General features: G+C 36.8%; 2 protein-coding genes and 1 non-coding gene across 5 annotated transcripts in view; 2 read left to right on the top strand and 1 right to left on the bottom strand.

The window, feature by feature from the left end:
- Positions 1-9,068, top strand: part of LOC145598503 (1-(5-phosphoribosyl)-5-[(5-phosphoribosylamino)methylideneamino] imidazole-4-carboxamide isomerase HISN3, chloroplastic-like) — an 11,334-nt gene extending 2,266 nt beyond the window's left edge. The window contains exons 5-8 of the mRNA XM_081654866.1: positions 1,861-1,962; positions 7,223-7,356; positions 7,618-7,666; positions 8,590-9,068. Coding sequence (XP_081510992.1) covers positions 1,861-1,962; positions 7,223-7,356; positions 7,618-7,666; positions 8,590-8,763 — 459 coding nt within the window. The 3' untranslated portion in view covers positions 8,764-9,068. The remainder of the gene's footprint in view (positions 1-1,860; positions 1,963-7,222; positions 7,357-7,617; positions 7,667-8,589) is intronic.
- A 6,179-nt stretch (positions 9,069-15,247) lies between these two features.
- LOC145598175 (cleavage stimulation factor subunit 77-like) lies at positions 15,248-46,162 on the top strand. 3 transcript variants are annotated; one of them, XM_081654491.1, is made up of 22 exons: positions 15,248-15,613; positions 15,734-15,796; positions 16,275-16,384; positions 16,590-16,690; positions 17,315-17,376; positions 17,445-17,585; positions 21,552-21,680; positions 22,189-22,235; positions 23,372-23,435; positions 23,703-23,823; positions 23,965-24,023; positions 24,102-24,170; positions 25,671-25,811; positions 26,352-26,416; positions 27,414-27,510; positions 29,480-29,539; positions 30,082-30,234; positions 31,232-31,298; positions 31,390-31,491; positions 32,576-32,710; positions 43,121-43,342; positions 45,767-46,162. In XM_081654491.1, the coding sequence occupies exons 1-22, from the start codon at positions 15,539-15,541 to the stop codon at positions 45,928-45,930; spliced, it is 2,247 nt and encodes a 748-aa protein (XP_081510617.1). In that variant the 5' UTR covers positions 15,248-15,538; the 3' UTR covers positions 45,931-46,162. The 3 variants fall into 3 exon arrangements, with proteins under 3 accessions (XP_081510617.1, XP_081510616.1, XP_081510618.1); XM_081654490.1 differs by having other exon boundaries at positions 15,249-15,613; positions 31,384-31,491; XM_081654492.1 differs by lacking the exons at positions 15,248-15,613; positions 15,734-15,796 and having other exon boundaries at positions 16,349-16,384; positions 17,455-17,585; positions 31,384-31,491.
- Positions 46,163-50,339: 4,177 nt separating this feature from the next.
- LOC145599933 (small nucleolar RNA R71) lies at positions 50,340-50,445 on the bottom strand. Its single transcript, XR_014104179.1, has one exon. It is a non-coding gene; the product is annotated as a small nucleolar RNA R71 (small nucleolar RNA).
- Between the last annotated feature and the right edge of the window lie 21,644 nt (positions 50,446-72,089).

Raw genomic sequence — 72,089 nt, 5'->3', positions numbered from 1 at the left:
AAATGGATGCAAAAATTTGATAAGAAGTTTGTTGTGGAGAGAACCTTCCTCTCGAAAGAAAGCTTGTATGGTAAGTTACTTTGATTTGCAATACAACTATCCCTTGGCTGCCATTGTTACTCTGTTTCTTAACTTAGATTACTCTGTTCTGTGCTAAATCCTAGCAGATGACTATGGTTGCAACTCTTGCAAGTGTAATAGTATGCTTCCGCCGTGTGGGATAGCTTGCTATATATAAAACTAGCTGCAATATATCTGAAGATTCTGAACGAATATTTGTAATGAGTTGACTTATAAGTTGAGTGGAAAAAGAGACAAGGCAAAAAAAAAAAAAAAAAAAAAAAAGGCTATGCAGCTTAATATTCGACCTATGTTAGATGGACTCTGGAATGGGTGTCAGACACAAACACAAATCCTATTGTCCGTCCGGCAAGTTCCAGAATTTTAGGACATGGGGACTCTGCAGATGTATGGACACACGTAATTTTACCTCCGTCTCAAAAGAAAAAAAAAAAAAAAAAAAAAATCCTATCCTTCTTTCTTCAAAATAGAAAAGCCCACTAGCCCAATCTATTACCTAAATGTCACCCAATAAAAATAAAATGAAAACACTCCTGATACCTTCCAGCCCCACTTATCCATTAAAACCTTCACAATTGAAAGCACATAAATCTAACCCATGTGACTTTTTTACTCATGGAACTTCCACTACTAATTTATTTATTTATTTATTTATATATCTCTTTCTGTAAATGTGTTCCTATCTTTCCCCCAAATATTTTATTTTTCTCCTCCTCCTCCATGAAGCATTTTATTTACATTTTCTCTTTTTTCCTGTCCAAATGGAAGTGTCCAAATGCCCAGTGACAAACACGGATTTCATACCCATGTCCGTGTCATGTTGTGTTGACATGGGTACTCTGAGCTATTTGCTGTGTCCTAGTAACTTAGACCCCAACCGCTAAGGGTTGCTATAAAATGTGCATAGAAGACTCACAATTGACCGTCACATTTTGTCCTCACTCTTGCGGACCTGGATCTTAAGCGTTCTTGGCTTGGAGTATTCTTGGGATGGATGACCTATTAAGTTGCATGAGTGAGGAATGTGTGGGAAAAACTTATGTTGGTTTGTGGGCCAATTGTCACGATGCACATGTAGTAGATAACTAGATATCCTTGGTTGTTGGGGTGTCACACATAAATTTTTTGATTATTTCTATGTAAACATTTTTGTAATTATTAGATTATGTTTGAGCCTATTCACTAGGCTTTTGATGTAGGCTTAGTCAATTTGGTTTGTTAATGTTTTGAGCCAAACATGAACTCAAGTGAGCCAAGCTTTAATAAGTCGATCTCAAATAGTTCACGAACACGTTAGGCTCATTATAGTGCATTGTTAGATGTATCATATAATATGTTAGCCACTTGCTTATCCTTTTTTAATGCCATAAAATAAGGATTATGTGGCAGCTATGTGTCATTTAATAGACGAATTGACTTTTTAAAATGCGAGTGAGTGGGATAAATTTTATGGTATTGGGTCTGAATATCCTGTTTTACCACTGCTAATATGTATGTAATTGCTTATTAATCTCTGCTAATGGCGCTATAAAATTTGCCATGATGCTCCAAAATTTTCCCTGATGTTTATTGCAGCTTTCTTTGACTGTCTTATTCAATTCATTATTTGCTCCATTGGTTTTTTTTTTTGTTCAACTGTGCTTAACTTCTCTTAAGCAGAAACTAGGTAGCTTCAAATGACTACTGCACAGTGTTTCTTCTGTTTTTGGTTTCTTGAAAATTCCGTTTTCAAAGCATATTATGCACTACATGTTGACTTTACCTTACATGTGATTGCAGTATGTGTTCAACAATGGGCAAATGGACCTTGATAGGCTTAAGGATCTGGTCTGCACTGTTGGAAAAGAAAGGCTTGTGTTGGATTTGAGCTGCAGAAAAAAGGTACATCTCTCGTGTTAGATCCTCTCTCAAATCTAAAAAATTTAGATCCTCTTTCAAATCTAAAAAATGTGATCTTTCAACCAATATAATAGGCACAATATTTAATCATTAATCAGTTTATGCAAGAGATCTTTTTTTTGACTGTTTCAAATGCTGATTTGCATTACTAATGTTGTAACATAAAGAGATAACATCATGCATATCAAAATATTATATGGTCATAGCTCATAGTAGTGTGCATCAGTTCAAATGTTTATGCAAATATACAAATCGAACACTGTGCGCTAGAAAAAAAAATAAAGGTCCAAGAACCATTTCATAAGGTAACTAATAATTGCTTAAGTACGCACAAAACATACCCTTCATTACCAATGCATTAAGAAATCATGTATAAAAGAACAATAAATTAGAAGATATTGAGATACTCCCTCGTTTTTTTTATTTATTTATTTTTTTTAGTAAGCTAGAGTTGAGATTTTCCACTTTTTATGTCGTCATTAACTTAATTTTTTTACCCATATATAAAACATAAATATGATCATATACTATGTTACATTGACACGGGTACGGGTATCCGATATTGTTACGGATCCGAGTGTCCGATACGTCATTTTCCAAAATTTAGGACACGGGGACACCTGCTTAACTTTGGACTCGGATACGGATACGACAATAAATTTTTTAAGAGAATTTTTAAGAGAAAAATAATAACATATAATTAGTACAACAATATTAAACATATTCATTAAAATTGATTACATAAATTGATACATACACCGTGTCTTTTAACTAAGTTCAAAATGTTGGGGAAGCTTGTTTGGGAAGCCAAACCACAATAACAATTACGGAGTAAAACAAAAACAAAGGAGTACATAAAGCCTTTATATCCCTTAAAAAAGCCTTTTTACCATCTTTGTACTGCTGTATAGTACAAAAAGGTTTACTTGGGAAACCACAAAGTTTTTTTTTAAAAATAATTAAATGTGCAGTACTCTTGGGAAACCACAAAGTTTTATTTTAAAATGTTAAATGTACAGTATTCTTGGGAAACCACAATTCCTTTTAAATCAAGATAAAAGAATAAAAAACAAATCCTTCATCTTCCTCCAACAGCTTCAACCAGTGCTTTTAAGGTCTCCTTGCCATGGAAAACCTTTTCATGACAACCTTGCCGTACCCGAGAGCAAAGTGACGTGTCCGGAACGGATTTCATACCCGGATCCGTGTCGGGTCGTACCGACCCAGGTATGACGGCAAAAATGCCATGTCCGAGTAACACAGATCATATAATATGTTGTTGGATTTGTCATAATGTCTACTGTTATGAATTAATTTTTTCATAATGTTTACTAACCTCTAATTAAAGATATTAATGGTCAAAGTTGTGCCTCGGCAAATATGCAAATCCAACTCTAGCTTAAAACAAAAAACAGTGGGAGTAAAATTAAAGTTAAAAACGCTCGCTTGATAAAATGAAAGCAATTTTGATAACGTTAAGTAAGATTGAAATACAAATGAAGAGAAAAATATCTCAACTTCTCATTTATTTGAATAAACTAGGTGGCTAACGTGCGCAATGCACGCGTCATAGCTAGCCTTGTCTAGAAGTTCTTTTGGTTTGGAATTGTTAGTAGCGCTAATTAGGAAAAATATGTGAACAAATATTTTCAGGGTTTTAAATGTCCACACACTATTATTAAGAGTTACAAAATAAAAACCAATTAACGTTAATGAGGGCAAATATATGAATAAATATTTTAAGGAAATTATCGTCCTATTCATATAGTGTGGTCATTTGTTTAAAGGGTAAATACATAAATAAACACTTTTAGGGGTATAATAGTCTAACACTATTCATAATAGTTTAATCATACTCTTAAAAAGGTAGGGACTAGGGATTAAATGGATTAAAAATGTTGGCAATGATATATTAATTCACTATGTTATATTAAGATTAACAGCAACAACAATAACAACAACAAAGCCTTAGTCCCAAAATGATATGATATATTAAGATTAGGGGTGAAAGTTCGGTGTTCGGTTTGGATTTAATTCGAACCGAAACTAAACTGAATTAGTTCGGTTTTGGATTTTCCAAACCGAATCCAAATTCGGTCCAATCCAAATCGAACCGAATTTGAAATAGGAAAATCGAATCTAATCCTGAAACCGAATTTTTTTTTACCTTAATTTTTTAATTTTTGCGGAATGGTAAGGAAAAATGAACAAATAATATCATTTTGATGATAAATAAACTAAGATCTGATTATTGACAATCTCAAAATTGATTTAATTACATTAATTTTTACAAAGCCTTAACTATCAATATATAGTAGGCAAATTTGTCAAAAAAAAAAAACCTTTTAAATGCACTGTTTTGCGAAAAAAAGGGCTTGTTTGGTAAATGGCTTTTCATTGGCTTTTTGGTTGGCTTTTGGCTTTTGGCTTTTGGCTTTTTCATTTGGTCAAACATCCAAAATTTGTGTTTGGTAAATGGCTTTTTCAGCCAGCTGAAAAGCTGGCTTTTAAGCCAAAATGAAAAAGCTACTTGGAGTAGCTTTTGGCTTTTGGCTTTTGGCTTTTGGCTACCTAAGTTACTAATAACATCAAACAGCCAATTTTACCAAACATGTTTTTAGACTAATAAAAAGTCAAACAGCCAACAAAAAAGCCAATACAAACAGCCAGTCAAACCAGCCAATCAAACCAGCCAACAGCCAACAGTCAATTGCCAAACAAGGCCAAAACCTTTTAAAAGCTATTTTGTAAATGAAAACCCAAACCCATCTAATTTTTGTTGAAGACAACCTAATACCTCTAATTCACCTGATTAACCACTAATTACTTCTAATTATTCTCTAACTATTTAAAAATAAAATTAGTTTATAAATAAAAAAAAAAAAAATAGAAACCACCATGTCCACCACCAACCAGCCACCCACTCCCTTTCCCCCTCCCCTAGCAGCAGCCCCACCACCGCCTAAGCCACCTGGAGCCAACCACGAAAACCACCCCAGCCACAACCTACTACCACCTAGCCCACTCCCGTCGTCAACCACCACGAAAATACCCACACCCAAGAAACCGCCTTCGCCTTGGAGGTTGAAGTGCTCCTCGCGAAAGAAGTCGGGGCGGAGGTAAGGGGAAAGGGATGTAGAAGGAGGAGAGAGAAATTCAAGGTGAAATTAAAGTCTTCAATTGATAAATTAGGGTTTTTGTGAGATAATTTAAGGAAATTGAGATGGAGAAGCCATTGATAACCATGATTGAGCTAGGAGAGTGAAAGATGAAATTAGGAATTTTTGGAGGAAATTGATGAAGAAGAAAGGAGGGGGTAAGGGGAAAGGGATGTAGGGCCGCCGGCCAGTGGTATGGGTTCAAGCCGGCGGCTTAAATGGGGGGAGGGGGCTGCTGTCAAGGGAGGGGGGGAAAGGAGAGGGAGGGGTGGTTGGATGGCTGGTGGTGGGCAGGTGGGGGTTGGTTTTCTTTTTTAATTTATAAATTAATTTAATTATTAAGTAGTAAAATGAGAATTAGAGGTTAATTAGAAGAGATTAGAGATTAATTAAGTGTATTAGTAGGATAAGGTTGTTTTAAACAAAAAAAAATTAAGTTTGGGTTTTCTTTTGCAAAAAAGCTTTTAAAAGGTTTTTTTTTTTTGAACAATTTGCCTATATAGTATTATTTAAGACTAATATTGAAATTGAAATTACATAAAAAAACATGTAAATGTCGCCCTTTCAATAGTATTCCCTTGCAAACACCTTTTCCTCGTTAAGCTTCGGATCTATTTTCAACATTTACCCAAAAAAGAAAAGGAAAAAAAAGCGTCAAAATTACCCAAAAAAAAATAAAGAACTGTATCCCTTTTTCGCATTAAGCTTCTGATCTATGCTTCTTGTTGCAATTAATTCATTCATTCAATCAATCAATCAATCAAACCCTTAATCCCATAAGTGAGGTCGGCATTATTCCGTGCATTCGACATAAATCTTCCTCATCCATCTCTTACGATCTAATGCTTCATCCTCATGCAAATCCATATACCTCATATCCTTCCTAAGTTCCTAACTCCTTCTAACCAAGTCATTTTCGGTCTCCTTCTCCCTCCTTTAAGCCCTCCATGGTCCCAATCTATACTCTTCAAACCGGGGCACCCTCGGGTCTCCGTCTTACATGCACAAACCAACGCAGGCAATTTTCTCTTAGTTTATCTGCAATGCCTGCCACACCCTACTTTCTTGCGAATAACCTCATTTCTGATTCTATCACTTAGAGTGTTCCCACACATCCATCTTAACATGCGCATTTCCGTAACCTCCATCTTTTTAATGTGCTCCTTTTTAGAAGCCTAACATTCTGTACCATAGAGCAACACTAGTCTTTTGGCAGTCCTATAGAATTTTCCCTTCAACTGTATTGTAAAAATCAAATATTATACATTAAATTACATTGCTTCTAAGTGTTGCATGTGATATATTGTTGAGGAAATTTGAAGATTAAGATGAAAATTAAAAAAATAGAGGAAGGACGAGAGGAGATCAGGAGTAGACTAAGAAAGAATGAAGGACATGAGTCACATGAGGAGAGAGAGAAGGGGTGATGATGATGGCCGATGAGAGAGAGGGGGGTGGCGGTAGTTGGGTTTGTAGAATCTAGGTTTATTATTTTCTACTCATTTATAATTTTATATGGAAGACTAATAAGGCTGGTGGGCTACAATATTGGGCTTAACTTACAAAATCAGGCTACATATATAATCTTAAGCATATTTTGGTGTTTGGTTCGGTTTTCGGTTTTTATCCATATTACTTTCACCCATAATTAAGATTGACAATGTGACAAAATTATACCTATGTTAAGGATATATTTATTCACTATGTTCTCGAGATGGGACAGAATTTGCACATTAAATAAATAAAATGTTTAAGAAATTAGCATTGGGGCTCTCTCTTCATGGGATGTAGGATCCTGCAATTGTCCATAATGTCTGGCCTTGGTCTTGGTTCCTTGGAAAGTCAGCTGCTGCACATGATCTTCCTAAGATATTGTAATTTGTGTTCCGTCAAAGTCATTCCACCTTAAGTTGATCATAAAGTCATAACCCTGCCAAGGGCTGAATCTTGATTGGTCTTAAAGCAGGGTTAATGGCCCATTTTTTCTCGTCTGTTAAGTGGCCTATGGCTGCAATTTATCTGGTTGACTGTTTCCTAATTTCGTTTTATTCTAATAAAGAAATGCTGTGCTGATTCTCTTGTAGGAAGGTAAATATGCTATTGTAACGGACAGATGGCAGAAATTTAGCAATGTATATGTTGATGAGCAGACTCTGGAATTTCTTGCTGCCTATGCTGACGAGTTTTTGGTACATGGTGTGGATGTTGAAGGCAAAAAGTGCGTCTGAGTTTCGTTTCTTCTTTGCTCTAGTCTTTTCATTATCCTTGGGCTTGATCAACCAAAAGCCTATATTTGTCTTGGGATTGATCAACCAAAAGCCTATATTTATGTCTACGTAGTACGTATAATGGACAAATAGTCTTTAGCCTGAAGACTTGTTACTGTCACTTAGAAATTTTCTGAAGACTTGAAGAGTTAACTTTTGTTCTTGCTACATTAGATTGAGTATGGTCTAATTTGACTGCTTGCTTATTGCAGATTGGGAATCGACGAAGAGCTTGTTTCTTTGCTTGGAAAATACTCACCAGTAAGTAAACAGTGTGTTTGGTTATGTTCTATATTTCTGATATTTAAACACTCATATGCTCAGCAATTTAGGAATAACTTTTCTTTCCTTGGAATTTCCTTATTGATTAAAGGGAAGGTATATTAATAAATGCATTATATTAATGCGTTAAGATGAGGTGTGCTGAAGGACACTTATGTGAAGACGGAAAACAAGAAGAATGTTTTCAATCTTGGTCTTTCTTTCTGGTTCTGCATACAAAATTATACTACCAGACCACAACATTATCTTGCAGGTGGTTTTAAAAAATAAGGGAAACACAAGATGAAAGAAAAACCTCTGTCTAGAATTGATACATTTACACTGTAGTTTAATTAATCTGTCACTGTGATAATGCTCAGAACTAATACCATGAAAACGTTATTGCAAAAGGACCTCTCTGATACTCAGATCTTAACTATATAAAATTACCTTCTACTCCATATTTACTTCAGTGGCTGTTAATCCATTCACATTGTTTACCCTTGGTCTTGGCGAACAACTGCTGATCTCCATTTCGGTGAAGTATTTTTGACTCATGGTTTAGTGGTTCATTGGCATGAGCAGTATTAATTCATTTTTGTTAAATCATGACACTATATATGGTAGTTACATATATCAGCTTGTCTTAGTGGTCAGGATACATAATTTCGGGACAAGGAGTTAAATCTTCCCCCAAGGTTTTTATATTATGGTGTAGAAATTGTACTGTTTAAAGAGCATCTCTAGGATCAGCTAGGGTATTATAAATTGCTGAATAGTTATTTTCGATTTTTGCCTTTCACCTGAAAAAGATGTAGCCAACCCCATCTTTGGGAGGCTTCAATTGCTGTTGTTTTATCTTACCAATATGAGCATGCCACCAAAACTTTTACTGGTTATATGCTAATTTGATTTTTTCTCAGATTCCAGTGACCTATGCTGGCGGTGTGACAGTTATGGAGGATCTAGAAAAGATTAAGGTGGCTGGCAATGAGCGAGTTGATGTAACTGTTGGTAGTGCTTTGGATATATTTGGGGGTAGTTTACCCTACAAAGATGTCATTGCATGGCACCTTAAACAGGAGTCCGGTTGCTAGCTCTTCTCTATTTTTTGTCTTCTTTGAACCGGTTCTCTTCTAACACCATTATTAAAGACACAGATCCGCTTCATTAATCAAATTCACCTTGCTGCTAAGACCTTAATTTGCTTAACAAGGTGTTATTAATGACTCAATGTTATTGTTGTATTGTCCCTTTAGTCTTGTTACGAATTGGCCTTGCCATTCTAAGCTCTCAATTTTGATGTTATGCTTCTTAGCTATTTGATTATTATTATTTTTTTTGGCAAGGGTTGAATAAAAAAGAATTTATTTTGACTTTTTATTGGAAGCTATTGAGAAAATATTGGACTGTGATTCTTAAATTGGATTGGACCACACCAGACTCGAATGGTCTATGGAGTATCTAATTTTTTCATTCCAATCTGGACCTGAAATTCTTTGGCGTGGCGGGTTAGTAATGGGTCCAGCATCATGGTTTACTTTGATGACTGGTTGCTTAAGGAGGGTGTGGTAGTGCGACTTGAAGTGAATTCAGAGAGTAATCAAATGTTGCGAGTGGTGGACTTGATTGATCATCATAGTGATGAATGGGACTAACATTATTGAGAGGATTTTTGCCCCGACACTCGTCGTATTATTATTCGTGCACTCCCTTTGTCAAAGTGTTGCCTGGTGACAAAATGTATTGGAGATTGACTAGGGGCGGAGTGTACTCTGTAAAAGCGGGATATTGGCTAGCAGTGACGGGTTAAATGCACAACAAATTGGTGATCAAGGGGTTAGTGGTCAAGTGTGGCGTGTATCTGGAATATGCAGTGGCGGAGCCAATTAAGGGACATGAGGGGACAGCTATCCCCCCCCCATTTTTCTTAAAATTTTTTTTAGGTTTTTACTTTTTTAAATTAAAAGAAGAAAGAAGAAAAAGAAAAATGGTTGATATATAACAGTTTTTCAAGAGTAATGTAACACCTTAGAAATTCATTTCCTTTAAATACCTGTTTTACGCTTTAAAACTCGAAATAGGAAAATCTAAGATATTACCGCCACCGTGAAAACGACTAAGACAACTATCAAAGACACACAGCGAAAGACTAAACTCAAAACCATTCATAACAAGTCAACTTAAAGTTAACCAAACGAAAGTAAAGTCAAACGAAGTCAAATAAAAACAACCTACAACTTGGAACCATTGTAGGTCCTTATTAAAACCAAACCTACTTCAAATTTTGCGTTAGTCTCATGAGTAATAATATCATAAAACAATCAAAGCATTAAACACATCATAAACTAATAGAAACTAGCATAATTCGCTCTTCACTCACGCCCATCATGAATATGCTTCAATCACCTGAAAAGCTTAGCTTCTCTTTACTTGTTTCCACTACTCTCCATTAAAAATGGGTCATCATAGGGCCAAGGTAAAGACGAGGCCAATAAACAAACAAACACACGATCAGCAAAGCTAAGTACAATAAGTGTATTTAAACACACTAACATGTTTTCACCTATCAACACACACTTACCTCAATGCACCTGTATACAAGAACATAACATTCAACAAAACTTTTCAACTAGACACTAAATAGTTTATGTTAGAAATATACTGTTGCAATCAAAAATTATAAAACAAGAACAAGGAAAGATGTTACTTTGAATGTAGATCTCAATACGTTGTGACGCGTTTTACGGCTGCCCTAGAAGCGTATTTCGCCACCACCGGTACGAGGCTCTCAATGTCGAATGCTCCCCAAAGGTAACACAACGATCCTTCAAATCCGTACCCCGAATGAAGGATTGGAATTATATCAAGAACTGCTCAGATCTCTTTTAGAGGTTTTTGGTTTTTAGCCTTTGTTTGTAGGTTTATTATTTTTGTGTATATGAAAGCTTCAAAGGTTCGATATATATATATAGGTTATGTGAAAAAATCAGAATAAGGAAATAAAATCCCGAACAAAAACGCGTCCTCGAGCCCTTGCCCGGTCGGGCAAAGTCCGCCCGGTCGGGCGCGAGGAACACAGGTCAAAAACTCGGTTTTATGGCTCCGCCCGGTCTGACCGGGCAAGACCGCCCTACCGGGCGCGCGGGGTTGGAGGGCTACGGAGTTGTTCGAAGCTTTGCCCGGTCTGCCAAGGCAAAGCCGCCCTGCCCGGGCAAGTGGGATACGAAAGTTGGAGTTTTAATACCTTGATAAAAAAAACTTACTTTTCACCGCCCCACCCCCCAGGGCAAGCAAGATAAGAAGCTTATCACCAAAAATAGTTTAATGCAATCGATCGACCGAATCTTTCGACTTGCATTACTCCCAACAGTTTATTTAACATTGTGACAGGCTAAAGTCGTATCACCCAATCAAAAATAATTACCTAAGTCCACTAGCTTATGCAGATAGGGAAGTAGGGTCGAATCCACAGGGAAACAAGCTAGTCTTTCTACTCCTAATTAATTATTGTAATCTAAATTATTAAAGTAATAAATATTTTTGTGAATATAAACTATGCTACAAAGATTATGAGTAAGGAAAGTAATAGGGAAGAAATCAATAATAATAAAGCCTAGGGCATAGGTTCACTAATAAACAATATTCCAGGGTAAAACTCAATAATCAATCATTAATGCATTAATTAATCAGATCATAAAGAGCTTTCGCTACGTATTACAATCACAAAGTTAATTTACCGGTATTAAATCTCATCTCTCGAATCTCGACCTAACCATTTATAAATTAATCTGCCTATTGAAACTAAGCCTAAACATCAATTCTCATCTCTCGAATCTCGAATCAATATTGCTAAACTCATACAATTAAACGTGGCCAAATCTAATTGCATAGCATTCAAACAATCAATAGGAAATCAATTAAGCATTAACAATTAATAATCATAAAATTACCCCTTCATATTATTTATTAGATCCCCATAAACCATAGAAAGAGAACTACTCAGACATGATTAAAGTTAAACAAAACATAATAATTAAACAAGACATGAAGAAATTGAATGAATAAAATACTGAGATTAATAAGAGAGAAATCGTACCAAGACGGCGGAATTACAATGGAGTTTAAGGAACAAGAGAGAAAATAAGTCTAGAGAGAGGAAATCTAAGTAGAGAGAGAAGGAATTAAAAACTAGAGTAAGAGAAGTGAAAAAGAGGTCCCTAATCTTGCCTAATAAAAATACATTAATACTAAGCAAGCGTTAATCGTTAAACAAACTGAACGGAAATAATCAACTGTACTCCTCAAAGCAACACGCGCCCGGTGGGGCAGTGGCTACCCGACCGGGCCCGCCTTTTCTTCAAATGGCATCTTCTCACGCCCGGCCGGGCGCGTGCTCCGGGCGCGGGATTCCTCAAACGGTGCCTCGCCCCGCCCGGCCGGGCGCGCCTTCGGGCGGCCCATGGTGGATCCGGGCGAGGCTTTTTAGCCTCGGGCTTCTTCCTTTGGGCCTCCGAACTTGGCCCAAGTGCCTTGTAACTCCAAAACTGAGCCCTTAGTCACCGATTTGCTACCTCTAATCGGTCTTGGGCTATCGAAAGTGGTCGCGGTCCTCCAACACTTGTAGATGCTCCTCTAAAACCCGGGAAAATGCTCCAAGTACGCAAATTCCTACAAAACTCAAGCAAAACTACAAAAATACTGGAAAACACAAATTAGTAATAAAAGTGGCTCGAAGGAGCCAAAAACACTATTAATTACGACCAAGGGACGAGGATAAATATATATATAAAATGAAAACATCACATTGATTACGCATCGAACGTGTTTTCCGACCAACCTCCCCCAATAATTGGGGTTTCTAGCACAGGAGCTAACCATGCTAGCATCAAATAACCACTCGTAAGTGGTGGAATTCTTGCGCATAATAATAAATAAAAGGAATGTACATACATCGTCTTGTACTCCAGTAGAAGTTATATTAAATATAAAACCCCATAACTCCCCCATGTGTTCATACTTAAGGTATATACGTTCCAAGAGTTTTAGTATGTAATTTATTTCACTTTGAATTATTTACATGTTATTAGACTTGGTGATGACTCTTAAACTATAATCATGCAATTAGCAATAATTATACAAACAAACAACGTACCAATTTAATTCCTGAATAATTAGTGACCACATAATATTTAATTTTGAGCCCTTTTCAAATCTATCTCGGTGTCAAAGACACCTTAAACGTATAAAGCACCGCAAATCCTATCCCTCGGTGTTAAAAATACCTTAAGTGCACTAAGGCACCAACATTCAATTTATTCCTCGTGTACATAAACACTTACACGTTTGGGGGAGGAGTGTTTACGCTTTTGTATAGATGGTAGTAAGTGTAGCTTTGAATAAGCTTGGGGGTATAAGGTGTATGTATTTTTGTTTCGTTTGGTGACTACTTGATTGTGATCCTAAGAATTGGCCATTTTTTTGCTTCATTGATTAGGGAAACCACCAATTTCAAATTTTTAGCCTACCTACACCCTTTCTCGCCCTTGTATTACAACATTTGGGAAAGCCCTTTTGACCTAAGTGGTTGAGTCATTCATCGGAGGAGAGGAATGTGAGTTTTAGCCTTAGGAGAGGGGATACAAAATCAAGATGTCGAGTAGCCTAAAAAATTCTCTTTTCCGGTTCCTTCGAAAAATCATTGGGATGCTCACTAGAGGTTGATTTGAAGCTAGTAGGGAGAACGCGGTAAGATTGAACGGGATGAAAGTGGAGTGTGATACGTAGTTCTCTACGCTTAGCATGCTTTATTCTTTTATCAACCTTGGATATCTTGAAATGTGCACACCTCTATTTATTTGAGAAAGTTCTTCATTCATTTGAATTGTAGTCATGATGAAAAAGTCCAACTCGTAGAGTTTTCTTTCTTTCTCTTTTCTTTTGTTTTGATTTTGCTTTCTAGTTTTGCCTCATGTTTTCTTTATGAGAGTTATAGGTCAAGCTCTTAGGAAACCTTTATACAACAGTGAGTCTTAGTGTATATTCCCATCTTGAGTCTTTCTTTTTCCTTTTGAAGTCTTTCATCCTTATTCTTTCTTGCTTTTTTTTGCTCGAGGACGAGCAAAAGTTTAACTGGGGCCCGGCTCCCTATTGTATCTCAACCCGAATTCTACTCAATGAATTATTTGTTTTACGTAAAATCGAGTTCAAGCGCCAAGCTGCCCTCTCTCCATCCCCACTTTTTAACCAAAAAATCCCAAATTCAGAATTAAATTGATTTTGTGCATATTCAAACTCCTACAGAGATGTTGATCATTATTTATTTTGATCATGGGTTTTATTAGGATTTGGCTCCCTTTAAGCATAGCTTTTCTCTCACATATTCCCAAATATTTCCTACCTTTTACCCTAATCTTACATTACAAGCTTTAAAGACCTTCCGACCTTGTGCATAGAGTTGTGTAGATGTGAAAGTGTTGCTTATCAATGCAAGTTATGACTTGACATATTCCGCGTCGACTATTAGGTTGAGTGTATGTCTTTTTAAACACACGAGTGTTGTGAGTTTGGGAGGACATTGTTCACATAAAAGGGGTTGGGTTGGAGAGTGATCGAGTACATCTTTTACTCGCCACATCAATGAGAGTTGAGTGTGTGAGCACTAGTCTTCAATTCTATATGCTCATGTGGTTTGCTCTATTTGACAATTGTTGGGGAGGATGAGTGATTGGATGAATGAGATTGATTGATATTGAAGCATGTTTATTAGATTTGCCTTGAATCGTTTGTGCTTGATTTGATTATTTGGGGTGAGGCATGTTTTATATGTTCATTGATGAGCTCTTTGCTTAGGGACAAGAAAATGTTTGGTTTGGGGGAGTTTGATGTGTCTAATTTATATAGTATATTACCCCCGTCCCTTGATCTTAATTAGTAGTGTTTTTGGCTCTTTAGAGCTACTTTTATTATTTATTGGTGTTTTATAGCGTTTTCGTAGTTTTGGTTGAGTTTTGTAGGGAATTGCACTTTTGGAGCATTTCCCCGGGTTTTCATGGAGCAACTACGGACATTGGAGGTGAACGACCGTTTTTGAAGCCCAAGGCCGGTTAGAGTCATCAAGCCGGTGATTAAGGGTTCGGTATATGTGATTAAGGGCTCGGTATATATCAAGAAGATAGAAAATTACCAGGAAGATAGAGGAAAGAGAATGAGGAGAGAGAAAAGTAATCAATCTTGAGTAAATAAAGGAAAGAGAATGAAAGAGAATGAGGAGAGAGAAAAGTAATCTTGGGTAATAAATTTCACGTGAAACAATTAAGGGAAGGACAATCTTTCTTTTTTTTCTTGCCATACAATAAAATAGTGTAAACCCGCTTTTTTTTTAAATATTTGTGTTTCAAAAAAGTGAGATTGTTTTGAGCAAAAATGACAAAAGTGAAATTATTAATTTCCATTTTTCTTGTATTAAAATAGTTCACTCCTACCTCATATTTGCAAATCTGCTACTATATTAACAAATAAATTTAGTTAATACTTCGTATGTCATATTAACCGGGGCCCGGCTACCTGTTGTATCTCAACCCAAATTCTACTCAATGAATTATTTGTTTTACGTAAAATCGAGTTGAAGCGCCAAGCTGCCCTCTCTCCATCCCCACTTTTTAACCAAAAAATCCCAAATTGAGAATTAAATTGATTTTGTGCATATTCAAACTCTTACAGAAATTGAGCTCAATCACTTGCTACTTCACTAACTACCAATTGTTTCCGTTTATTCTTTCATTGTTTAACTCTTTCCAATAAAAAATTGAATAAGATCTTCAGATTTGGGGGTTTAGTTGAACCCATTAAACCCTTTTAGTTAACCCACTAATGGCCGATAATCTCGACAATAATAATGATAGATACAATGTTGAAGCTGCTGAGATTTTGGCAAACGAAGCTTTGGTAATTTTTACTACTTGATTTTCTTACTCTAATTTCTTGTTATTCAATTTCTTACAATTTTTCGTATAATTTGATATGAATTTTGTTTTTTAATTGTTTATTTTTTTTTTTTGTGATTAGCATCTGCCAATTACTGAAGCAATTCCTATTTATGAACAACTTCTGGCCATATATCCTACTGCTGTAAGTGCGCGCTATCTAAATTTCTGCTCATAAATAATTTGTCATGCTAAGTTTGTTACATAGGAACAAATCATTGTTTATGTTCAAAGTAATAAAATTTCGGGTTTTGGCAATATTTGAATCATGTAAAGATATATTGGAATCATTGTTATGTTCAAAACTACATTGGTTTGATTTACTTTTTTCGATCGATTTTAATGGCAATAGGTGATGTGAAACAAGCAACAAGCAGTAATTTTGCCAATGTATTTTTAAACCCCAAGATGTAAAAGTTTTTAGAATTTTGTGATTATGGTTGGAAGTTAAAGCAAAACAATAAAGATGGAAACTTGACGAGGAGAGAGATAAGGAAAATCATTGGCCGGATGAAATAATTTTGAAGTTAATTGCAACTTCCCTAAAAGGAATACGTTGCGATTTAATAAGAATGAGTTATATGCACGAAGTATTGATCTAAACTGAATTAGTTGATGTCCAGGCAAAGTTTTGGAAGCAGTATGTGGAGGCACAAATGGCCGTCAACAATGATGATGCTACAAAACAAATCTTTAGCCGTTGTCTAATGATTTGTCCTCAAGTTCCTCTTTGGTGAGTGAGATCTTGTATTTCCTTTGGGCTTTACTATGGATAATCTGACATTATTACTTGTTATGTGAATCTGGTCTTAGGTTGTACATGCCTTCTAACTTGGCGTTGCTGTTTGTGATATACGAGTATCTTTTGATGTCTTCTAAGTGTACTTTTCTTGTTTATTAATACATGTCTCACTGTGTGCTCCATATTGTATCAAAAGGAGGTGCTATATTCGTTTTATAAAGAAGGTTAATGAAAGGAAGGGCTTTGATGGTCAGGAAGAAACAAGGAAAGCCTTTGATTATATGCTGAATTGTGTAGGTAAGTCAACTATTTTTGCAAAATATACATAAAGAACTTTCAGTAAGATGTTTCCGTACTGTATTTTTTACTAATGACTCGCATGACCACCACCTTTTTCCCACTTGTTCATTCAGTGATTCACTGTAGGATAATTATCTAGTTTGACAGAAGGATATAATTCATATAACCATCAGTTGGTGAGTTGGTTCGTTATTATTTTTCATCATCTACAGTTACAAGTTACATGTTTGATGTTTTGAACACGGAGCAAAAGAACTTAATTGCCTTAGCTTTGTGTTTACCAAGTAGCGTATAGCCATCGTTGCTTCCTGTAAACAACTTCTGTTATGTGGCCTTAGCTAGTGTATGCGATTTTTGGGGCTTCAGGTTGCAAATTCATGCCTGTGATCTGAATTGGTCAAATGCCTTTTTGAAGTCTATTTTGTTGCCACCCTGTTGGTCAAAGTTATTTTTATTGTAAATCTATGGGTTTTCTACTTGGATAAACCATTAAGGACAGGCTTGCAGTTTATAGTCATACTGCAAAAGCAGGTGGAATTGGTCCTGATTATAGCAATTGATTGAAGGGTGTGACAGTTGAGAGATTCTTGATGCTTTTAATAATACATATTTTTGTAACAGGAGCTGATGTTGCATCGGGCCCTGTATGGTTAGAGTACATCAGCTTCTTGAAGTCCTTACCGGTTAGTCACGCTTATCTTTAAATTACCTTCTTCAATGATATATGTGCATTCTAACAGTGTTTTGGCAGGCTCGTTCAGCACAGGATGAGACTCATCGTATGACTGCTGTTCGCAAAGCATATCAAAAAGCTATTATCACTCCAACGCACAATGTTGAACAACTATGGAAGGAATATGAGAATTTTGAAAATTCTGTTAGCCGCGTACTGGTAATTTTGATCTTTTATTATGTGGTTTTTCAAAAATATTTTTACTTCTTTTAGTATATAGATGTAAACAAGCGCAAAAGTGTGTTCTTATTCCATTCAGCATTGTTTTCAATGTACCATTTCAAGTATTGTAATGTACCTTGTTTGGACATGTACTACATTACTCTTTATTTTAGTTCCCTTAGTGTTACTCCGTATTATATTTTTAACGTTTGCCATTGTGCACCATCTTGTTCTAAGCATGAAGCGTATGCTGTTATGTAAGACAATATTGGTGAGGTGTTGTTGAGGCACCCAAAGGCACTTGAGGCACTTAAAAGCCCATTACTTTAGCTTCCAATTCCTTTGTTGGGAGATAACTAAAGAAGTTATGACTCACAAACTCTTTTTATATGATGGGGATGACAAGTTATCATATTAAATTTATCAATATAGCTTATCTCATTCAACATGATTCTAGATAATATGTTATTGTAGTTGTGGAAATATGCAATGTGAGAGCCTGGTTCTTTTCACAGTATTTAACTGAACCAATATTATTTTTACTGTACTTATCTGATTATTACTGATTAAAATATATAAAATCCCCCAAATCCTACTTAGGAGCAAAGAATATCTATTTCTATTTCCTTATTATTCCATGTGAGCTTTTAATGTTCCCACCAAGTATTTAAACATATTCAAGTGCCTATGTAAGTGAATTAAATTTTGTGTAGCTTATAGACAACCAACCCATTAGTGTGGGTCCTTACTGCATGGTTTCTCTAGGTAAAATTTCATTGTCCACATTCTTACCAAATTGCTAAGTTTTGATTCCCTTGTCAAAGCCTGTACACCCGCTGCTTAATAGTAATCCTGAGTCTTACACATTTATGTGTGTTATCAATCCTGCTGCGCATGATATAGCTTACTTTGGTGTTATTATGAACATATTCATGTTTGTAGTTTAAGGACTTTCATTTCTTTTGTTTTTTTCTTTCTTATTTTTTTTGTTATATAACCAATAGGCCAAAATGCATAAAATTATCACCTAACATCTAGAATTAGTCTTCATGTCTTAGTGACGACTTGTCTATTACTTATCCTTTCACTCAAGCTCAAGTGAGTCTGAAAACATTATGCGGAGATCATCACTCAGGCTTTCTTTCTGCCACACTTGTGCATGGGTTCAGTGCAGTTGCACCTAACTGCTGTCAAGATGTCAAGGTGCAATTGAGAAAGTAGGGCTTGATGCTTGTCCTAATGAGTTTTACTTTCTAGTGACAGTTGAAGTCATAGAGTTTACTTGGGGTAGCTTTTTATTCTGACTAGGTGTACTATAAGTGGGTGTAAATGTGTAATGTGGAGGGTGTTATTAAATCGAGCTTACCTCTTTACCCATAGTGCTAGGGATCCATTTCCTAGGTAACTCTAAAATAAGTATTCTTAGGGATCCATTTCCTAGGAAACTCTAAATTAAGTATTCTTAGTCCTTGTTCTTTTCACCTTATTCTTATTACATATTGCTTATTCTTTTTGAGATCAGAAAATTTCAGACCAGATTAGATCTTTTTTTTTTTCCTTCTTATTGCCATCTTTCTTTATCTTCGAATTTAAAAATAAGGAAATTTTGACTTTTACCACAAAAAAAATCAAAAAATTGTCTTTTACCACCAAAACTTCTAAAACTTTTATTTTACCACCAAAAATTTCTAAAAATTGTTTTTTACCACCAAACGTCAAGAAAACCGTTAAATCTAACGGCTTAAAAAAATTTCCTTCGAATTTCATGCGCAAAATATGTTTTTCATAGGTTTAGGGGGCACTTTGGCTCTACGGATCCAATTTGAGGTCAAAATTGGCAAAAAATGATCGGAAATGCCTCGTTTTGCGTGTTCACGCAAATCGAGGTTTTTTTAAACACGCAAAACGAGGCATTTCCGATCATTTTTATCAATTCTGACCTCAAATTGGACCCATAGGGCCAAAGTGCCCCCCAAAACCCCTAAAGAGCATGTGTTTGACACGAAAATCGAAGAATTTAAAAAATTCCGTTAGGTTTTTGACGACAGGTGGTAAAAAATAACTTTTAATTTTTTATTTGGTGGTAAAATAAAAGTTTTAGAAGTTTTGGTGGTAAAAAACATTTTATTGATTTTTTTTGGTGGTAAAAGTCAAAAAATCCTAAAAATAAAGAGTATTAGATTTTTGAAAATAATATGTTGATTGTTGAGTGAACCTATCAAAATCCTATCTTCGCATGTCACCAGACCAGATCAAACCACATCAAAAAATTCAAACCACACCAGAATTTTTGAAAATTCAGACAAGAATACCTAATTTCAGGCAAAGAGAACAAAGCTTTAGTGCCTTAGCTTGCTGTAATGAACTGGATATTGCACTTGGTTCTAAAAGATGAGAATGGTGATTTTGATTAGCAAACCTGAAATACAAAAAGATAAAGAATAATTACAAGTATTCAAAAGACTTGACCCTCTTGCAAATCTAGCAAATAACAGCTCAAATATTCTGGATGTCTTTTCTCTATGCCTACTCTCCCTGTTCATATCAAATCTAATGACTACTAATAGAATAATATTAGACTTTCATGATGCCCCTCCCCTAGGTTTGTTCATTACACCTACTTAGGGGGCTTCTTATTTAGTAGAACTGAGGCTAATTGCTCTAGGGCAATCCTCTAAAACCTTTTCATTATGTATAGTAGAAGGGTTGAATGATTGATAGTTGTACTACTGAGCTTTGTTTGATATGATAGAATATCATGTCCGATGTATATCTTCCTTGTTGCCTTTGATTATCAGTGATGTTTTCTCGAGGGAAGTGGAGTTGACTCTAGGCTATATGCAGGCTTATCGTTACATTTGGTTTAGCCATGGAAATGACCACCAACCCTATATTTTTTTCTCGTTTTCTTAACCCACCTTATTTGGATTGGACCATGTTGGTCTATTTGTATCAATCTCTTTTGCTACCTAAATATGAATATCTCTAAGGAATTGATTTCTGCCTTTCTTAAGAGTTGAAGCTGTAGCATAAGCCTTCTATTACCATTTAATAGTTGTGTTTTGATATGAGCTTGTCCAACATATAAGTTTCCTTTCTCAGGCTAGTGGAGAAAGAAGGTCTATTAAGAAATATGCTACAAGGGGGCACATAAGATAAATGAATGAGATATGAACTTTCTTTTGCTTGCTACACAATCGCCCAAATTTGTACCAAGTAGCAAATTTGAGCTACCCTTGAAAGGATTTTGAGGAAATATCCTCTCTTTAACTATTAATACTTAACTTAGAGAGGGTTCAGGAGCAAGAAAGGAACTTTATAGTCAGAGTGAATATTTATAAAGAGAATGGATAGATAAACGCAAATTTGTGAGGTATCTAACATTTTTTAACTGTATTGAAATGTGTAACCAAATTTTTTTACAGGAGAAAAAGTGACTTGGTTCTTACTATATGATTCTTATATGAAAAATTAGAGGTTTTTATAGGTATAAATATTGTGGATGAGGTAATCCCAGTGGACCAATGATTGACTACCATTTTCAATTTAATATTGGGCTTCCGCATAGCAATGGTACATGTACCTAGTCAAATTAAGTCCCCTTAGCGTCTTCCATATTTCGAGTATTTGGCAGTACTTGAGCTTTTGTTTATAAAGTTCTTTAGTCAGGACTAGATGTATAGTATACTATGTTTAGCTTATACTTTGTATGCTGGATCAATCGCCATATAGGCTTGCTGGATGAGCTGGGCTCCATATGCTCGCTAATGCTGGTCTTGAAATGAAAAATGCTGATGCATAATGATGCTTTATAATTATCTGCATATGTGATGGCTACTTAATTTTAATTACTCTATCAATTTCTTTTATGGAGAAAATGGTCCTTGGTAGCATAAACTTTGATATTGAATACTTGAGAAGCTGTACAGTATCATGATTAGTAATGTGGTAATTGTTTTGCAGGCTAAAGGGCTTATATCAGAGTATCAACCAAAATTTAATAGTGCAAGAGCTGTCTATAGAGAGCGGAAGAAATATGTTGATGAAATTGATTGGAACATGCTGGCCATCCCACCAACTGGTTCTTGCAAGGCAATGTATATGTATTAGTTTTGATTAAAATTGTATCTTGTCTGTTTCAAAATTTTGGCCCTTTTGTTGGCATATGCTATGACCATGCAAGGATAGTGTGGTTAACCATGTTGATTTAGTCACTTGTTAGAGTGTCATACATCATTTGTAGTTAGAACTCATGCTCTTCTCATGACTTCATGTTTAATGCATGTTAAGCCAGTCACTTGTTAGAGTTTTATACATTATTTGTTCATAGAACTGATTCCTTCACACTTTATGCCTATTTTGGGCCTTTTGTTTGCATATGCTATAGCCATGCAAAGATACTGTGCTTAATCATGTTGATTCATTCACTTGTTAGAGTGCCATAAATCATTTTTTAGTTAGAACTCATCCTCTTGCCATGCCTTCATGTCTAATGCATGTTAAGCTAGTCGGAGTGTCATACATTGTTTGTAGTTAAAACTCATTCCTTCACACTTTACGCCTTCATATCTCATGGTTGATTTATCTTTAATGTTAACAGGAAGAACAACAATGGATGACATGGAAAAAACTTTTAGCATTTGAAAAGTAAGTATTGTTACCGTAAGCCTTTCACATTTTGTTTATTTACTTGTAGTTTATACAATGTAGTATTGTGTATCATTCCCTTTTTCCCAATTTTAATGTCCTCGAAATGCGTCTGGACATTTCGATTTGTATTATGATCTCATTATTGCCAGCTTTATCTTTTAATTTTAATACAAAAGATTGTGATGTGTTCATCTATAAGAAATTTTAGGTGGTACCGTATACCTTCTTTTCTTTAGAACTTATTATCAGCCTTACTTGGGATGACTGTGTGCATTCTTGATGTACCAAAGACATCCTTGTGGCTTAGAAAAAAAGATGAATAAAGGTGGATTGCTGAATTGTAGAGGATGGTTCTGTTTGCACGTTATGGTGAACTTAGAAAGCAAGTACACTAGGTGATTTTAAGGATAGACTTTCCCAACATGCAATCATGGTCCATTTTAGTTTTTTAGGCCATTAGATAGCTGGTCAAGTGTTAGAAACTCCTCACTCAACAAATGGGTTCTGCTTTACCTCCAATGTAGAGGATTTTCAGACTTACTGAATCTCGTTGCCACACTCACTCATCAGAAGAGTTCTTGTCTTACGTCTGATGTAGAGCATTTTCAGACATGATATGTTGGATTCAAAAAATGAAATCTAAATTATTTAGATGTGTTCATATGGCAATTTCCATATTTGTGAGTCAGAAGAATTGTGGTTATGCACCTGATTTGTCATGGACTTTGATCTGGTGGCATTACATATTATTGTTGCTTTATTTCAGTGGGTTCTCCTTCTTCAAAGATCCAGCAAATTCACCCTTCTCCCTGTGGGTAAAAAATAGCACCTTAGTTACGTTTCTGTTTATGATTCCCAATAACATTGGAAGTGAAAAGTTTAGGTCAGAGTTTGTACGCATAACCTCATGGCTGTGTAACAACTTTATCAGACTAAAGTAGTTCAAGTACTTTTTTTTATAGATCCGTACATAACACTAGATGTATGTACTGTTTCATTCTTGTAGTTGCTTTATGATGTCTGCTTAAAAAGTTGGTTCTGTGCTTCAAACCAACACAATGCTTTCCTACGCACCTATCCTTTTGTTTATTCTGCTATAGTTATGTGCTTATTGAAAAATGTTTGTTTTGTAGGGGGAATCCTCAAAGGATTGACAGTGCATCATCTTATAAAAGAATTGTCTTTGCCTATGAACAGGTAGAGTAATAGATGTATGCATTTATGCAGAAGTATACTGGATATGCTTTTGTTATGTTCTTTTAGTGATCCATTTTCCCTTTCAATTCTTTTCCAATCTATGCTACTCGGACTTGGGTACCCATGTCTGACACGGTTACATCTGCTAAGCTAGTGGTTCCTTTTTGCTGCTTCTAATTTTTTTCTCATGGTTTTTGGTTTAAATTTGTGCTCTTACTGTCCTATTGTCACTTTTTAACTTTCCCTTGCTTTTTTGAATGATACCAGTGTCTGATGTATTTGTATCATTATCCTGATATATGGTATGACTATGCTTCATGGCATGCAAAAAGTGGTTCAGTAGATTCTGCTATCAAAGTTTATCAGAGAGCTCTGAAGGCTCTTCCAGGTGATTTTCTTGCTTTTGACTTCTCTTAGCTTCTTGTCATGTTTTAATTAATAGGCAGTCTACGCTTTCTTCATGAAATGAAAGTGTCTCTGCCTTTTTCTTGTGGGATTCCTGAAGCTTCTTTTTTTCTTCCTCAAGCAGGTTCTGTGATGCTGAAGTATGCTTATGCTGAGCTGGAGGAATCCCGTGGAGCAGTCCAGGTGAACTTCTCTTGCTTTATCAATTCGATCATTTATATGAATCGTTTATCTAATATTAACTTTTCATACTCTATGCAGCCTGCAAAGAAGATTTATGAGAGCCTGCTGGGCGATGGTGTGAATGCAACAGCCCTTTCACATATACAAGTAATGTGCGGTAGAAATTTCTAAGGACTTTTCTAATAAATAAAGTTGTCTTAGAGCAGTTTTTCCTGAGGCAAAGAGCACTCAATTATTTATTTATAATCTCCCTTTTAAGAAAGTTGTTTGAGATTATGCAAGCTGATTATCAGGCTTTAAGATTAAGGATACTCACCAAATTGACTATATGGATTTAAGCAGTTAAGCTCAAGTCTGAACCCAATGTATTGGTTTCAATTTGTTTTGTCCATACTACACCACATATACGAATACATATTGTATCAGCTGATCATTCTATTGCACTTAACAAGCTCAACCAATGAATTGCCATACTGTAATTTAGATGGACATAATTGAACATCTCATGTTCCCTGTCCATTTCTGACATTTTTTGTTGAGCCTCTTATCAATCTTTGCTTTATAACTTTCAGAGTATGCAAATGAGGAAACTGCTGATGATGCCACAATAATATAAGACTTAAGCTTTTTGTCTGTTCTGACGTTTAAACTTTGATTATATTTTTAAACTTTCACCATATTTGCGTGAGCGACGTGTCGTGATTATATATATACACTTTTAATAATTTTATCTTAGTGTTTTATGAACTGTATTGATTTATAGTTTTCTCAAACCTGTATGTTTTTTTTTTTACTCTTAACGTTTTAACCACTCCTTTTCTTGAATTTTATTCTTGGTTCTCTTTTAAAACTCCCTTAATCTTTCTTGGATTATCTTTATATTTCTCACTTTACTCACCTTTTTTCAAACTCTTCTAAATAATTGTCTTGTTACGTCCCTTTATTTATATCGTACGATTCCTTTTGACGATTCATGTTAGCTGAATCATTTTGGGACTAAGGCTTTGTTGTTGTTGTTGTATAAGAAAAAGAAAATCTAGTAGGATCTTGTTAGGTTTTAATGTGAATTTTCAAAATGACTGATATATATATTTTTAGTGACACATAAATTAAAGTTTCTGTAGAAATTAAACGGAAATAAGAAGTTTTGGTCTGACCTGGTGTGCTTTTTGGCAAGATAAAAAAAAATTTCACGCAATAATGCTCTCAGTTGGCTCTTGTTGAAAGAGTTTCCATATGTATGTGCAGCGATATTTCTTCCCTGGAGACCTATCTGTGTGTACTCTAGTGATTCTGCAGTTTACATCGTTGATTTGCCAAAGTTCTGTTGGCTATTCTTGTTTAGTCAAAGTTGATGACTACCAGTGATCAGGATTCTCTGAAGATTGTTTCTGGTATTTGATCACTTGAATTATAAAAACTTTATTATGGTTCTTTTAAAGGAATTGAGGAAAGAGATTAATAATCACGGATTTTGGTATTTGCCTTAGGGTGACCTGTATTTGATGATGCTTATTCCGTTGTACAGCATCACTTCTCCAATACTGACTCTATAGCATGTTGATTAGTGCTTTCCTTTGGTAGAATACACTTGTAATTTTGTCTTTTCAATCTCAAACTTTTGCTTTGTGATGTTTGATGCTCCAGTTTATTAGATTTCTTAGAAGAAGTGAAGGAGTAGAAGCTGCCCGCAAGTATTTTCTGGATGCCCGCAAGTCACCTAATTGCACTTATCATGTATATGTTGCATATGCAATGATGTCTTTTTGTCTTGACAAGGATCCGAAGGTAGTTCAATGCTCTATAAACTATTCCCCAATTTCTTATTAATTAAGACCATTTGTATGATTACTACGATATAACAAGAACTACGGTTTTATGAATTACATACCCTTGCTATTGGGTGTAACATATGTAAACCTACTATTTTGCCCCAAAAGTCCAACACGGGGGCTTGAACTCTATATGATGCATGTGTAAATTTCTAATTACAATATTAAATTACTTAAACCACCCCCCCCCCCCCCCCCCCAACAAAAAAAAAAAAAAAAATTACCCCACTTTGTTGTCTTAATGTTCTTATTAGAAGTTAGTTCCCATTCATAAATTATCCAATATTACCTGGTTTTTGCTTGATTGAAACCAATACCTGCTATCTGCATTCAAATGGCCGGGAGATCCAGAAAATTGAATTCAAGTATTTGTTGTATACTCAGTGTACTGTTCATTATTGCTATTATTAGGCCATTTCTTTCTTATTCTTGTTCAATAGTTGTTGTTGCTGTTATTTTTCTGCTGTTTGATTTTTTGTGTTGTCTCTTCATGAAGGTTGCTCATAATATATTTGAAGCAGGATTAAAACGTTTCATGCATGAGCCTGGATACATCCTTGAGTGAGTTCAAATCTTGTTTTTTACCTTTACAAATAGTTTATTTATATATTCTGTTTTCCATGTAAATAACTCCAGTTGACTTTTTATGGTTGATGAGGAAAAAATATCCTTGACCACTATTTCTATGAATTGTTAGTAACAAATACATTACTTTTTTGAACTAGATTTTGGTGGATATATAACAGAATGCCTTGAATACCCGTTTGTGTAAATTGTTATTTGAGCATTTCAAGTTCTTTATCTACTAGAAAACAAGGTTTTTCATGCTGTCCAAGTCATTGACAACCATTTTATAGGATGCTCAAACCATATTTTAAGTTCAGGTGTGTTTTGCCTTGTTAAAACATGTTAAATGGTTCCATGCTAAATTTCTGTCATGCGAATATTTGCAATTTTCCTAATTACATTTTCTCCCAAATCTCCTTATTATTGAATTGTCAAAGGACGTGCAAAATACTTTTAGATAAAGATTGATCAGTAAAGTTACTGTATTTTTCTCTATAAATCAATGGTTTAATTTTTATGTTTTGCCAACAAAGATCTAACACATTTATGGAAGCACACTTTTAGGGCATTATGTGATGTTCATTGTGGAATTGTGGTTTAACAATTTCCGAAAGTATGACTAAATGAGATTGTGTTATCTCTTCTCCAAAAAAAGATTGTGTTATCTTCAATATACATTCTTTCTTACCTTTTAAAAAGTATGAGATAACTCTTATGAATAGTGCTTGGACAATTATATCCTCTAAAATGTTTTTTACTTAATTAACCCCATTGATGATAATTACCTCAAGTGTCAAGCTATGATGAACAAGTTATTGTGAAAAGACCATCAAAAAATTTATTCAACTTACAATCCTTTGTCTTTGTTTTCAATGTGTCTCATGATAATATATATATTATCACCAACACATCCTCTCTTTTTATTTATTTATTTATTTTTTTTTTCAATTTTTTTTTTTTTTTTTTTCTTAATACTTATTCTATGTTGCAGATATGCAGATTTTTTGTCACGCTTGAATGATGATAGAAACATCCGAGCTTTGTTTGAACGTGCACTCAACTCACTTCCACCTGAAGAATCTGTTGAGGTAGAAAATCATTCTCCTGATTGCTCTGAAAGCAATCACATCTAATTTAGTTTGTTGATAAAGCTTACAGAATGTCCTTGTGTTGGGTGGGTGGGTGGATTGTGGCTATTTAGTAGTTATGATCGGGTCTTAACCTTCCTATGTTTCAAGTGAGACCATTGCTGTCCTAACTATTTCAATATAATGGTCACCATAGTCACTAAAAATCCCAATATCAGATTTATAGTTGTCCACTTGTCCTAATAAGGGGATATACTTAATAAGCATTGTGAAATTCAATTCAATTTTTCCCGCTTTACATCTTCTCCACCTTTTACTTGCAAGTTTATATTGCTAATCTAACATTAACGGTTTATACTACATGTCACTCTTCTTTCATCTCAAAGTGATCGGGGTGTTGCCGTGTTGGTGGTTATGACGAAGAAAATTTCGCATTGTTTGGATCATTAAACTAAGTAATGTGGCAAGGGTCATTAACCACAAGGACTAAGGGACATCTATTTGAGTCAACTAATTAACAGTTGGAAAATTTCAATAAAACCAACTACCAGCTACCAAACTAGTGATAAAATCCAGGTAAACAAAATTTGGGGATGTGGTTAAACTTCAATGAATCATAAACATTTTAGGTAAGCTAGGTAACAATTACCTCTATGACTATGTTAAATTTTATGTATAAAGAACAAACATTGGTCAAATTGGTGTATGCGAATAGTGCTGGTGAGGCACTTTAAAAAGTAGAGGAGTAATAAAAAATATAACAAGAAAACTGAAGTGAAAGGGAAAAAAGGAAAAATACTAATAAATAAAACCCCCAAAAGTTAGAACCCCCCACCACCACCCCCCCCCCCCCCCCCCCCCCAATGAGATTGTCTTTGCTGCCCATCATTGTTAATCAATCTTGGCTGTTACTTCATCTATCATCATCAATGCGGTCCGAAATCAAAGAGACCCACCAATCAGATCACATCTGTCAAACATTCATTAATTCCATATAGGGCTTGTTTCAAAAGGTTTGGACGAACCAAACACCTTTAGGTTCTCCGAACGCCTCTTGATTGCGGTTCGCTCGAACTCGAGAATTACTCTGTTTTCTTGGTTTGCATGGCACCAATGTAATCGGTGGGATTGTGGTGAAATCTTAGTGGTGTTGATTGTGCAGTGATGCTGGGATGAAAGTTGGTTTTTGGTGCTTCGTTGTGCTGAGGCTTGAGAGTGGCGTCTGCAGGCTGATGGTGTGTTTGTGAGGGGGTGCTGCTGCATGGAGTTGTTGTTTGGAAGGTGGCCGTGGTGAGACAAGGGAGAGTTGTTGTTGTAGTTGTTACAAGGGAAAGTGATTACATAAAAGTTGAAATAAATTAAGAGAACTAACTAAATCAACCTATTAAGTATAAAAATCAAGAAACTGTAAATGAATTACTAAATAAGGCCTAAAAATGAATAAAAACCACTAAAATGTAAAAGGGAGTAAAATTGTATAAGTAGAGGATAAAATCACTTAAAATAAAGTAAAATGGACTAACTATTACCTAATCACTACCTATGACTCTATGAGTGACATAAGGAAGTAAAACCTAAACTAGCAATTTCAAATTTTGACGATGGCAGGAATAAATCAGGGAAGAAACCTCTTGGTCCTCTTCAACTAGCAATTATTGTAATACTTCTAAAATTAGGAAAGGTAACGACTAGTATACAATGGAGGAAGTATAGCCTTGAGGTTGAGGTCAATATTCAGAATATTCATTATAGTGGAAGGTACTATGGGAGATCTTGTATAAATTAAATACATAAAAGACTTCTTAAAATGTTAAGGATTTGGGTCTGGTCCTTTTTACCTTAAAATTTAAATGCAATAAGTTAATGTCCAGTTTCTTAATTGATCCTCTCACTGCATGTTTTCTTTTATATTTTAATCTTTGGTTACTTTGTAAAAAAAGTGTTTTATTCTAGCAATTATAATCCACAGGTTTGGAAGCGGTTTGCACAATTTGAGCAAACATATGGAGACCTGGCTAGCATGCTTAAGGTAGTAAAGCTAATTTGTATTTGTAATTCTTAATTTCATATAGCTCTTCATTTTCAGTGGCCTTTTGATGTGCTTACTGCTTCTTAAAAAAAGTCTCTTAGGATATGTTTTCTCTGATCTATTTGTACCACATCTAATGAGAACAGTGACTGATAATTGGAATTTCTCTTTTCAACAGAGCATGGAGTTTGGTCTTTGGGGACCTAGTTTTTTTTTTTTTTTTTTTTTTTTTTTTTTTTTTTTTGTGTATGTGATCCTACAAATATTGAAACTGCATGTCTGTAACTGTTCTGTCAAACCTGAAGATGAAGAATGGGTCCTACGTTATTTTTACTGTATTCAAATTGCAGAGAAACAGTATTAAAACTTGTATGACTAATAATGAATTGAATATTTTTTGCCTTGTATTCAAATTGTATATTAACCTGGGTGGCACTGAAATAAGTATTTTACTGGTCATTGTGTGATTTAATGTCTGTATTTTTATACATGGGTAAAGGTTCGTATAGGAGTTTCTGATAGTATCTGATGTTTGTTGTTAGGTTGAGCAAAGAAGGAAAGAGGCTCTTTCGAGGACTAGTGATGATGGAGGTGTAGCACAGGAGGGTTCACTACAGGAAGTAATTTCACGATACAGTTTCATGGATCTTTGGCCATGTTCATCTAAGGATTTGGATAATTTAGCACGGCAAGCGGTTTGTTTTAATTCTTGTCTTTCTTTCTTTCTTTCCGAAACATAAAAATAGTCAGAGACAAAATTTTTGATGATAGAGCAACTGAAATCAGATTATCTGATTTGCAAGTTACCTTTACATTTTCTTATTAAATTCCTTTACTTTTTGTTCCCATATCCTGTACTAGTGCCTAATGTAATTTTTTATTTGTTTAAATGTTGATGCCATTTTGTTAAAAAGATTATTGATAATTTGATGTTGTAGAGAGAAAATTGTGTGGAATGTGTTTGTTATCTTCCTGGTTACTTGTGCAGCACACTGTTTCCTAATAATCAAGAATTGTTAGAGAACCCAATTTCTGACAAACCCTTGTTCAGAACTAGCTGTATGGTGGATAATAATATGTTGATAGAAATAGGACAGGAGTCAATCTGTAATTGTTTGGTGGTGCTATCAACTTATGTATGAAATTCTAGTGCATAATCCTTTCTTGTTGCTTCTTTTTAATTCTAAAGAGTAAAGTTACCGATTGTAACAAAGTTAGGAGGTCTTTTGAGTTTTTTTTTTTTTTTTTTTTTTTTTTTTTTTTTTTTTTTTTTTGGTGAGTATGTTTAAGAATTAAAAAAGGATTAATGTCCATGATCTAGATCATGCAATGTGGTTGTATCACAATCAGAAGTACTCGTGTAAAATGACAGATATAGCTCGAAAGAATGAAAATATGATGTGTAGGCTCTATGGCCAGTCAATTTCTTATAATGCATGCATCGTATACGGTTGTACCACTGTCCACAGATAATGTAGCCCTACTGTTGCGATGTCAACCATAAATGTTTTATTCCCTTCTTTTTCCTTGCATACTGGATAGGGTTGTATGGCATTAGAGACATCTGGTATCACTAAATATGTGTAACAATTACTAGAGCACAACAAATTCTTGAGCTATAAGATATTTAGTATGTTTTGATTACTAAGTGTTTCAAGAATACTAAACACATCATTTTGTTTAAACATCCAGTGGCTCACTATGAACATGAACAGAAAAGCGGAAAAATCTAATGTGCCAAATGGAGTAACTACTACAGGTACTGAATTTTTAAACACTGTGTTGATTGTGATAGATTTTCCACATTTTATTAAGTGTTGATGGGGTTGCTTGTGCTACTTAAGGTGAAGAGAAGAGTACTTCAGGAGTTACTCCTATGTTGGACCAATCGTCCAAAGTGATTTATCCTGATGTTACCCAGATGATGATATATGAGCCTGGGCAGAAACAAGGTTTGTAACCTAACTTTGCAATGATTATTTTGTGTGCAACTGTTTTGCACAAAATGTCATGATATTGGAATCTATGTGTAATCTGGCTAGTACATTTTATGCTCTGTAATCAGAACCTTTAACTTTTGGCAACTTGACATGCCTTGCAACTTGTTGCAAATAATATATATGCTATATGTAGGATTTGTACAACCAAAGCTCAAATTTAGAGTAGAACCTTTGTTTACTATGCTTATAAAAGCTCTTAATCCATGGAAGTCTCAATTTTGAGCATATGCTGAGGGTTAGCTGCTGTCAAGAGATACAAATGGCTTAGAAGGTGCAGCCCCCCCTGGGCATGCCTTGCTCAATGTGTTGTGTAATTTACTTATATCATAAAAGTAAAGAGGTTTTATAGACTTATTGTAAACTTTGTGTAGCTATTTATATTCGCTACATGTGTCTACTGCAAAATGTTAAACTAGATGTGAAAATATATGTGAGATTAGAAAGCTGGAATAAGTGGCTAATGCAATGAAACAGAATCCTGTATATATATATGTATATATGCGTCTGAATTAGAGTATGATATACTCTTATATAGTTATATGAATTGTGAGTCTGCGAAATTTGGATCATCAGTTCATACTATGTCATTTGAAATTTAACCTGCTGTGCAATAATTTCATAATTACATCTATCAGGGATTTTTTAAATTGTGCACATAAATCTGACCCTATTAAAGTTTCTTTTTAATGACAAGCATCAAATAAGGCTCTTTTTGTATTTGGAAATTTAGATATTTTAGGGATGAAATTTTACAGGAGTCTGCTTTAATTTGATACACTAGAATATTCACTTTTAGCATTCGGCACGAATTTATAAGAATCAAGCTTTTCACACTCTTACTGGTTAAGGCATTAAGTTTATTACAGATGACGATCAAGTATTCAAGTTATGAATTTTTCACTGCATCACTCTTTAACTTTTGCAAAATTAATGATAACTTCATGTTAACCTGAGCACTTAATTTATCTTAGACCTGAAATGTTGTGTTTTTACACGTACCATCTCTGGATGTTGAAAATTTGATCATTAACTGCAGGGTCTACAATTCCTCCAAGTGGAATGGTAGGTGGCCTTCCCACTGTCTCTACTACCATGTCAACATTTGATGGGATTTTAAAGGCAGCTCCTCCTGCACTTGTAGCATTTATAGCAAATCTTCCTGCCGTAGAAGGTGATAATTGAACTTAATTCAAGTGCTTCAATTTTCTAATTGTTTTGCTAGTGATAGATACATAAAAGTTTTATCTTCTAATTTTTTACACTTTATGTGGTGCAATATGGGATTTGGTATGATACTTATGAGATCGATGAGATTAATATTAAAAGAAGTTTTTTCTATGTTCTTTTGAACCTTATATTAATGATGATTTGATCTTAATACTAAATTTTTTCTTAAATCTTTTTAATACCTGTTATAAAAAAGATATTGCTAAAATTTACTAGAACCCTATGCTTGAAAAATGAGGAATTTGTAAATTTGTTTTGTAATTTATTTTTGGCTGAGTATCAGTATATAGGTGGCCTTAGGCACAAAGTGACATGGGCTATTTACATTTACTGGACCAGGTGAGGTGCACTCGGCTTTTTTTTTTTTTTTTTTTGAAATTTTTCTCACCTTTTATTAATTTTGTCTCACTTCAATGTGGCTAACCTAAGGCATAGGTAAATCCCTATCGTCATGAGCCTTTTTATGTGTTGCTTGTATCAAGAAATGGCACTGGTAATTTTTGTCTAACATCCTTACTCATTTTTGTACTGAATCGTTTTTGACTGATCAGCATTTAATATAATCAGCCATTATTGTTAACCAAAAGCAGAGTTTGATAACTAGCCATTAAGAGAAAATTAGTGCTTTAAAAACATGTGGTGGAATGCCCATGCACCCATAATTATCAGCCAACATTCTAGTGAGAGAAGCGACATATTGACTGGCTTTTCAGGACCAAACACATGTGAAGTTGTGTTTAATAAAAAAATAAATAAAAAAAAAAAAAGAAGTTGTGAACACAAGGCAGTCACGAGAATGTATAATTTTCCTCAAATTTTTCTACAAATGTATAATTCGGCCATAGTAAGTCATGAATGCAATTTCAGTGACTTCTATAGTGTTAAATTTTTTTTTTTTTTTTTTTTTTTTTCTCTTTTTCCTCTGGACTTTTTTGTAAAATCCATTTTGGGAAGAAATACAAATTCTTATTCTTTCTTTAAGTAAATAATAGAGCTCTTATCTTATAATTATTAAAAATTTCACTTCTTTATTTTGAGTGTTATGCTTAAAGGGTAATGTAAAGTAGGATTTTAGCCAAGTATCTGCAAGGGGTCAGCCTAGGCCCATAATCACATATGCTCGAAGGAAGCCCAAGAAGAGGATTCCAGCAACTTAGGAAGAGTGGGAAATTCTGTTAGGAGTTTGTTATGGGGTTTCAGGGTACTTTAGTAATTATGAGAATAAGTTTTTTATTCTTAGCTGTTAGAAGAGGCTAGATGCTGAGTATTTGATTATATATAGGAGTTTTTGTAATAGAAGAGGTATGCAAAAAAATATTCTGATTGAGTTAGTTTGTTGGAGAGATTCCTTCCTCTCAAAAGAAGGAGAGCTGTATTGGTTAATTTTCCCTGAATTATCAATACAACATATCCATTCCTGTTCTATTGTATTATGTGTGCTTGGTGTGTGCTCTGTTCTGATCCAGGTCCTAGCAATTTGGTATCAGAGCAACCCGATCTCACCTGTGCAACAATGGCTCGATTAACCCATGCTCAACGTTTGGATTTGCTGGAGCAGGGCACTGGCGGCATTCAAGGCTGATTTCACCGCTCAGCTTGCTGCGGGTCAGGAGAAGAATCGCTCTGAGCCTCGATCGTCTGCAGTAAATGGGTCTCCATTTCAGTGGGACAACCCATTTGCTGGTGCGCCACCACGGTTGGAGGTTGCAGAGGGTGGCGATCAAGGGGGACAATGCGCAAGCTTGATTTGCCCTTGTTTGATGGCACAAATCCTGATGGTTGGATTCTCCGGGCTGAGAGATTCTTCCATTTCTATCGACTCACAGAGGATCAGTTGGAGGCGGCGGTGGTCGCGCTTGAAGGTGACGCGCTGCTTTGGTACCAATGGGAACACCGCAGACATCCGTTGCTCACGTGGGATGCGCTGAAGAAGCTGATACTCCGGCGATTCAGAACCACCGCGACGGGTACACTGCATGAACAGTGGCTAGCCCACCACCAGACAGGCACGGTGGCTGATTATCGGCGCCGTTTCATCGAATTACTTGCTCCGATTGAAGGTGTGCCTGAGGAAATTGCGAAAGGGCAGTACATTAATGGGTTGAAGGAAGATATCCGGGTCGAGGTCCGGATCCTGGATCCAGTAACGTTGGATCAGGCCATGGAGCTTTCAATGCGGGTTGATGAAAAACTCAAGCTCGGCCCAAGGCCCAAAACAAACAATAGCCTACCCACGTGGAGAACTCCTTACCCGACTTCGCGACCCAGCCAGCTACTCACACCCAAATTAATTCCACCCCAAACGCAAACCCATACCTAAACACTACCCACCAGCCAAATACAACCCGAACCACCTACAACAACCACAAAAATTCCGGTGAGATAAGGAGGTTGTCGGAGAAGGAAGTCCAGCAGAAACGGGAACAAGGGCTATGTTTCCGATGCGATGAGAAATGGAATATCAATCATCGTTGTTGCCGCCGGGAGTTGAGCATTTTGCTCACCGTTGAGGGTGACGAAGAAGAAGACGGCGATGACAGTGAGTTTGCAGCGGTTGAGATCGCTGACACCACAACCCCTTCACCTATACCCCAGCCACTTGAACCTAACCTAAACACACAACCACCCTCAAACCCGGGAGTCTCTTTGAGCTCGGTTATGGGTCTGACGAATCCGAAAACCATGCGCATGCTGGGCACCATCAATGGGGGCAAGGTGATAGTGATGGTGGACCCAGGAGCTACACATAATTTTCTCTCCGCTGCCGCAGCTCTCCAATTACAGGTTCCGATCACTAATTCGAAGAATTTCGGGGTCACTCTGGGAACAGGGGAAGCAGTACAAGGGGAAGGGGAGAGCAAAGGTGTTCTGCTAGACCTTCAAGGTATCACAATTGTTGAGGATTTTTTAATCCTTCCTCTGGGAAACTCAGATGTCATATTAGGCATCCAATGGTTAGAGAAATTGGGAACCATCACTTCCAATTGGAAGACTCAGACCTTGAAATTCCAGGTTGGAGGGGAAATGGTGACGTTGAAAGGAGACCCCCAATTGGAGAGGACTTGTGTCTCTCTCAAAGCTATGGTGAGGACCTTACAGAGAGAGGGTCACGGATTTTTGCTAGAATTTAACCAGCTGGAAGGACAGGAGGGAGAAGAACACCAAATTCCTGCTGCACTTAGGCCTCTTACCGATCAGTTTCAGCAAGTATTCCAGATGCCAGAAGGCCTACCTCCCTCTAGGACCATTGAACATTCCATCACCTTGAACAATGGGACTAACCCGATCAGTGTACGACCTTATAGATACCCCCAATACCAGAAGGATGAAATTGAGAGGCTAGTGCAGGACATGCTTAAGGCTGGAATAATCCAACCCTCTTCCAGTGCGTTTTCTAGCCCTGTACTTCTCGTCAAAAAGGACGGTTCATGGCGTTTCTGTGTCGATTATAGGGCACTCAATAAGGAAACAATCCCTGTCAAATTTCCGATACTAGTGATCGATGAATTACTTGATGAACTCTATGGTGCTACGGTGTTCACGAAGTTAGACCTCAAGTCGGGGTACCATCAGATTCGAGTTAAGAAAGAAGATGTGCCTAAAACAACGTTTCGAACTCACGAGGGTCATTACGAATTTCTCGTAATGCCTTTCGGGCTCACAAACGCCCCGGCTACTTTTCAGTCCTTAATGAACGAGGTGTTCAGGCCTTTTCTCAGGAAGTTCGTCTTGGTTTTTTTTGATGATATACTCATCTATAGTCGGTCTATGGATGATCACTACCTCCATTTGCAACAAGTATTGCAAACTTTGGCTTCGCACTCCCTTTACGCCAATATGAAGAAGTGTGACTTTGGGAAGGAAAAGGTAGCCTACCTCGGCCATGTTATTTCAGCCTCGGGTGTAGAGGTTGATGCCTCAAAAATTCATGCCATGGTTAATTGGCCAGTGCCTATGAGTCTCAAGGACTTACGGGGGCTCTTAGGCCTCACGGGTTATTATAGATAATTTATACAAGGTTATGCTGAAATTGCCAGGCCTTTGACTGAACAGTTACGTAAGGACAATTGGGGGTGGACTGCCGAGGCTACTCAAGCATTTGAAGCATTAAAAGTGGCGATAACCAGAGCACCAATCTTGGCTATGCCAAATTTCTCCCTGCCCTTTATCATCGAATCTGATGCATCTGGGTTCGGGTTGGGGGCAGTTTTGTTGCAGGGAATTCACCCTATTGCTTATTTCAGCAAGGTCTTGGGAATTAGGGCTCAAGCGAAGCCAATTTATGAGATGGAGTTGATGGCTATCGTGTTTGCTATAGAGAAGTGGAGGCATTATTTATTGGGAAGGCAATTCATTGTACGCACAGATCAAAAGAGCTTGAGGTTTTTATTGGAGCAACGGGAGGTCGGCCATGCTTACCAAAAATGGGTGAGCAAGTTGCTTGGGTACACCTTTGAGATACACTATAAGCCCGGTCCCACCAACAAGGTGGCCGATGCCTTGTCAAGGCAACAAAGCCCTGAGATAGAGTGTGCAGCCCTGGGTTACATCTTGTGGAGTAAGCTGGGATTGACAAGGATTTGGGCTTACAGAAACTGATTGTTCAATTGAGTAAGGGGGAGTTAGCTCCGAAATGGTTCTCTCTGGACAACGGAGTGCTGAAATATTAGGGCAGAATTGTAGTACCTAGCGCTCGTTTGCTCAAGGAGTACCATGACTCACCTGTGGGTGGGCATGCTGGTGATTTGAAAACATATCAGCGTCTTGCGGCAGAATGGTACTGGTTGGGTATGAGGCACGATGTGGCAAGCTATGTCAAGCAATGCCACGTCTGTCAGCAGAACAAGGTTTCCACCCTCTCACCCTTAGGTTTGCTTCAACCCTTACCTATTCCCGACTTTGGGAGGACATTTCCATGGATTTTGTGGAGGGATTGCCTAAGTCGGGGGGATGGGACTCAATTCTAGTGGTGGTGGATCGTCTCACAAAATATGGGCATTTCATACCATTGAAGCATCCATTTATTGCTCAAGGGGTAGCTCTTTGTTTTTTGAAAGAAGTAGTACGACTTCATGGAGTTCCTTCATCGATTGTCTCAGATCGAGACAAGGAGCATTTTCTGGTCTAAGTTGTTCAAGCTTCAAGGCACTCTGAGGAGAAGTACAGCTTATCACCCCGAGTCAGATGGTCAGACAGAGGTCCTTAATAAAGGTGTGGAATCATATCTTCGATGCTTTGTGAACAGGAAGCCTAAGAGTTGGGCAGCCTGGTTGCCATGGGCTGAGTATTGGTACAACACGGCATTCCACACAGCCACACATTGCACCCCTTTTAAGGCTTTATATGGCAGGGATCCTCCCCATTTGGTGCGTTTCACTCCTGGCAGCACTTGTGTCTCTTCTGTTGAAGATCAGTTGCTGGAAAGGGATGCTATTCTGGATGAATTGAAGTATCATTTGGTTCAGGCACAGTGTTACATGAAACAATATGAAGATAAGAGTAGAAGAGATGGTGAATTTCAAGTGGGGGATTTGGTGTATCTAGGGATGTCAGTGGGGCGGGTCAAGTAGGAGACCCGCCCCATCCCCGCCCCAGTGGGGCGGGGATGGGTCTCGGTTTGGCGGGTGGTGGGGCGGGGATGGGGATGAAAACGATACCCGCCATGGGTGATGGGGCGGGGGTGGATTTTAAGTTGTACCCGTCCCATCCCCGCCCCGCCCCACTTCGTACCCGCCCCATCCCCACCTCATACCCACATCTATATACTTTTATATTATTTTATAAAATAATTACGTGAAATAAATATTAATTATAATATTTGTACTACACTTATATTATAAACAAAAATGTGTGTAATGTTAAGAATTTTTTTTTAAATATTATAATCCGTATTAATTATGTAGGATTGTGTATTTGAGACACGGAAATTTGGTGGATCTTGGGTGGGGATTAGGCGGGTATTTGGTGGGGATTAGGCGGGGATGGATATCCAAGTGGGGGGGTGGGGCGGGGATGGTTTTGGAGTTGTACCCACCGGGGCGGGGATGGGGATGAATATTAGACCCGCCGCGGGGATGGGGATGGGGATGGGGATGAAAATGTTAGGTGGGGATGGGGATGGGAAGGCCAACATCCGCCCCGCCCCGCCCCATTGACATCCCTAGGTGTATCTGAAACTACAACCATATAGGCAGCAGTCCTTAGCAAAGAGGAAGAATGAGAAGCTTTCCCCGAGATACTATGGGCCTTACCCTGTTCTGCAAAGGGTTGGACAGGTAGCTTACAGGCTGCAGTTGCCTGATTCTGCAAGAATCCATCCTGTTTTTCACATTTCACAACTGAAAAAAGCCATAGGAACAGGACACCTACCTACCCAGCTTCCCTCTTAGCTTAATTCTGACTTAGTCCTTGATGTTGAACCTGAAGCAGTGTTGGGGGTGAGGTCTTCTCAGCATGCTGTTGAAGTTTTAATCAAATGGAAAGGGTTGCAAGAGTTTGAGGCCACTTGGGAGCAATTCTCTGAGATTGATGACAGGTTTCCCTCTTTCCACCTTGAGGACAAGGTGCTTGTTTGGGAAGGGGGTATTGCAAGGGGTCAGCCTAGGCCCATAATCACATATGCTCGAAGGAAGCCCAAGAAGAGGATTCCAGCAACTTGAGGAAGAGTGGGAAATTCTGTTAAGAGTTTGTTATGAGGTTTCAGGGTACTTTAGTAATTATGAGAATAAGTTTGTTATTCTTAGCTGTTAGAAGAGGCTAGATGCTGAGTATTTGATTATATATAGGAGTTTTTGTAATAGAAGAGGTATGCAAAAAAATATTCTGATTGAGTTAGTTTGTTGGAGAGATTCCTTCCTCTCAAAAGAAGGAGAGCTGTATTGGTTAATTTTCCCTGAATTATCAATACAACATATCCATTCCTGTTCTATTGTATTCTGTGTGCTTGGTGTGTGCTCTGTTCTGATCCAGGTCCTAGCAGTATCTCACTCTCGCACTTACTAAACGATCCTTTGAAGTTGAAATTTATTTCCATTTTTTTTTTCCTTTGCCTTAAAATCGGCTGAGGCATGAGATAATTAGGAAGAAAGTAGGGGTTACATCGATTGAGTACAAGATGAGGGATAATCACTTAAGATGGTTTAAGATAGTCTAGCCATGTAAGAAGGAGACCAAGTGTTGTCTGGTAAGGAGGCTTTAAGAATTGCAAAGTGACGTGAGTCGAAGCTAGGTCGTTGAGGCTAACCCCTACCCAAAGCCAAACAAAATTTATAAACACTTAACACACCCCTACACAAGTATAACGGTAAATCGAGGGTCGAACCCAAAGGAATGGTGGGCTATTGTCTATTATCTATGGTCAAGCTATTCCGAAGTCTAGAGATAGGGTGTGAATTCTATGCTAGGACAAAGACGACAAATAAAAGAGAAGAAATCAAATGTAATAAGCACTAGGGCTCGGGATCCACATGTAGTCATAATGGATTCAACTAATTGGGAGGTCAAATTGACTAAGTCAAGCAATGTGAGAGAAGATCAAACATGTAACCAATAGAGCATATCAAGCTATTCTCCTAGAGGTCTAACTAGCGTCAACTACGATAAACTCTAGCTAGGAAACATCATAAGACACCTCAATCGTGTAAATGCAAGCCACAAATCAATGGTATGTATCAATGTGAACTTACAATGCAATCTAGTGCAATAATCAAAGTTGGCCAATCTTTAATCAATTACACACACGCACATGATCATCAACCAAATTTAATCACATTATCAACTCCATCAATTATCCCCAAATAGCACTAATCCATTACTCATATATGCTTCATCATTACCCTAGCAAGTAATCTACTCACTAGCCATTGAGATTAAGATCAAAACAACACTAATCAACAAGTTCATCATGATCAAATCAAACAAACTAAGATCAAACACAAATCAATCAAACTTCAATCGGGGGAAACGGTCCGCTTAATAAGGGGGGGGGGGGGGGTCACAGGGGGGATTCCCCCACCGCGCCTTCCATCTCTCTAAAAAAAACTTGAACAATTAATAAAGCAAATGAAATCAAACTAAGATCAAACTATAGATTGAATTGAAGAAAAGGAATCCTTACAAACTTGATAAAAAATCAAAGGAAATGTAGAAATCTTCAATCATCAACAATACACCATGAACTTCTCTCTCTAAAAACTTAGAGACTTCTCTCTCTAAAAATATGATCTAAAATTTCTCTAATGAATTGTATATCTAATTTGTCTACTCTAAAAATAGAAGGAAAGACTATATATAGGAAAGATACAAAAGAAGAGTTAGTTAGATCGTCCCAAAAGAAACCCCGGAAGGTGCGGTCGCATCAAGGAAGAGGCGCGGCCGCGGGAAAAAGCGTACGGAACAGAGACCCAGGGTGGCCGCGCGCCCAGCCACGCACCTCGCAGTAGGGCACCCCCTCTCTTCTTCGTCCTAGCTTATCCTCCTGCGCTCGTCTTGGTGATGATGATGAACACTAAGGTAGGCAGTCTTGAAATGGATATTTTGGTGGGTTCATGCCAAAGATGATGCCCCCACCTCATGCGTGCACTGATCTCTTGACTTGCTCCTTGCGTTCCTTCAAACTTAAGCTCCAAAAGACAAACATGAGGCATCCAAATTGATGAGAATTATGAGAGGAAGGCTCGGGAATCCTTGGAAACACGATCATAACCTGAAAACAAACGAAAACAAGCAAATAAAAGGGAAAAAGAACAAATAAACAAAGAAATGCACAAAGAAAGAAAACTAACTAAGGAAGGCACAAACTAAAGACATAAAGAACAAAACTAAGGAAAACTAAGGAAAAGAGCTATAAAATAGCATGGAAATCATCCTAAAAGAAGCCAAATAGTGCCATAAATGACACTCATTACAAAGTGTTGCGATCGCGAGAGGTAGGGGAAGACCTAAGAAAACTTGAAACATGTGATTGGGGTGACATGATTGCTTTGGGTATTGAGGAAAATATGGTGTTGGATAGGGCGGTGTGGAGGGAGAAATTTTCATGTCAAAAATGTGTCGTTATATATATACTTTCTATATTAATTATCTTATTTTATTTATTATTTTATCCCACTATTGTTTTATGAACTGTATTGATTTCCTTTACTAAAGTTTTCTCAAACCTTTATGTTTTTTTGCTCCAACGTTTTAACCACTCCTTTAAAACTTTCTTGAATTTTAACACGAGTTATAATGTCAGTATACAACTTTTCAATTGCTTCATCTGCACAAGTGTTGGTTAATTGAGGGTTTTGAATCTTTACGCAATTCTTAATCCTCGGTTTCAAAAACAAAGAATCTTCGGTCTTTTATTTTGTACTTTCACTTTTTTGGACCATAAAGTGCCAAATGCATAGGAATAATTTTCAATTAAACTCGTTTTTTGATCAGGGAAGATTGCTTAATAATCGTATTAGATAAGTGATTTATTTAAGAAATCAGCCACTATTCACAAACTCCATTGGTAAGAGGTGCATAAGCATTTGGGATTTAAAAACGAGTAAGAATTTAAGGTTGATATAAGTTGAACTTCTAGTTCTTTGGAAGATGAGTTTGGGAAAGGAAGAAATGCGTGAATTAAAAATGTTAAATTAGAGCCTCCAAAACTAGGTAAGTAATTTTGATCCTAATGCTTTTTAGGAAAGATGACAAGGTGTAATAGGATTTGTAGTAAAAGGCTATTTAGATGAGAAGTCTTTTATGATCATAGTCAATAACCTAAATGGATATGCATCTTTATGGCTGGATATATAATGATATAAAGCGCTTGAAAATGAAAGTGAAAAAAGTAAAACCTTGGGCGAATATGAAAAAAATTGACCAAAAGGTTTTTACAACCTAGTTGCTCCTTGGAACTAAGATCGTATCATCAACATAGACTTCTGGTTTTGAGGATTATTTTCTTGAATTTGAAAGCCGTAGGTAAGTGTTTAACTAGTTGAGGAAAATATGGAAGAGCAAACTATAGCATGTGTTTTTTTTAATTATTTTATTTATTTAATTTTTTATTTTTAATGAGGTTGGGAATTGTGGGAGGGTGGATCAAAAGTAAGAAACTGAATTTGAGGATTATATTTATGAATTACCTTTCTTAGCTGGAGTTTTATCTGGTGACCTGTTATTAGTTGCCAAGTTGTTGACTTGTGGAATGGGGGAATTTTGTTTACTGGTGCTTTCTGTCTACATGTAACATTTTGTGCTCGCCAGTTTCAGCATACTGCCTATTTGTGCTTCCTTTCGAATTACTAGTTGCTGTTTTGTCATTGCCTCTAAACTTGTAGGCTACCCCACAACTAAAGTTTATTTTTTGAAATGTCAGGTCCTGCACCAGATGTAGATTTTGTGCTGTCAATATGTTTGCAAAGTAACCCTGTAACCGGACAGGCGTCAAAGCACATGCCCTCAGCAGGTCAAGTACCTGCAGCAGCTGCTTCTGGTATAAGTGAGCCTTCTGGTACACAAAAAGCCCGTCCAGCTCCTAGTGGTTCATCTGTGAGAATGGCAAGAGATAGACAATCTGGAAAGAGGAAAGATGCGGAGAGTATGTTTTTAAATTTTGTTGCTTCACTATGTCTGTGTAAAATGCATGTTTGCTATGATGCTTCACTATGTCTGTGTGAAATCAATGTTTGCTAAGACGCCTCTCTATGTTTGTGTAAAATGCAAGATTTATAAGAATGGACATGGCTTAGAAGATTTTTACAAGCATCTTAAACATGCATGATTTCTCATTCCCTTGTATCATCAAGACATATTGCTTACCACAGGGCAGCTGATAATTAAGTCACCAGAACTTTCAGGAAATATATTCTAATAAAAAATAATGGGATAGTGGTTGTATCAATGTCAATTAGCTTCACTGGCAATGTATTAAAAGGTTGCTTCTAAGACCCAGAACCTTATCTTGGACCTTGGACAAATGATGCATTCTCTGGCATAGAATGTGAAATATTATAAGGGTATGGAAGTCCACAAAAAACATCCCATTCTCTTTTTTTTGTCCCTTAATAATCTTCCCATTCCTCCCTTGAATTTGGTCCACTTAATGTAGTAATGATTTACTTTCCCTTTATATTTTTTTTTTTTTAACTTCTCTGTTCAACTAAAAATCAATAAATATTACTCCCTCCTTCCCATTGGTAAGAGTTCATTTCTCATATTTCATGGGTGTAAGAAAAAGGTGGTTAAAGTAAGATGAAATTATACGTAAGTGTAAGGGAAAGGTGTATAAAGTAAAAACAGTGAAGCAAAAGGTGTAAATAGTACTGTTGGGTAAGGTAGTAAATGGGAACTAAGTCAAACTTGCTGAATCACCCCAAATGGGAATCTGGGGTAAATTGTACTCCCTCCATCCCATAGTTAAGTGTTCGTTTCTCATATTTCATGGGTTAGGTAAATGAAGGAAATATAGAAAGCATGTGAACTACATTGGAAATAATTATAAAGAGTACAATATTTTGTTTTCTAGTAGACAATAATGAAAAAACATGTGTGAAGTACATGTGGGCACCAATTTTATAGGGTTTATAAGGAAGTTTAGTATGTTAAAAGGTACAGTGGGGGTATGTGGGTAATTATACATGAGACAAAAATAGAAACAGGCACTTAAATTTGGGACACCCAATTAGGAAAACAGACACTTAATAATGGGACGGAAGGAGTATCTACTACCTAATTTATTATGCACTTCCACTCCTTCAACAGTGTCCCAAGAGAAGGGAAAGTTTTTTGTGGGACGGAAGGAGTATTACATTTTACCATTGAAATCAGTCAAAGTCTCCTTTTCTCAAATATGGAACACTTTTCCAGTTGCCATTTGTGCTGCCTTATAAGACACAATAGACAAGACGTCAAAATTCATACTCTCCGAAGTTTGATTCATCTACTGTAGGCTATTGTTTGGGTGTAAGAAAAAGGTGGTTAAAGTAAGATGAAGTTAAACATGGTAAGTGTAAGGGAAAGGTGGATAAAGTAAGAAACAGTGAAGCAAAAGGTGTAAAATAGTGTGAGGTAAGGTAGAAAAAGGGAACTAAGTCAAACTTGCTGAATCACCCCAAATGGGAATCTGAGTCAAACTTTCAAGAATGGAGAGTATTTGAAATCCAGATGTCTTACTTTTAATCAAGGACAAAAGTTGTGTTTATTGAGGATGATAAATGTGAGTATTAAAATATTTTTATGCCTATAGAATGGTCTTTTATCAATGAACTAAGTAAATTTATTGTTTCAGTGGATTATAGGTGCCTCAGAAATGAGAATAAATAATGCTTGCTGCTCCATAGGAGAAAGTCAGTTTCACATTAATTGATTTTTCTGTTAGTTTTGCCTGCAATGTATTTTTTTTATTTATTTTTTTATTGTTCTTCGTTTTGTTCAATATGTTGCACATGGCACAAAGCTCTTCATTCCATTTCAAAGCATATCTCTGCTTTTATGAGATAGTGTAAAATAACCACAACTATTTCTTATTTCGTTGATAAGCTGAACTAGAAGTTCATATGATATATCTGTCATAAACTGATTACTAGAAACAGACCAAGTCAATCAAACTGGGTCTATGTACTCAAAATTCAAATGCATTGAATTAGATACTGAACCTTGCTGAAACCAAACATAGGTCTGTATCTACAGTTTTGATGAAGAAACTGCTGATGCAGGTTTCTCAGCTGTCTTTAAATTTGAAACCTAGTCTTATGTATCCAAATTTAGGTAGTTTCCCTGTATTGATGGTTTCATTAGTTGCTCAAGAGCCACAGGTTTAAAAGCTCCTATAGAACTGATATTTGGTTATTTTGATACCTGGGGTTGCTGGCTGGATTATGTAAATGGTTGTGGTTGGTATAGTGTGAATACCCATACTGAGTATTAGTGTAGCACTCATCAAGCTGATCGTTGTGATACTTGTGAAGCTTTATACATATTAACTTGCTCGGGATCAATATATATGGTTGATTTCTTTTTACAGGACAAGATGATGATGAAACTGCTTCAATTCAGAGCGCACCTCTTCCCAAAGATGCCTTCAGATTGCGCCAATTGCAGAAAGCTCGTGGAGGATCAGCTTCACAAACGGGATCAACGTCTTATGGCAGTGCATTTTCTGGAGAACAGTCTGGGAGCACTAGCTGATAGCTTGATACTGCAATTTTGTACAATTAGCATTTGTATCACTAGTTTTTCTTTTTATTTACATTATGTATATTTATTTAATAATAGTTTATAATCCCCTAATAATGTAATTGATTCAGTTATCCTTCTAATAATCTATTATCAGCAGTTGCACTCTTTTTTAGCAATACTTGTCAAATATCTTAAAATCCGTTGAAAATTGACTAGTGCTCAAGTGTGAGTTGGATGCCAACATAGCTTTGTTTTGGTTAGTAGGTTCATAATTTTTAGGAAAGCAATCCATGTGTGAGTTTAGAGTTGAGACTGATTATTTGGTTGTCCAACATTAAAGAAATAGAGGAAGAATGACTATCATTTAATCAAGTGGCTTACTCCTAATATTTCCTTTAATTGTATGCATGTTAAGTGTAGTGGGAATGTACTTGCTCATAGTGTTGTCTATTGGAATACGTATAAGTTATAACTCATCGGAGCGTGTATTTGTTTGTCCTCTTTTCCCCAATGTTTAACAACTTTGGCGGGGGATTTATTATAATAAAATCCCGCTTGCTTGCTTGTTTAAAAAAAAACACCTTAACAAAAGTGAAAGGTTTATCAAAGGAGCAACTAGCCAACTAGACATAACATTCCATGTTTTGTTTTCTTTACGTCCCTAGAATAGCTTGCCATCCACCTTTTGCAACACAATCCTAAATACACATAATTAATTATAATATCAATAATTAACCATTTTTTTTATTAAATAAATAAATGAAAAGTTTAAATAAAAATTACATATTACCTTTAAAACGTGAACAATATTTTGTGCTGCTTTGCAATTTTTTCCTGAACCTCATCAATTCTTGAAATAATTTATTGACTTAATGGAGTTTTGTAGTGCATTTCTGTAACATAAGCTAATTGTTGCCATACCATGTTGAAATTTATACGTTGTCTGCATATAAATAAGGCTACTCCTAATTGCGCAACGATATCTATACATCTACCATCTGGTAGTAGCCTTGTGGCCTTTGGTTATTTGACTAAGTTGATGAATATAGCTCGATCTAATCATAATTATTGTTCCTTGCAATAGTTAAGAAGAGCACATAATTATTTATGCATCTAATCACAACCGGCCTCACCCCTTACACTTAAGGGTTGTCTTTCAAGTGGGTTGAGTATTCTCTTTATTTTTCCAATGCAATGATGATCGCACAAGGCCAAACCAAAGTCATATCCATTACAACACATTAGATGCAGTAGCATTATCACCAAAGTTATCAAAATCGAGATTCTACTTTGAATTGGAAGGAGCTCGTAAGAAGCTACGGACATGCTTAATCGAGACGTCATATTCAAATTTATTTGAATTTTAAGTTCAAAACCTTATTATTAATAGATAATACTGTAGTTGTTTACCCGCTAAGAAACCAATAATAGACATCATATATTTATAAATAACTTTGTAGACTTTTTAAACTTTTAAGGTTTTCGCTAGTTAAGAGAAATATGTAAAAATCAAGTAGAATCGCAAATTGAATCAAATGGACATACATAAATCGTAAAATCGTAAGATTATAATTTTATAACAAGATTTTAATAGTTATGATTATAACAAAAAACGATGTAAGAAAAATTATAACAAAAAAAAAAAAAAGATGACTCATTAAATAAATTTGAAAGATGATATAGCATATATTAAAGTGACAATACATTAAATTTCCATAAGTTATGTAAGTGAGAAAGACCTCTTGGAGCAGTGGTCCAGAGGTCGCCTCACATCCTTAAAGTTCGTAGTTCGATTCTCATCACGCACAAATCCCATCCGCATACCCCTTTCGGGCATTGCCACTTAGACTTCCCTAATTTAAAAAGGGTGCCAATAAAAGTTAATACCATTATTGCCTTGTTGTAAAAATTGCATTCATTCCATCTCTTAAAATTCCTTTAAATTATACCATTTTAGAGGTTCTACAATTTGGGAAGATTTATTATTTAGTTGGTGGTGCTGATAGTTCGTCAACCTCAATAGACAATTTTGAAAGATTTATAAAAAGCTTGAATTTTTTTTTTTTATTTATTATTTTTTTTTTTTATCTTTTGATTTTTATTTTATTTTGCACTACCAACACTTCCCTCACTCTTATGTTTTTCCTTGATGGTTTTAAGGGGACTTTTGCTCTCTTAAGCAAGTTGACATTGTTCCTAAGATCATTGATAGGCCATCGTCCATCCTACCAATTAAGATAAATCTATCTTGGTCTAAATAAACTAATAGCAAGGGTAAGTGATAAGTGGTTTATTTGACCACTTATTATGATAATTTAAACCCGGTTTTGCATTCATTTCCCCTCTTTCTAACCCGTTTTTGAATGAAAATGTTTTTCTCGGCCTTGCCCACTCTTGGTTTGTGTTTTTCCATGTTTTGCAGGTTTATTGACTCAATTTGGCAAGCATTCGATTCATGGATTGTGTTCAAGGCAAGGAAATTAGAGAAAGGAGAGCTCGCTCCAGGTGGAGCGGGCGCGCACCTCTCAAGAGCGAGCGCTCCAAACTTTCTGCCAAGTGCACCCCGTGAGGAGCGAGCGGGCGCTCCTCCCCAACCTTTCAAAACTGCCTATATTCTGAAGTCAGCTGGAAAGGTTGTGCAGCAAGCTGGAGAGGGCGCTCCTGGCTGTGGAGCGGGCACTCCTCATTTTGGAGCGGACGCTCCTCGCTGGGAATCCGTTTTCTTTTGACGGATTTCCCTATGTGTTTCGGGGAGTATAAATACTTCTCCTTTAGTTCATTTGTAAGCTAGACAGAAATAGCCTAGTTTTTAGAAACTCCTCTTAGTTTGAAACATTAATTTAGCTTAGTTTTCATCAAATTAATCATTTGTAATAGTTGGTTTCAAGATTCATCCTCAAGATTTAGCACTTTGTATTCAACATTTTCAAGTTTCAATTTGTAACTTCCTTCTACTTTTCTCCATTCAATTTCTGATTTTATTTGTTCTTGCATGTTATTTAAATCTTTTTAGTTCTTGCTAATTTTTTATTGGATGATAGTTATTTCAATTGTTAATCACTTTTACCCAATTATTGAAGAAGTTAGAACCCTAATACTTGTTTGAATGTGGATAAACATGAGTTGTGAGTAGTCTTCTTGCTAGGGGTTGGGTGAAGCTCAACCTTTTGGGTTAATTATGCAAATGTGGGAGAAGCATTGATGTTTGTATTGCAATTAAATTGATTATATGAGATTGCTTGTTAGTTCTTCATGATAGGATCAGTTACCCTTGACTTAGGAGCTTGATAGCATGTTATGCTTAGTTTGACATGGGAATGTAAATTGAGTATGTCATTACCTATTGCAATTTGATTGTGTATCATCTATTGCTAGACTGATGAGGAATCTAAGTTTAGTAGTGTGAGTTGTTTTCTAATTGCATGAGGTCGATTTTACATATAGTCCTTGCTATACCTTGTCTATTTTACTCCCCGTTTGCGTAATTGCCTTGGTTGAGTGGATCCCAATCCCTAGTGTCTTTAATCCATCGATTTGGAATCATAGTTTTTTTTTCTACTTGACGAACCCTAATTAACCATAGACTTTGAATTAGCTTAAGTGTTAAGATCCTTAGCAACCATATCCCGTTCCTAGTGGACCGAACTCTTACTTGTAATTATGCTTGGTTTGTAGGGTGTTTGTTAATAAATGTGTTTGATTGAGTGTGGAATGTGCGACCGTTCTAACGCCCATCAAAATGGCGCCATTGCCAGGGAACGGTGTTGTTGATTGCTAATTGAGTACTAGAGTCTACTTCACCATTTAACAACAAAAATTCAAAAAGAGTGTTTCTTTTTTGCTACACTTGTAGCCTTGTTACTAATTGCATTTGTTGAGAGTGTATGCGCAAAACTCATAACAGGATCTTGGTGTCTTACGATCCTGAGGCTGAATTAACTTATAGAAGGAGAAGAAGAGTCTTAACTAGGCCGTTGACTACTTCCCCAACTAGAGAGACCAATTTCGAGGAGGATCGAGATCGAATGGGTGACCAGATCCACCATCTCAAAGACCTTTAAGGGAGTTGGGAACTTTAGGAGCTTATAGAGCTTCAAATGGCATTGCTCCACCCGTTACTCAAGTTAAAGACTTCGAGATTCGGCCCGCGATTATAAATTTGATTGAAAGGAGGCAATATAGTGGAGCAAAACATGTGAGCCCTCTTGCACACTTGAACGAGTTCGAGAAATATTGCAACACGATCAAGGTAAATGGGGTAACTCAAGAATTTGTGAGACTAAAGCTATTTCCTTTCTCTTTGATAGGAAGGGCTCTTGAATGGCTTGAGAAGGAGGTGAGGCCTAACTCCTTGAGAACTTGGGACGAGGTCACCACGGCTTTCTTAGGGAGATTCTACTCTCAAAAGAAGACGGCCGAGGCAAGGGCTTTGATCCAAGGCTCCTGTCAAAAGGCTAGTAAAATCATATACCAAGTATGGGAACGATACAAAGAATATCAAAGGGAGTGCCCTCATCATGGCATTCCGACATACCAATTGCTTCAAATTTTCTATGGGGGCTTGAGCCCACAAGGAAAGACTAGCTTGGATGCGGGCGGGTGGCCCGATCATGAACAAAAATGGAGGAGCAAGTCATAGAGATAATTGAGGATGTGGTGAGACACCTCATGGATTGACAAGAAGGAGAGAGGGAGTCTTTAAGCAAAGGAGGAAATGCGGTTTACTCCGTCGATCACCTCAACGCCATCAATAATTTGACGTCTCAAATCGCCAACCTTGGCAAAGAGATGACATCTATCAAGGAGAAACTTGAGACTTCCACTTCACAACAAGAGCATCCCTCCCAATCTAAGGGGAGAGGTATGAATTCTAACTCTTCTCCTTCTACATCTAATAATTATATAACATGCCACATGGGTGTTTGTTTTGTGAAAGTTGTAGGTCATATGACCATGATACTGTAGGAGATTATAGGTACTAATTGCTGAAATAACATGAATCATATTCACATAGCACCAAACCAAGGATCTCATGCATAACACATAAAGAAGTAAGAATTATACCTTTGAAGCGTGATTCCACGGTGATCGAGCAAGAACAAAAGGGGAGATAAAGAACCTCAATCGTGATTCCTCTACTTGGTCCACGGGCACAGATTAAGACCTCCACTAATGCTAGTTAGTCGCGAAAGAACCCTTCTATCGACCTTCTACGGAGATGAACGAACAATGAACTAGCCAAGAACCACCCCGCAACACCACGTGAGCCACTAGGGGTGGCCGACCGTGGGTGAGAGGGGAGAGAGAGAGGCGTGCGTGTGAGAGAGAGAGGGGTGAGGGCTTTTGGATGTTGGTTGCTTAGATTCACAATTCACTGTATGTTAATTGTGACTTAATTAATCAACCCTAGGCATGACTATTATTTACAGATCATATCTCTAAATAATAGTCCAAGTCCAAGTCCAAGCCCAATTCCTAATCCCACTCAAACTACATTTAGCCCAATCATACTTATGACTAATTAATTGCTCATGAGGCCCATTAATGGGCCTCTAACTTGCTTAACCCATTACCCTTGTGTGTGACCAATATAGGATCCACTCTAAAGGGCTTTTGACTATTTGACTAGCCCAAAGATCATCTCTCATAGTCTAGCAACAGAGGATGACGCCCCAATAGAAGGAACTTATTATCTCCATAATAGTGATCATTGATACATCTAGTAATTGCACTTATCGAAGACACAATTCCTTCAATCTCCCACTTGTCTGAGACAAGTGCGCAAATTCAAATTCCTTAAGTCATTTTGTGTCGATTTGATAATATGATTGCATCTTATGTAATCATTATTAATCTACAAATCATTTCTTGAAATCTGAGTAAGAATTACAAAACAAATGGTTACTATGTAACACATTTGAGCACGGCCATGCATTTTCTGAATTCTCCCTCTTCAAGAGGCCAAATTAAGACACATTCCTAATTAATAGGAAGACTCTATCCAATCTTGTGGCAACCAAAGCTCCCACTCAACTTCTGAAATAACCAGGAAACACCCTTTATAATCTCCATTTACGGGAAGACGTTTGAATGTACCACAGTTATAACATCCATTGAATGAGATCAATGTTCCACTCATGTCAAAGGAATCCACTAATATATCCGGAAGCTCTATACTTGAACTTCAAAGTAGGTCTATAGTTCGATCGTGCATCATTCATGCATATCCATGTGATTGACCAAGCATCACTAGGCTCCTATAGCCCATGAAACTGCGCTATCCAATCAATCTTAACATGCTAGTCCAAATCGAAATCATTTATGTCCAGTTTAGTGATTTCGAACTAGGAACTTAAATAATGTATGAATTTTGTTCACCTGTGGGGTTTCATTCAAAAGGTCATTAACCTAGTGAGCCCAACAATTCATAATTATTTTGGACATTTTATTTAATATTGAAACCACAATTAAATAAGAGAAATGATAATTTCTGATTAAACATAATTCTGCAAATGAATGTATTACACATGTAATTTATTTTTCTCAAAAACAAATAACAACTTCTAATTACATCATTCGCTTCAATCCAGTTGCACTAGTATGCTTCTCATGCTTAGGCATTGAAAGGGGTTTAGTAAGCGGATCAGCGATGTTCTCATCCGCGTGAATTTTGCTCATCTTGACATCTCCTTTGTCAACGATCTCTCGAATGAGGTGAAACTTCCTCTCTACATGTTTGGATTTGAAGTGTGACCTAGCTTGCTTCGATTGAGCAATAGCTCCATTATTGTCACAGTATACCTCGATTCCCTTTTGAGCACTTGGTACGATATCCAGCTCAGTTAGGAACTTCTTTATCCAAACTGCTTCTTTAGCTGCTTCAACAGCAGCCAAATACTCTGATTCTGTTGTAGAGTCTGCGACAGTGCTTTGCTTCGAACTCTTCCAGCTCACTGCTCCTCCATTCAGACAGAAAATGTATCCAGATTGAGATCTGAAGTCATCCCTGTCTGTTTGGAAACTCGCATCCGTATAACCCTTGACAACCAACTCATCTTCGCCACCATACACTAGAAACATTCCTTTCGTCCTTCTCAAGTACTTAAGGATGTTCTTGGCAGCTGTCCAGTGTGCTTCGCCTGGATTTGCTTGAAACCTGCTGCACATGCTTAGAGCATATGCAACATCTGGCCTTGTACAAATCATGGCATACATAATCGATCCTATTGCAGAAGCATAAGGAATGATAGCCATACGTCTCATCTCATCTGGCATAACCGGGCATTGAGATTTACTGAGCGTAATGCCATGGGACATGGGGAGAAAACCTCTCTTGGAGTTTGTCATCTCAAACCTGTCAAGAACCTTATCAATATAAGTCTCTTGACTTAGTCCAATCATCCTTCGAGACTTGTCTCCATGGATCTTGATTCCCAAAATGTACTCGGCTTCACCTAAGTCTTTCATGGAAAAACAACTCTTCAACCATTCCTTGACTGACTCAAGCATTAGTATGTCATTTCCCATGAGAAGTATGTCATCCACATACAAGACTAAGAAAAACTACGCTGCTCCCACTAGACTTCTTGTATACACAAGGTTCCTCTTCACTTTTGATAAAATCAAACCTTTTGATCGCTTCATCAAAACGAAGATTCCAACTCCTGGACGCCTGCTTCAATCCATAAATGGATTTCTCAAGCTTGCATACCTTTCTAGGATTTTCTGGATCTTCAAAACCCTCAGGTTGTGTCATGTACACTTCCTCCGTCAAGAACCCATTCAAGAAGGCGGTTTTGACATCCATCTGCCAAATTTCGTAATCGAAAAATGCAGCAATCGCTAGAAGAATCCGAATGGACTTAAGCATTGCTACTGGGGAAAAAGTTTCATCATAGTCAATACCATGAATCTGTCTGTACCCTTTTGCAACCAGTCTTGCTTTATGGATGTAGGCATTTCCATCCTTGTCTGTTTTAATCTTGTTGACCCATTTGCAACCAATGGGTTTTACCCCATTAGGCAAGTCTACTAGGGTCCACACTTTATTTTCAGACATCGATTCCATTTCGGATTTCATGGCCTCAAGCCATTTATCTGAGTTGGGGCTCACCAAAGCTTGCTTGTAGGTTGTGGGTTCCTCATTCTCCAATAGGAAGATTTCAGAATCCTCAGTTAACAGAACCTCAACAAACTGTTTGTTTCTGATTCTGGTAGACCTACGTGGGGTAGGAGCAACAGTAGAAATTTTCTCTCCAACTCCTTGAAGATTTTCGCATGAATTAGATTCAAGTGGGATGATAGGAGTCTCGCTGGTGGAATTAGCTTGCTCCAACGCATGATTAATCGTCTCATGCGCCCTCACCTCTGACGTAGTGTTATCCACATCCATTTGTTGCTCGTCTCGAATTTCTTCGAGAACCACTTTACTCCCACTTGGCTTTCTAGATAGAAACTCCTTTTCTAGAAAGATACCATCGCGAGCAACAAACACTTTGTTATCTTCGCGATTGTAGAAGTAATACCCTTTTGTTTCTTTAGGATAACCCACAAAGAAACATGTAACACCCCAATAATTCTATCTTAAAACCTGTAAATACCCTGAACAATATCCAAGAGAATGGCGTGCTACCGCCACGTGTTCAAACGTTAAGGCTATATCAGAAAACAGCAGCGGAAAACCTAAACCAATTTTAAATAAGTTTCAAAACCAATAACCAAAACCAAATTAAATCTTACAACTTGGAACCTTTTAGGCCCTTATTCAAAACCCAAATTAGTTAAGATAGTATAAAATGAAATTGAGTTTAATGAATTCAAAAGTAAGTAGCAAAATAAGTAGTGAAAAGTAAACACACTCCACTCAAAATCCCACAACCTTGATGCGAATGCTGAATGTGTAAGAACCTGTAGTTAATTTGCTCCCCAATATTACAAGTGTAAAAATTGGATCGTCACAGGGTCATTGAAAGGCGAAGGCCATGACCAAAGAAAGAGACACACAAAAGCACGCAATCAGCAAAGCTGAGTACATACAAGTTGCGAAACAAATAAGAAATACCTAACATGCTACTAATAATCAATCATCATGCATCATTAAATTATAGACTCAACACACGACTCAACTATCAATTTACTAGGACTTCACTAATTAATAGTAGTTAACTCGTTTTATATCATTCATTGGATTAAGCAATAGACAAGGTTGTCCAACCCATGCTCCATTTGGAACATCAATAAAGAAATCCCCATGCCTCCTTTCGGAAACATCAATAAACATCCAACGACCACGGGCGCGACTCCGTGACCATAGTTAGTATGAGATTTCACCTAACTCCTAGTTTTAAGAAAAATATTTGAAATAAGAGACTTGCAGATCAGACGGCCTCGAGAAAAGTACACGGCTAATACCCCAACCCCTGATTGTCATTACTCCAGATGTGCACCAATCCAGAGTTTTATTGCTCATCCATCTTGCACTTTACGTGATTTACAGGTTTAGACTTAGTGATGACTCATATGCAAACAATACAATCAATCCAGTATCAATTCAATCAAGTAAACAAGTTTCCAATTTCATTTCTTGATTTATAAGTGACAAGCCACATTTAATATTTATTCCATTAACTACCTCGGTGTATAAACACCTTGAGTGCATAGGGCACCCCAAAACCTTAACCTCGTCTTATAAGACTTGAATTCTTCCTTTACTCATCCTAATTCAATAATCATGAATGAGTAATAAATAAATCATTCCACATACTTACATACCTTTGCCTCTAATCGCACCTTGCAAAATTAATGCATAAATAATATTTGCAAGGTAAAATAGTGCACGTCATTCGGAATTCACAATGTATAACCAAACAATTATCCCCAGTCTTCTCTATACATGCTACTAAGTTCTCGTTTCATTCTTAAACATGCTTCTAAAGGCAAGGTTTCGTAACTCGTACGTACCTTGAATAAACGAATTGGTATGCCACTTAACCAACTAGAAATCACCTTCTATAAAGTCCTCTCCTAAACCAAACAATAAGGTTTCAATCAAAACCCAAACAAACAAATTTACAGCAATACTAACTTACTTTAAAACCTTCAAAATCCAATTAAAAAACACTTTATAACCTCCCCTTTAGTTAAAATCAAAAGCTAATATATAGTTCTTTAAGTTTCCTTCATAAAAACCTTAAAATACATCTTTTTATATGAAATTACAGCATATTTAAGCTACTAACCAAAGCTGAAAATTTAGTTTATACGCATCCTTTGCAAAATTAACAACCCATACTTGTAATAATGGAATAATAGCTTAAGTATATATATAGAAACATCGAAACTTATTATTTATTTATACCAAACAATAAAATTCAAATTACAAAAATCTAGAAATTAATTTAAACTCTAAACTTGATACTTTAATAAGCTATTAACATACATTAATCATAACGGTCATGTAGTGTATATAAAACTCCAAGAAACATAATTTAGAATGCTTTGAATTCCAAAATCTATATCTTTAATAATCTGAAAATTTATTCTCAAAACTAATCTTCAAATTTCAATACTTTATACTCACAAAATAACCCCAACAACTACTTGTAGGGATTAGAGTCATGAAAATATGAAATTACAACAAATAAAACCCAAAATTAAAATTTTAGGAAATCTGAAAATTTATTTATAATCAAAATAATTGAACTTTAACACAATTTAAACATAATACGATCAAGTGACTTGATTAACACGTATTAAGCCCTAAAACCATGTCAAATCAAGTATTAAACCCTTATTTTCTTAATTATACAAATCTAAAAATTTATTCAATAGTGTAAACATTATATAACTCGTAAAAATTTAGTCTTTTGGAGTGATTAAACACTATTAAACAATAATAATAACAATTCAAAAACCAAAATTAAATTGAGATTAAAGCTTGGAATAAATTTATTCAAAAGAGAAGAAAAGAAGGAAAAAGAGAGAGAAGCAAACGGTGGCTGGTTAGGCGGTGGACGGCGGCGGCAGCAAGGAGTCGCCGGTGGTGCCGTGGTGGTGCGTTGGTGGCTGCGATGGCTGCAGTTTTTTTTTTTTTTTTTTTTTTTTTTTTTTTTTTTGTTTGAGTGCGTGAAACAGGGGTGTAGTAGCAGCAAGATTTTGGGTGGAGGAATGTTTCTACGTGAGTAAAAAAAAAGGTGAAATAAGGTGCAAGGCTTTTTAAATAACAATGGGCTAAAAGGGTTCTTCATTCTAGTGGAGTTAAGGCTTCTATTTGGGCCACAATTGGATGGTTAAAAGAGGTAGGCTTAATTCACTTGAAATTGGACCACTATTATTATAACAACGTAAGAAGATAATTTTTTTTTATTAAAATAGTGCTTATTAATTTAATAAAGTTCAAATTAATTTCCTATTAAATAATTTATACAATAAAATCGAAATAAAATATTCGTATACGTAATAAATAATATAATATTAATTTACTCAAAAATAAGGGGGATTACAAAACACTTGTCTTATTTTGGGTGTAGTGTAAACGTTTTACATAGACCTCACATCCCCAAATCTTAAGATAAGACAATTTCGGAACTCTTCCAGTCCATAACTCATATGGTGTCTTCTCAACTGCTTTGGACGGGCTTCTGCTTAGTATATTCGCAGCTACTCCTAATGCATATCCCCAGAACGATATGTGAAGATCAGTAAAGCTCATCATTGACCGAACCATATCTAGTAAGGTCCTATTTCTCCTTTCTGACACACCATTTAACCGAGGTGTCCCTGGAGGGGTTAATTATGAAAGTATTCCACAATTAATCAAATGTTCATCAAATTCTTGGGTCAAATACTCACCACCACGATCAGATCGCAATGCCTTAATTGTTTTCCCAAGTTGGTTTTGTACTTCATTATGGAATTCTTTGAACTTTTCAAAGGCTTCCGACTTGTTCTTCATTAAGTAAATGTAACCATATCTACCTAAATCATCAGTGAAAGTAATGAAGTAATTATATCCACCCCTAGCTTTTGAACTCATTGGTCCACACACATCTGTATGTATGACTCCCAAAAGGTCACTAGCTCTTTCACCTATACCCGTAAAGGGTGACTTAGTCATTTTCCCAAGCAAGCATGACTCACAGTTTTCAAATGATTCATAATCAAAAGAAGAAAGGAGTCCATCCTTATGTAATTTCTGGACGCGCTTTTGGTTAATATGTCCAAGCCTACAATGCCATAGGTAAGTTGGGTTTGAACCATCTGTTTTCTGCTTTTTATGATCTATGTTGTAGACATGAGTTGCATATTCTAAAACATACAAGCCATTGATTAACTTAGCATTAGCATATAACATACTTTCTTTCGAAATAAAACAACGCTTGTCTCTTATTTCAAATGAAAATCCTTCTGTATCTAAAACTGGAACTGAAATAATGTTTTTAGTAATGCTGGGTACGAAATAACAGTTATTAAGTACTAAAATAAGTCTAGAAGGAAGTCTCAAATGATAACTCCCAATAGCAAGTGCAGCAACTTTTGCTCCATTTCCTACTCGAAGTGTTACTTCCCCTGGATCTAGCTTCCTACTTCCTTTCAAGCCCTGCACGTCATTAACGATATGAGCACCACAACCGGTATCGAATACCCAAGTGGAAGATGAAGTAAGATTAATCTCTACAACAAAAACATCAAGTAACTCCTTACCTTCTGTTTTCACTGGTGTGTAATGGGGACACCCTGGTGTATGGACTTGCCATCCACCACAAAAGAAGCACTGGCATTCTCTCCTTATCAGGTACTCTTCAGCATGGTTAAGTAAGATGTTGATCAATTTTGCTGATGATCCCTCATCATTATGAGAAAGTATTACTATGTCAAAACCATCATGGAGCGAGAACAAGATAATGTCACGCGTGGAGTCATCATCGATCGGTTTCCCAAGGATATCCATTTGATTGATTAAATCAATCAATTCATTGACATGGTTCCTCACTGACTGACCAGTTAAGAGTTTCTTTGCCATTATCTTACCATGAATCTTGTAAGTCTCATACCTTAAACTATCAGCCCAGGAATAGTAAATCTGAGGGATCGAGTTAATGACCTCTCTTACATTAGGATCGTTGACACCTCCACTACCCAATGCCCCCATGCCACCTCTACAGATAGCACGAAGACATTGATACAAGTTGGTCACCTCATACCGTCTGAACCTATTATACCAACAGTTTGGAATAGATTCCAGTATTAGGTACTTGACCCTTTGTGCATCCGAAACTAATTTCGCATGCCTTTCAGGATCCTGACCTAGAGCACACTTGTTCCCAATGGGTACATACAGACGAGCTTCAAGCTTGTGGCTTGTGAGAACATTTCTCAATTCGTCATCCCATTGCGTGTAGTTTCTGAGATTTAGCCTTAAATTGAGTTTCATTGGTAAATCTGTGTTGTCATATAAGTTATTCATCTACAAACAAAAACAAAACGAGGAAAAATTCAATAATTATGTTTACAAATTTAAAGTACCATAAGCAATTTCAGAATATATTGGTAACTTTAAAGCATTTATTCAATTTTAAATGATCCCTATTGAATAAAATGATTCCAAGACCCTTTATTTGTGCAATAATTGACCGGACTTTGGCCCTGCCATCAACCATTACATTTTCAAGGTGAGTAAACTCTTTACTGATTACAACTCTTGTAATTCTTGGTTGAATAATTAATCATCACATGTTTAATTATTACCCTTAGCTTCAGGGTTCTAAACTTTATCTTTAGGTAACCTTGTTGAGTATAACCAATTAAAAGTGTAGAATTTGTCCTACCCCCACTCCCCAATGAAAATTATGATGCCCAGCTTTGGCATGACCCATCATAAATGTCAAAGGTTTCATCGGGTTTTTAATTGGAAAAGCTGCCTCAATATTACTGGGATCTAGATTTATTATGTTGTGTTTATTTAGCGAACTCTAGCGCATCATCAAGCAACATAAATAATCCTAAACATGCATAATCTACTAATGCAATAAAACATGACATAGTATGGCCCCTTAATCCTAAGAAAACTAATAAAGCAAAATGCTCCCACTTGAACCTTCATGGATCTCATCCATCTTGCTCCATTGGGCCTTCACTTCATTGGCTTTTGGATCAACTGCAACCTGTAATTTTATTCTATTCTATCTAATACTTAAATATAATAAACTAAATTACAAAAATACTTAACGGTACGCAGACCGTATTTAGATTACAAAAATACATCACGATGCGCAGATCGTATTTAGAATCTATGGGCCATACTGGTCTATATATAGCAATAAACAATATCATATATTGTAAAGTGCCATATAATAAATCACTCATCATCCTTTCCTAAACTATAACATCAAATGATCATAATAAAGGAAACATGGCTCTAAATATCTCATATTTTTAATTAATTACTATAATTAGATAATATCATATATTATTCATGACCAATCACAAAATATCATATATTTTAATTTAGGTATGAGATAGAATCAAATCTTATTTGAATTATGGAAGATAAATCATATTTATTTTCCATGATTATCCTAAATAATTTAGGAAATTCTATCCTAATTACTAACCAATCACATATTTTAAATCAATTATTATCCATAAATAATTATGGGATAATCACATTCTTTAATCAATCATTATCCAAATAGAATCTTTTGCTCCATAATTATCCAAACTTAACAAAAATAACAACTTTCATTTTGTTAATTATCTTTTCAAAAATTAAAACTTATCCTTTTTAAAATTTGAAAATGTGAATTTATCCAAAATAAAATAAAATAAATTTTTTCTTTTTTTGAAAAACTGCGTCAGCCACCGTGGTGTGGCCAGCCGAAGCCAGCCACGGTGGTCGTACACCTTGCGGTGTACGCTGCCCCTGCAGCGACGCAAGGACAGCAGCAGCACATGCAACGAGGTGGTGCACTGCTGCGCTGCCCCTGTGCGATCCGATCCCAGCCCGCCCCTCCCTCCTGGACCACCACCGGTGCGGCAGTCGCCGTGGCTGCGCCACCCAGCCGCGGCTGCCGCACCTTAATTTCCTTTTTTTTTCTTTGATTTTAATTAAATAAAACAAAACAGATTTTGTAAAATTAAATTAAACTTTATGTGGTCCAATTAATTCCAAAACTAAATCATATTCAATTTTGAAATTAGGGGTCTTGATGAAATTAATCCCCAATTTAATTTAACACTTAAATTAAATAATTTGATCATGAAAATTCATAATTTTAACATGTAATCAAATAGATTAACTTCTTTAAACATATTACAATCGAAATAAATAAAAAATTAAACACAAAATTTCATAAATAAGGGCTTAAAATATTCGAATTTTCGAAAATTAGGGTTCTTGGGGTTCGAAAATTTCGAATTTATTAGGGCAAAAATTCTGATCAATTCAAGGCTTATATGGAGCAAATTAAACACCTTTAATGATTCTATATTGTTAAATCACATTTAAAATAACAATTGACCCATAATTAAATTATTCTCCCTCCTAATTGAATTAAAATTGTGGATTATCAAAGAATTATTACTCAATATATGTAAATGCAAGAGGCTAACTGATATCACTATAGGAGATTATAGGTACTAATTGCGGAAATAACATGAATCATATTCACATAGCACCAAACCAAGGATCTCATGCATAACACATAAAGAAGTAAGAATTATACCTTTGAAGCGTGATTCCACGGTGATCGAGCAAGAACAAAAGGGGAGATAAAGAACCTCAATCGTGATTCCTCTACTTGGTCCACGGGCACAGATTAAGACCTCCACTAATGCTAGTTAGTCGCGAAAGAACCCTTCTATCGACCTTCTACGGAGATGAACGAACAATGAACTAGCCAAGAACCACCCCGCAACACCACGTGAGCCACTAGGGGTGGCCGGCCGTGGGTGAGAGGGGAGAGAGAGAGGCGTGCGTGTGAGAGAGAGAGGGGTGAGGGCTTTTGGATGTTGGTTGCTTAGATTCACAATTCACTGTATGTTAATTGTGACTTAATTAATCAACCCTAGGCATGACTATTATTTATAGATCATATCTCTAAATAATAGTCCAAGTCCAAGTCCAAGTCCAAGCCCAATTCCTAATCCCACTCAAACTACATTTAGCCCAATCATACTTATGACTAATTAATTGCTCATGAGGCCCATTAATGGGCCTCTAACTTGCTTAACCCATTACCCTTGTGTGTGACCAATATAGGATCCACTCTAAAGGGCTTTGGACTATTTGACTAGCCCAAAGATCATCTCTCATAGTCTAGCAACAGAGGATGACGCCCCAATAGAATGAACTTATTATCTCCATAATAGTGACCTTGATACATCTATTAATTGCACTTATCGAAGACACAATTCCTTTAGATTCCTTTTCTTGTAATTATGATTTTCAACCCCAACCCCATTATGAAGATGGTAATGATAATGAAAATGAACAAGTCAATGTTTTGTCTTATGATAATAGACCTAGGAATGAAAATCAAAGATACTTACCACCTAATCGAAGAGAACAAGGGGGAAATTCCTATAACCAAAGAGGAAATGATTATGATTACCATAACCAAAACCAATGGGGTAATAGGAACCAAAGGGACCAAAATCTTCAAGGTAACTACAACCAACAAGGTGGTTATGGTAACCATAACCATAATAACCAAGGGAATTATGGGAATCAAGGCCAATATCACCAAGGGGGGAACTCTAACAATAGGAATAATTGGAACAACAATGACAATAGAGGTTTTTCTAACCAAAATGCTTCCAATTCAAATTAATGTGAGAGGTAATAGAGCTCTCCAAGATAACTATTATGCTCAAGCACCACCTAGTAAGTCCAATCTAGAGGAAATGATGGAAACTCAAACCAAAATGTTTAACACTTTCATGGCCACGGGTGACAAGAAATTCAATGAAGTAATGACTTATAATAAATGCTTGAAACTCAAATTTCACAATTGGCCAATGCTTTGAAGGAAGGGGATACCACTTCCAAACTTCCACCCCAAGGACTAGATCCTAAGAGACCCGTTAATACCATATCAATTAGGAGTGGGAAGGTGTTGGAAGAGAGTGTTCCTAAGAAAAGCAATGAGAGAGTAAACATAAGTGAGCCTCCCTGTGAGAGTGATTTTAAGCAAGAAAGAGAGAGAATGAAAGAGAATGAAAGAGAAAAAGAATGTGAGAAAAAAAAAAGAGTGTGAAAAAGAGAAAGATTTTGAAAAAAGAGAGTGAGGAGAAGAGAGAAAAAGAGAGAGAAACAAAACAATTGCAAAAGCTACCATATCCTAACAAATTTGTTAGAAACAAATTAGATGTGCAGTTTGGAAAGTTTCTTGAAACATTGAAGCAAATTCACCTTTCAATTTCTTTTACCGATGCTATCAAGCAAATGCCTAATTATGCCAGATTTTTAAAAGACATTTTGAGTGGAAGGAGAAAGTGTGAATTTGTTGAGACGGTGAATTTCACCGAGAATTGTAGTGCAATTATCATGAACAAAATGCCACCAAAATTGAAAGACCCCGGTAACTTTTCTATCCTTTGTGCAATATATAAGATGAAAATTGATAATGTTTTATGTGATCTTGGTGCTAGTGTTAGCCTTATCTCATGTTCAGTATATCAAAGACTAGAGATAGGGGAACTTTTACCCACCAACATCACCCTACAATTGGCCGATCATTCTATAAAATTTCCAAAGGGTAATGTAGAGGATGTCCTTCTAAGGGTGGGGAAGTTTGAAATCCCGGTGGATTTTGTTGTGTTAGAGATGGATGAAGATGTTAACATTCCAATAATTCTAGGAAGACCTTTTCTCGCTATTTCGGGTGCTTTAATAGATGTTAAAAGTGCTAAAATTTCACTAAAAGTAGGAGATGAGGTAATAGAATTTGATTTGAATGAGAGCATGAAATATCCAAGCTCTAATCTTGATAATTGCATGATGATTTATACTATTGATTCTATTGTGACTTCTATGCATAAGCACTTGCTCACTACTAACAATGCCCTTGACAATGTCCTTTTGAACAAGAAAAAGATAGGTGAACAAGGCAAAGAGATGGCATTGTATGAAGAAATGCTTGAAGGAAGTACGGAAGCAAGCATTGAGAAAGTATGCATGAGAATCACAAGACATGATGCATTGGAAGTATCTACCTCAAGAGAAGGTAAGGGTGTTCCAATGGTAGAGTTGAAGCCTCTACCATAACACTTAAGGTATGCGTTTTTAGGCCTTAATTCAACTTTTCCGGTAATTATGAATTCCTCTTTGAACGAGTGCCAAACTCAAATGTTATGTGGTGTTTTGAGAAACCACCAAAGTGCTTTAGGCTATACCATGGATAACCTCAAAGGTATTAGTCCCGCTTTATGTATGCATCGCATAACACTTGAGGAGGGTGCTAAGCCTTCTATAGAGAGGCAAAGGAAACTTAACCCTCAAATGGGGGAGGTGGTGACGAAGAAAGAAATCACCAAACTCCTTGATGTCGGCATCATCTTCCCCATTTCGAGTTCTAGGGGGTTTCCCCCGTTCATGTGGTCCCTAAAAAGGGAGGAATGATCATAGTTGAAAATGAGAATGGTGATCTCATTTCAACTAGAACGGTGACCAGTTGGAGGATGTGCATAGACTATAGACGTCTAAATGCATCCACCAACAAGGATCATTTTCCTCTCCCTTTTATCGACCAAATGCTTGAAAGACTAACCAATCACAAGTACTTTCGTGATGGTTATTTGGGTTTCTTTCAAATCCCGATAAACCCGGATGACCAAGAGAAAACAACTTTTACTTGTCCTTATGGAACTTTTGCATATAGGAGGATGTCGTTCGGACTTTGCAACACACCGGAAACCTTCCAAAGGTGCATGATGAGTATCTTTGGGGACATGCTTAAAGCCGAGATGGAGGTTTTCATGGATAATTTCTCAGTATGGGGCCTCTCATTCGAGGATTGTTTGTCCAATTTGGGCAAGTACTTGGCAAGATGCGAGAAGGTCAATTTAATTGGTCTTAAATTGGGAGAAATGCCACTTCATGGTGGAAGAGGGAATTGTCCTTGGTTACAATATTTCTAGCAAAGGGATTGAGGTCAACAAGGCCAAAGTTGAAGTGATAGAAAAGCTACCACCTCAATCAATGTGAGAGGAGTAAGATCATTTTTGGGGAATGCCGGATTCTATAGGAGATTCATCAAGGATTTCTCACAAATTGCTAGACCCCTAAATGATCTTCTTCAAAAAGATGTCGTCTTTATCTTTGATGAGAAGTGCCTCCAAGCTTTCAACAAATTAAAGGAGGCTTTAATCTCAACTCCAATCGTGCAAGGGCCAAGATGAGATTTGCCCTTTGAACTTATGTGCGATGCTAGTGATGTTGCGATTGGAGGGGTATTGGGGCAAAAAGTAGAGAAGAAGCTTCATGTGATTTACTACGTGTCCAAGACCTTGAATGAAGCTCAACGGAATTGCACCACAATGGAGAAAGAGTTTCTTTTCGTGGTATATGCTTTTGAGAAGTTTTGGAACTACCTCATTGGTTCCAAAACTATCGTCTATACCGATCACGCGGCCATTAAGTACCTCATTGCAAAGAAAGAGTCCAAGCATCGTCTTCTTCGGTGGGTCCTATCTTTCCAACAATTTGATGTTGAAATCCGTGAAAAAAGGGGGTCCAAGAATGTGGTTGCGGACCATCTTTCCCGATTAGAGAATGTACAAGCTAGTGATGATGATATCCCCATATGTGATGAATTGAGAGATGATGTGCTCTATATCTTGAATGAAAATGAGCTTCCTTGGTTCGCCGACTTGGTGAACTACTTGGCTTGTGGAGAATTCCCTCCTGATTTCTCCAAGAACCAAAGAAAGAAGCTAAAGACGGAAGCAAGACACTATGTGTGGGATGACCCCATTCTCTACAAAAGAGGAGTAGTTGGTTTGCTCCATAGGTGTGTTCTGGATGAACAAGTGCAAAGTGTGCTCAAGATGTGCCTTTCCGATCCATGTGGAGGGCATATGGGAGCCAACAAAACAGCGTTGAAGGTCTTGCATAGCGGTTTGTGGTGGCCTCACATCTTTAAAGATGCTTGGGGGTTTGTGAAGACTTGTGACCGGTGTCAATGAACCGACAACGTATCCAAGCGTAATGAGATGCCTCAACAACCGATTCTTGAGCTAGAGGTATTTGATGTATGGGGTATTGATTTCATGGGGCCATTCCCTACTTCTTATGGAAATCAATACATCCTTGTGGCGGTCGATTACGTATCAAAATGGGTTGAAGCCATTGCTTCCCCAACTATTGACCACAAGGTAATCATGAAGATGTTCAAGAAAATCATATTTCCAAGATTCGGAATTCCTAGAGTCGTGGTAAGTGACAACGGTTCACATTTCGTTCATAGTGCTTTTCAAAAGATGCTAAGAAAGCACGGAGTTCACCAAAGATTCGGCCTTGCCTATCATCCACAAACTAGTGGGCAAGCAAAAGTGTCCAACCGTCAAATCAAGTTAATCTTTGAGAAGACGGTTGCAAGGAATAGGATGGATTGGTCGGAAAAGCTTGATGACGCTCTATGGGCATATAGAACGACATACAAAACCCCAATAGGCACAACTCCATATCGTTTTTTAAAGGCGATAAGATACTCCTCTACAACTCTATGATGAAATTGTTTCCTGGGAAACTTCAAGGTGGAGTGGTCCTTTTGTTGTCAAAGAAGTGTTTCCTCATGGAGCCGTGGAATTTTGGGATTTTGATGGAAATATATATTTAAAGGTAAATGGGTATCGCCTCAAGCTTTACTACGAGGGTGCTCATGTAAGGTTAGTAGAATAAATTCAATGTAATCTTACCTCCTAAGTGTGGAGGTCGTCAAGCTATTGACGTTAAAGAAGCGCTTCCGGGAGGCGCCCCGAGTAAAATAAAAAAAATTAAAAAAAAATGATAAGAGAAAGAGAGTGAGAACTAAAACAATGAGTGAGTGAGAAAAGAAAGAAGAGTGTTGGTGATATTTGATTTTGGCTAACATTTGGTTGAATTATGTCCTTATGGTTTGATGTAGGAAAAAGGAGCAAAAAGGAAGCAAAGAAGGAAAATAATCAAGGGTGTAATCAGTGAGGAGTGGGCGCTCCTCAACATTGCACACCCGCTCCTCACAGGGCCTCGATTTACAGCCAAAACAAAAGGTTTCATGAAGATTAGGAGCGAGCGCTCCAGCACGCCCGCTCCTCACAGAACAAGGTAGGAGCAGGCGCTCCCAATATCTGCATGCCTGCTCCTCACATGGTAAAATTTTTAACAAAAAAATATAATGTTTTCTCACGTTTAGGAGGGGGCGCTCCTCAACCTTGCACCCCGCTCCTCCAGCTGGAGCGGGTGCTCCGTCAAACTGCACGCCCGCTCCTCACAGGAAACCAAGAAAAAAATAAGGTTTTTCCTGGTCTAGAGCGGGCGCTCCTCCTCACTGCACGCCCGCTCCGACCTGTTCGGGTAAAAAAAAGAGAGAGAATCTTACCCTTTCTTTTAATCTCCTTCACTAATTTTCACCAATCATTCAGACTTTCTTATTCTCTCTCCTCATTCCCCATCTATTTCTCACTCTAAAACCCTTATTTTCTCTAACTTCTCTCTTTAATTTCATCATCAAATCCCAACTTTTTCACTCAAAATTCACAAATTCTTATTCTCCATCAAATTCTCTCTCCAAAGACCATAATTTTTCACAAATTCGAATTGAAGAACAAGCAAGGAAAAGGGTGAAGATTGCTAGAGAAGGAGGCAATTTGGGTGAAGTTGGAGGATTTTAGAGTATATTCATACTCTAATTGGTAAAATCTTCTTCCCTTCACTTTCCCTCTTACACCTTAAGGTTTTTCTTCAATCTCTTTCAATTTGTTTATTTCATGAATGTTGTGTGATTAGTAGCATGATTAGGTGAATTAAACGAATTTACATGCCATTGATAATTAAATTGTAGATTTTTGTGATTAGTTATGGAGTAAGAGAATTTTGATTAGTTTCTTGCTTAAGTTTAATGAACTTGTGCATAAAAATTGGTAAAATTTTGTTGGAATTGTGAATTTGTTGTGTTGGAATTATTGTGTTTGAATTGTTGGTTTTTTGTGTTGGAATATTATTGAGTTGTAAACAGGTACTTGAATTTTATCTGGGGTTGGAAGTTTCGGAGATTGTTTATGTTGTGTTGTGAGTGTGTTTGTGGTGTTTTAAGTTCGCTGTCTAATCCAAGCTTAAATTCCAAAATGGTTCTTGGTTTATTTGGAGGTTCGGGAGGGAAGAAGAGGAAGACTAATTCCGGCTTCCAAACAAACAAAAATCGTTATTCCGAAAGCCCAACCGAAACCACTAACCAAACAACAAATTAAACCAATCCTTCCCCTTCATTAAAATTACCCAAAATATCCAAAATTTACTACAAAAGACTTTCCACACGAAAAATGCTTCCAACCCAATTCTATGACCAAGAGTCATGGCAATTATTAGGAATACATGATGGAATTCGGCGAGTGGCCGAGATTTTCAGATGGATAAACTTCCTTCGAAAGAGGGATGAGACCTTCGAATCTCTCACTCTCGACTTCCTTTCCACCCTAACCATGAGAAAAACTAGTGGTGAGGAAGGGCCCATTGAGTGCGAGATTAAGTTTAATATGTTCAATCGGCAACAAACCATAAGCTTAACTCGCCTCAATGAGATATTCGGGTGGCCATGCATAACCAAATAACCAAACCCGATAGTTACAACTTCACCAGTTACGACGAGTGTAATTGGTGGAATACTATCGTGGGGTACCCCACATTTACGTCCCAGTCCAGCCACACTTGCCATATCATCCACTCCGTACTCCGTATATTCATGAGAAATATGGGGTTCTCTTGCTTCACGAAGCAAGATCTCGGGAAGCTAACTAAAGAAGAGATTAAATGCCTCTTTTTAGCTTCCCGATTTGAGGAGGATCATGAGGGCAACGTGAATATGGGGTACATTTTTATTAATAAGTGGTGCCTCGATATCAAGAAGAGTACGAAGTTGACGAGTGAGATTAAGTCTGGTGGGATGATCACTATCATTGCCAAGGCATTGGGTTTCACCCGTTGGGTTAAGCAATTAACCCCGACGGAAGGCTCAAATGCTCTTGACCTTGCCGTTTTGGCACAATGAATATGATTGTGGAAATCAGGGGAAATGTGACCACCTACTCTTGGTTGGTCAGGGGAAACACCGTTGCATTCTCCCTAATGCGACGGTGATGAACACCGTGGGAACCACTTGGCAAGTGCCAAGTGAAAGACTCCCCGGGAATGTTCCCGACCCTGAGCAATTGTAGACATCCAAATGTGTCTCCCCAAAACCAAACCCAGTGATGAATACCTTTCGCGTCGAACCATAATCGAATGAAGTGAAAGTGTGAAAAGTCTAGTGCTGCGGTTAGTTTTTATTAAAATTCTTTCTTTCTGTTTTCGAAAACCAAATCTATTTTATGAAAATAGCCAATCCAGTTTAGTTTGGTCCATGATAAGGGTCCAATAATGGTGTAGTTGGATGGAGCTCAAAAATACCTTTCCAACGATACATTATAAGCCCAATTCCGATGAATAATGAGGAAGTTATGGCCAAAATACTAAACTGGGCTCTAACCGGATTTACCTACGACCCAATGATCATGTGGAGGGTCCAAAGGTTTTATCCTATTCCTAAACTAATTAGGATTGATTAGAATCTTCTATAAGATTCTAAAAGATCTTAATTATCCTTTTTTGAAAAGATAAGATTAAGGAATTTGAATTAAATAAAAACTTTCCTTTTTATAAAAACTTTCCTTTTTTAAAGTTCTAATTTTATTCGAATTTAAACATTTCAAAGACAGTCAGATTTTATTTTCGTGCTGCATAGTTTTTATCCAAATTTTATATGGTTTTATTTATCTTTAAATTATCTTTCCAATGATATATTATAATGTTAATTCCGAGCTATAACGAAAAAGATATGAAAGAAATACGAAAGTCTATCCAAAATTGACATCGTCCTACTATTTCAGCCATATAATTTATCTAATAAATATTTTAATTGGGTTGAAAAGTAGACTTCAAGAGCTTTCCAACGACATATTATATGCCTTATTTGGACTTCTGGATCAAAAGATATGATAAAAACAAAATTCGCAAAAACTGCTGTCCACGAGTTTTATTTCGATTCGAATTCAGATTCTTTTCTTATTCTTCGATCCTCTTTTTTCCTATAAATAGAGGTCCTATCTCCCCTTTTCCAATCATCAACTCTCATCTACAATAATCAACAATCATCAACTCTCATCAAGGCTTACTTGATATTCTTTCCCTCTTGTTTTCTAAACTAGCTTTTTACAAACACAATTCCGCATTCAAAAGATCTAGACACACCTAGCCAAGTTCGAAGTTGCCTTCTCCCTAGACGTGAAAGGTTTATAATTTTCTGAGGGTTTGGTCCCAAATCCAGTCTAAACTTTATAACTCTTTCTTTCAATTTATTTAATTTAATTTTTTGATTTATTATTTTCATTGAAGTTTACTAATGCCTGTATTTTATAATTAGAAAGAGGTGCGAGGCTTCAAAGTAAGTAATTAGTTTACTCTCTATTTTAATTTCAATGTAGAAAGCATGCTTGTATTGTTTTAATATTCCTAGTATCATGTTAGGATGTTATTTATTGCTTTCTAGAATCATGTTTAGGGTGTCTTTTACTCTTTCTAATAGCATGTTAGCATCATGTTAGGTTTAAAGCTTTGATCTTTAATTGTTAAGTGACATGCTAGGGTTTGTTATTAATCATGTTGGTATCATGCCTAGGATCTTGCTATTATAGTTAAGCTTTATTATTATTATGATAATTGTTATTATGTTGCTTGATTTATATTATTGATATTGCTTGATCACGCCTTTTATGCATGTTTACAGGGAATTTGTACTTGAAATCACGCAACATAATAACAATTATCATAATAATAAAGTAGAGGCCTATTTTATTGGGCGAGTCCTTTTTTTTTTAGATTGGATTCGTACCCTCATCCCCGAACCCTATTTAGTTCAAGACCTTATGGAGTTGACGGTCTCATGGATCGTTAAGGGGTGTAACCTTCACCCTGTCAACGGTTTACAAGTTCCTAAAACTTGTTGGCGACTCTTTTGCTCTCTTTTCTTTCTCTTTTGACGCCACCATAATTTAGTGTATGATTGCAGTGGGGTTCAAGCTTGGGGTTATGATGCTTGAAATATTCCCTACAGATTTAGGCGACTCCGATGGGGAGGATTTCTATTTTAATTCCTGAAATTTATTTTGGCAATGATTTAGAATAAGCGGATGAGATTCGAAAAGTTCTAAGTATTTCATGTGCGTAATTTTGATTAACATGATTGTCATATGCATAAAAAAGGTCCTCATTTGATAGACCATCCAAAATGAGTCAAAAACATAGGATTTTTACACGTAGGAAATTTGAGAAATATCTTTCACAACTAGAATCGAAGTAATACTGCGAAATCTGGAAAATTCTAAGAACGTAGATACCTGCTGAGGCATGTAGGAACTAGCGTCTAGAAAACAGGGCTTGTCGCCTGTAAAGTGCTTCTGTCGCTTGGCGACAAGGGTGCTTTTGCGTTGACAGTCCCTGTAGTCTGGCGCCTAGGCCTTCCAATACTGAGCCAGAACTCTGCCTTCTTGTTTTGACCATTTCTAGTACTGTTGGCTCGATTCTACTTCCTGATTGAGTTTTTCTCACTTTTCTGAAACTCGTATGTGTTCTACATATGGCCATAACCCTCTGGGGGTTCACGCTCCATCTACCCAATTGAACGCTCCTAGCAACGACGGGTACATCCGAGTTTGTCAATCCACTAAACCCTGGAAGCAAGTTGTGCGGGGTTCCATCCATACACGTCAACCCTTCCAAAGGTAAGGCTTCCGCGCGATGCATCCGGGCTCATAACCATGGACCCTCTTTGACTAATCCATATCCTTGAACTTTACAGAACTAGAGCCATGGTTAGGTTGCAAACTCATTGCATCATGTTGTGACTACTTGTCTACTTGTGCATCTCTTGCTTGTGCAT

This window comes from Chenopodium album, chromosome 20 (genome assembly GCF_948465745.1).
Source record: "Chenopodium album chromosome 20, dcCheAlbu1.1, whole genome shotgun sequence".
In the NCBI taxonomy this organism is placed as follows: domain Eukaryota; kingdom Viridiplantae; phylum Streptophyta; class Magnoliopsida; order Caryophyllales; family Amaranthaceae; genus Chenopodium; species Chenopodium album.
This window is presented reverse-complemented; position numbering and strand designations above follow the sequence as displayed.

What these genes read in the sequence shown, in the direction of transcription:
- LOC145598175 (XM_081654490.1), top strand. Translation starts at nt 15,539, where the DNA reads ATGGCCGATAATCTCGACAATAATAATGATAGATACAATGTTGAAGCT. An exon ending in AAACTTTTAGCATTTGAAAA is followed by an intron (nt 22,236 to 23,371) that starts GTAAGTATTGTT and finishes TTTGTTTTGTAG; the next exon opens with GGGGAATCCTCAAAGGATTG. An exon ending in AAATCTTCCTGCCGTAGAAG is followed by an intron (nt 32,711 to 43,120) that starts GTGATAATTGAA and finishes TTGAAATGTCAG; the next exon opens with GTCCTGCACCAGATGTAGAT.